Raw genomic sequence first — 72,089 nt, 5'->3', positions numbered from 1 at the left:
CTTCACCTTGGGAGCTGACTTTCTAGTTAGGATTTATGATTGGATGGGGAAAGCTAAATGCTAACCAACATTAGCAGATAAATCTAGTCTCTCCTCACTTTCCACTCCCCACACCCAGCATCTGCCTCATTCCTGTGAATAGGATATTCCCATTTTTATTTATATCTTTTTCCTTCCCCATTCCAAATCACCTTCTTTCCTCTTAGTTTACCATGTTCTTTCATAGTTTTAAGGCCATCACTCTTGACTCTTTTTGTGAAAATAATAACTCTTAAAATGGCATGGATTTCAGGGAATTGAGTGGCAGTCAAAAAGTTGGGCATCTTTTCTTTTCATCCTAAGTTTAGCCATCAATGGTACTTCACTGTTTCCTTTAAAGTACTAGTTCCTAGGACATCAAACACATACATATTCATCAGGTTCTATCTATATTAGATTATTGATGTCTGCCTTCTTCCATAAGTGCAGTTAATCAAGACCATTAAAAAGTAGAGCTACCCTATAAAATCCAAGTTTTATGGGAAAATACGTGCAGAACTAACAGAAACTCTTGCTATATTTGTTGACCTCTCATGAAGGTACAAAGAAAACTGAGAACTTTAAATACTTCAAAGTATTTGAAATGGTTTGGGAGAAATTTGATTTGCTAAGAAGTCTTCTCTAAAGGAAATTACATTTAGAATTGTTATATTACATACACATTTTATTGTATTTCCCTCAATCATCAGAATACCAAGCTAGAGCATGGAGCCTTTGGACACAAGGTTGAATTCAAGATTAGAGAACCAGAAAAGTGCAGATGGGTTGAATGACTCATGGGTAAAGCATTAGTCATTAGCCATAAATCAATATGGAACCAAAGCCACTGAGATTAAATTTAGGCTGTAGAGCAATAGATTCTGCTGGTTCTACTCAACAGTTCAAGGAGCTGACTCAACACTTCCACAGAGTTCACAAAGCAAAGAGTCCTGTTGTTTTACTCTATTTCATCTTCCATTTAACCTCCTAAAATCATTGTATCTTTTAGCATAGTAGAACAACACAAAAAAAGTGATTTATGGAAAAATGATTCCTAAGAGAGAGAACAAAGACCTAAAATATTCAATTATACCCATAGTAAAAGGCTGCAATGGTTAAGCAAGAAATTTTTGTTTAAAATGAGTGCATTAGCCTGACCAGGTGGTGGCGCAGTGGATGAAGCATTAGACTAGGATGCCAAGGACCTAAGTTCAAATCTTCGAGGTGGCCAGTTTGAGCGCGGGCTCATCTGGTTTGAGCAAGGCTCACCAGTGTGAGCCCAAGGTTACTGGCTTGAGCAAGGGGTCACTGGATCTGCTGTAGCCCCCCTAGTCAAGGCACATATGAGAAAGCAATCAATGAACAACTAAGGTGCTGCAACAAAGAATTGATGCTTCTCGTCTCTCTCCTTTCCTGTCTGTCTGTCCCTATCTGTTGCTTTCACTGTCTCTCTCTCTCTGTCTCTGTCACACAAAAAAATGAATAGATAGATAAATAAATAAATAAATAAATAAATAAATAAATAAATAAATAAATAAATAAAATGAGTGCATTAAAATATAGTTACTTACACAAGGAGTTTTAGGTGATTTCACAGATGAAATCTGTGGAATTCTGGCTCTACTTAATTCTGCCTTCAATTTAGGTTATAACTTAGTCTAAGCAGATCCCTCATGTGTTCTGACTCCTAATTTTGGACACATGGAAAGGAGTGTGTACCATCTCAGGATATTTTTCAGGCCTTCCCACATTTCAGAAAGCTTCTCTGGCCCTTCCAGTTGCTATAAAGTAAATTACATTCCTCTGTACCACCTCCATATCCTAAATATATTTCTCACTTTATAAATACTTATTTGTATTAGTGGTTTACCAGCCAGTACTATCCTCCTGCCCACTATCTAATTTCTTATATGATATTAAGAGGGATTTATCATTATTTAGTGCTGACAAACAAATTTTGGCAGGGATCTGATTGGGCAAGATATCTTGATATTATAAATGGCATAATGACTTTTCTTGATTAACTGACCAGAAGTATGGTTCCCAGTGTCTTGAAAATTTTTATCCTCAATGTCTATATTCAATTAAATAATGAGCAAGAATGTCATACAAACATGTTGCATGAGCCCTGACCAGCTAGCTCAGCAGCAGAGTGTCGGCCTGGCATGTGGAAGTCCTAGGTTTGATTCCCGGTCAGGGCACACAGGAGAAACATCCATCTACTTCTCTACCCCTCCCCCTCTCCTTCCTCTCTGTTTATCTGTTCCCCTCCGACAGCCAAGGCTCCATTGGAGCAAAGTTGACTCGGGTGCTGAGGATGGCTCCATGGCCTCTGCCTCAGGTGCTAGAATGGCTCCAGTTGCAACAGAGCAACATCCCAGATGGGCAGAGCATCGCCCCCTGGTGGGCATGCCGGGGGGATCCTAGTTGGGCACATGCAGGAGTTTGTCTCTCTGCCTCCCCGCTTCTTACTTCAGAAAAATGCCAAAAAAAACCCCAAACAACAACAAAAAAAAACAAAACATGTTGCATGATGAAGTTTAAAGGCTTGGATTCAAACTTAAACTGCTTAAATCCACTTTAATTCTTTCATTCAACAAGTATTGATATTTACTATGCATCTTCTATGATCCAGTCATGGTTCTAGATGCTGGAAGTATAGTGATAAACCAAACAGATAAAATAGTTAAGGAATTGTGAACCAGAAAGAAATTTTAAGGATCTCCTAAGTTTATGCCCATTTGCTCACATATTGTTTCTAACTACTTGTGTTACAACAGAACTGAATATCTGTGACAGAGACCATATGGACCCAAAAAATCCTAAAATATTTTACAGAAAATTTTCTTGCAAAAAGTAAACAAAAAAATTGTCATCCTAAGGGCTGCTTGCTTTTCTTATCAAGTGCTGAAGTGTATACCAAAGCATTTTTGTAGGCTTCGGTAATACAGAGACAAATATGCACATGCCTTGTCTTCAGGAATTCTGCAGTTCAAAGAAACAAGACAAGCAAATAGGTCATTACTAGCCAATAAGGTAAGTAGATCTTTTCCTGTTTACTTCACCAATGTGTCAAGTAACTAGAATAGTTAGTCCGGCACATTGAAGATGCTTAAAAAATATTTTAATGAATTAATTTTATGTTTCCCAAAGGAAGTAATGTCTCAATAACAACAACAACAACAAAAACTAAATGACTTTCTAGGTAACAAGATAAAGGAAGAGAAGTAAATGTATGTGCAAAGGCCAAAGCTATTAAATGCAAGATATTTTTAACAAAATAGATTGGTAGATCTCTCCTGAATAAGTAAGGTGAATGGTGGGGGAAAAGGCTGTAGCAGTTAGCAAAGGGCAGACCTATTAAGACATACTGATGAGCCCTGGCTGGGTAACTCAGTTGGTTAAAGCATCATTCTGATATGCTAAGGCTGCAGATTCAACTCCTTGTCAGGGCACATACAAAAATCAACCAACAAATACATAAATAAGTGGAACAACAGGTTGATGTTTCTCCCTCTCTCTTTCTCTCGCCCTCCTCCCTCAAATCAATAAATAAAAAAAAATTTAAACATGCTGATGAGTTGGGACTTGAACTGAGAACAATAGGCAGCTGCTGGAAAATTTCAGACTTGAGTGTGTAGACTTTAGAAAGGTCACTCAGTTTGGGGACTCATGGGGAGGCAGGACTGGAGACCCAGAAACCAATTAGCAAGCAGTGATAGTTACTTTGCAAAGTGACACAAGAAAAATCTTCTCCTGGAAAAGTCTAACTCTAGGTCTCCTCAGAGGACTCATTTGAGGTGTTTGGGTGTTTGTGCCCCTAGGGCTGATATGAGACACATGATGACACCAAACCTCAGAAGAGACAGAACAGCAAAGCAACAAACAGACAACTTAGAACTACTAAATGATGAGGAAACATGTTGGCAAAGCCTGTAGTATTTTGAAATTATTATTAGAGTAACTAGAGCTTTGAAATAGATACCTCAGAAAATTTAAATGCCTGGCAGCAAGGGGGCAAAATGATAATCTTTAAAACCGTTATCACTTAAAGCTGGTTCATAATTTAGTCGGTGCAAAACTACTCCCACTTCTTTGAAACCCAATGTGTGGCTTTTCTTCCTAGATTGTGCTCTTTCCCCATGGTGAGTAGAAAGTGTGTGGCAAAGTCACAGGTCACAGGGGAGACCAGCAGGGCTATTGGAAGAAGGCATTATCAGGTGGCAACATGGCCCTGCTCACTCGTCACTGCCCAAGGTTCTTCTGTGAATCATTGCATGTTCCAAAATTCAGGTCCAGGGATGATCAGACTTAGGGAGGCTGACTCAGGCTTATGAAATGGAAGTATAAACTAGATGCCAACTTATTATTTTACACTGATAAAGGTAAGCAGCAGGTTATTAGCATCTTCAATCTGGTGTGTTCTTTTTCTCTATAAGCAAAGAATACAGGGAGATAAAAAATAATCATACTATTTCTTGAAAAGTATGGAATCCATACAAAAAAAAATTAGTAACATTCTTTGACTATGTTAAAACACTGAGCTAAGACAGCTTAAGATTGACATTTCACCATGTAAATCCTCTTGCCAATGAAAAGGAATATTCAATGTCCTTCAGCTAAGACTCCTTCTCCCCTGGGTAGTTCTAAGAGGGCACTTGCCAACATTTGCCTCTCTGACTTTCCATTTGCTGTTCTTCCATTACTGGCTGACTGAAGCTCCAAATGATAAATTCTATCTTTAGATATGTTAATAGAATTAATCAGGTTACAGCCTAGTCTTGTTGACTCCATTTAAAGTCATTCTCCAAGTGACTTTCATGTCTTTGTCCTAGCCTGCTAGGTGCAAAAGGCACAATTATTCCCTGATTTTCAAATTCGTGGATGCAGTTTCCTCTTGCTTCATTGTACAGAAAATTTCTTATGGTCAAATCATCTCCCCTGGTCTACACATATCGAGAAGCTGAAAGCAGGACTTTATGAAGATAGGACCTCATGCATTATGGTATGGTATTTTTCGTGCTTTTCACTGGGGTGAATTTTTCTGCATTTGAAGCCTGCTTTGTTTAAGACATCATTTACATCCTTTACTGATTTAATTTAAGATCTCTTGAATGTAAGCAACAGAAATAATGCAGCAATTTACAGCCACTGGACTTATCATCTTTTTCCAGTATTTAATTCAAGCTTTTAAATACTCTGTGATAAAAGTATCATAACCCTTCATACATGTACAGGGAAATTGAGGCTCCAAGAAGCTAAGTGGTTACCAAAGGTCATTAAGTTATACAGATGTGATTCAAAACTAGGCCCACCAAGCATCAAATCACATATATCTCTCCATGTTCACAAACATTAAGGAAGAATTAACCTGGCTACTCATCAGATAGGAGCCTGGCTGTTTTCCATATTCATTATACCTCTCAACTCTTTCCAGAATCTGAAAGAGTAAGCATATTGTATTTTGATGGTAGATTATCTGTCTCCTCTGATTTCCGCTTCATCCAGGTGGTCCCAACCTATAGCTCCACATCTTTGATACCTGCAGCCTCTAATGTGTCCCAGAACTTTTACAAATGTGTCACTGCCCAGAAAAAGATTGAGAAACATCATGATATGTTGTTAGAGTCTAGCCTCCTTTCATCATGTGCTTGCTTCCAGATGCTAGTAATCAAACTGAATCAGCCCACCCAAAATTGTTGCAGACTACATGGTTGGGTGGATTCTAATGCTTCCCAGGTATGGGTCTGCTGGCTTTCAAAATATGCACTCGCCTGCATCCCCGGAGTAAAGAAAAATTCAAACTGATTGGTGAGAAAATGTTGCTTCATTTATCTTAATACAGTGGGTCCCAAAGTGGGTTTAAGTTCTTGTCTGCCCCTGCATGATGTTGGAAATTCATCTCTTTAGTATGGATTTTCTCTTAAACAGAAAAAGGTTATAAAACACTTATCTCTTGGTGTGTAGGGGGAGGACAAAATAAGATACCTCATGTGAAAAATCTTCATAAATGATTATTTCATTTAATAATAACATACCTCAGTATGAATGACTCTAAAGTAAAATGGGCATGCAGTCCAATTTTACATTCATTTTTGGCATTTATTTAATGCATTTCAACATACTTATCCTTGAATTCAATAATTCCAAATTTATTACAAATATAACTATAACCATCCCTTATAAAAACAAACAAAAGTATAACTGTTATATTTCAATGGAAGCCAAGAATCCTGACATGTCTTTTTTGTCCTCAGGCTAGTAATTTGTCTTTCTTTTGGGAAAAGGTATTTTGAATTTCTTGCTATCAATCCTCACTTCATATGGAACTTCATGAATTCCAGCTGTTGGCCACATAATTTCTCTCAATGTTTGATTTCTAGGCTTTTCCCTTGTCACTAAATCCTTCCCATATGTTTGTCAGGGGACCTGGGACTGAGTGGCAGAGGACAGAAGGCTCAGAGCTGTTCTCTGTCCAAGGGATACAGTCAGTGGGGATAGTCAAATAATTTCACAACCAGTTCTCTGCCCTTATGACCATTTTAAGTATAAAAAAAAGATATAGAGTGACATCAGAGAAATGGCACCATAAGGAGTGATACCGATAAATCTCCCAAAAAATTCAACAAGATCTTCAACCAGAGACAGAAAAATCTATCCTTGGAGCCTCCAAAAGTTCCACACTAAACACAAAGGTATGATTGAGTGAAAAATTGACTAAATATATAATCAACCCTGAAGGAAATAAGGAGGAAGAAACACTCTGCCTTCCTCACTAACTAAATAAGGGCTGCTTTCACTGGGAACTGAGAGTATAGGAACTAAGGCAGGTATAGGGTGTGAATAGAACCAGACTGTGGCACAAATGTCCAAACCAGGCTGTGGCACGGACATCCAAGCCAAGGAAAAACTGTGCTTGTGGCAACCCAGTTAACACAAGCTAACGATTGCTCCAAATCCAGACAAAGAAAGGCACTTGGGAAAGCCATCCGCCCTGATCTCCTGGTAAGCACATGCAGATAGTGGGCGAGAGATTCCTCCTAGAGCCCTGGGAGTGGGCGCCCCTGTTCCTGGACAGAAGGGCAGAGTGAGGGGTCTTTGTGTGGGCTGAAGCCCCACCTGATAATGCTAGGGGCTCTGACTGATTGAGCCTTACCCAGAGCCCTGTGCTGAGTGGGAATAGAGTAGGGAGTGGCCAGCTCTTTGAGCCTCTTACTCTCCAGGCAGAGGCAGCAGCAACCCCATAGCTGGATCATCAGGCTACGAATTCAGGAAGGAAAGACTAGGAGAGAGGCTCTGGAAACACGGACTCTCTCATTGGCGAAGCCTGCAAATACTAATGAGCCTTGACTGCCAACAAGACTGAAGCCCAATATATGACATTGCCATAGAGACTTATCAACTGCAAACCTCTACCTAAATGTGCTACAGGGGAAGAACCCAGGGTACAGAGTCACCAACCAGGAAGAGGGAGAGAAAAGAAAAAGCAAGAAGATAACCTCCCAAAATAAAGAATAATCCACAGACTTTATAACCTATCCCATTTTATTATATTTGTTTGTTTGTTTCTCTTATCTTCTTGTCTTGATTATTTTTTTCCTCTTCCAATTTGGACGTTTAATTATCTGCCAGTCTTACTCTCTCCTCTCCTTGAACTACATTACCCATAAGTGTTACATTTCCCATTATCTTTTCGTTCTTCTTCCTTTCTCTCTATGAGGGTTCCACTCCAAAACCCTTAACTCTCTCTCTCTCTCCTTTTATTCTTTTTTCTTCTTTTTGTGTTTTCCTCTTTCTTTTTTTTTCTCCCTCTATATTAGTCTCTTCTTTTCTCCTTTACTTTTCCTCTCATTCAATCCTCAATTATGAACAAATTATTTTATCTGGGAATCAAATGTTTCTTTGTGGCTCTTTGGGGCTTTTTTACTCCGTTTTTTTTAACTCACTAGCAGTGCTCCCAACCCTGGCTATCCATTTTATCTAGTTCTTGCTCCACTAAATACAATAGTAATTTTTTAATCTTTTTCCCCTTTTTCCTTTTTCCCTCTTATTCCTCTCATCATATCTCTTAGTCAACCATCACCTAAAAGCAAATCATTTTATTCTTGACCTAATTTTTTTTCCTTTTTTGCATTTTGTGGGTCTATACCTCCTTTTTTGCCCCTTTATCACTTCTCCCCAACTAAGGCCCTTAATTATAGGTAGTTTTTGTTCTATTTAGCACAACATAATTCACAGTACACCACAAGATTTTCTCAAGAAGGAGGGGAGAGAAGAGAAGACAAAAAAAAGGGGGGAAAATAAATTTTTTTTTAATTTTTTTATTTTTATTTTTATAAATTTTTATTCTTTATTAATTTTCATTAATACTATAAACAAAACCACCCCAGGATGCCATTAAGGAAAAGAAAATTGAATATCATGGATACAAAAGACAGAGAGGTAGCACAGATAGATGAGGAAAAATCTATGGAGAAAAAATTTAATATATTGGAAACCTTGGAGCTAAATGACAGAGAATTTAAAATAGAAATCCTAAAAATACTCAGAGATATACAAAAAAACACAGAAAGGCAATTTTGGGAGCTCAGAAAACAACTCAATGAACACAAAGAATATATTACCAAGGAAATTGAAAGTATAAAAACAAATCAAACATAGATGAAAAACTCAATTCATGAGCTGGAAAATGAGGTAACAAGCTTAGCTAATAGAATAGGCCAGATAGAAGGTAGGATTAGTGAAATAGAAGACAAGCAACTTGAGGCACACAGAGAGAAGAAGAAAGAGACTCAAAAATTAAAAAAAAATGAGAAAGTCTTACAGAAATTGTCTGACTCCATCAAAAAGAATAACATAAGAATAATAGGTATATCAGAGGGAGAAGAGAGAGAAAATAGAATGGAGAACATATTCAAACAAATATTAGATGAGAACTTCCCAAGCCTATGGAAAGAACTAAAACCTCAAATTCAAGAGGCAAACAGAATTCCGAGTTTTCTTAACCGCAAAAAACCTACTCCAAGGCACATCATAATGAAATTGGCACAAATCAAAGACAAAGAAAAAACTCTCAAGGCAGCCAGGGAAAAGAAGAATACAACATATAAAGGAAGGCCCATTAGATTATCATCAGATTTCTCAACAGAAACTCTACAAGCTAGAAGAGAGTGGACCCCAATATTTAAAGTCCTGACTGAGATGAACTTTCAGCCATGAATACTATAACCATCAAAGCTATCCTTCAAATATGAAGGAGAAATAAAAACATTCACAAATACAGAAAAGATGAGGGAATTTATCATCAGAAAACCCCCACTAAAGGAATTGCTAAAGGGGGTTTTCCAACCAGATAAAAAGAACAAAACAAAACCACAATTAAATCTCCACCAAGAAAATAATAAAACCAAATTTAAACTGTGACACAAAACAACAAAAAAGAGGGAGAGGACGGAGATTAACAGTAGCAAAGGACGATGGAGTGCAAAAGTACTCACAAGATAATGCACAACAATGAACAGGGTAGGAACTCTTTTCATTACTTATTAGTAACCACCGTTGAAAAAACCACCATAGAAGCACATGATTTAAAAAAGATAGCAACAGGGGAAAGATGTACAGAATACAACCAAACAAAAAGAAAAGATAGAAAAAGGAAAGAGAAGAATCAAATAACACAGAAAACTAACCAAAAGCAATGTATAAAATGGCAATAGGGAACTCACAAGTGTCAATAATTACACTAAATGTAAATGGATTAAACTCACCAATAAAAAGGCACAAAGTAGCAGAATAGATTAAAAAAGAAAATCCACTGTATGCTGCCTACAAGAAACTCATCTAAGCAACAAGGATAAAAACAAATTCAAAGTGAATGGCTGGAAAACAATACTCCAAGCAAATAACATCCAAAAAAAAGCAGGTGTAGCAATACTCATATCTGATTATGCTAACTACAAGAAAGCAAAAGTACTCAAAGACAACAATGGTCATTTCACAATGATTAAGAGGATGCTGATTCAAGAAGACATAACAATTCTTAATATATATGCACCAAACCAAGGAGCGCCAAAATATATAAGACAGCTACTTATTGACCTTAAAACAAAAACTGACAAAAATACAATCATACTTGGAGACCTCAATACACCACTGACGGCTCTAGATCGGTCATCCAAACAGAGAATCAACAAAGATATAGTGGCCTTAAACAAAACACTAGAGCACCTGGATATGATAGACATCTACAAGACATTTCATCCCAAAGTGACAGAGTATACATTTTTCTCCAGTGTATATGGATCATTCTTAAGAATTGACCATATGTTGGGCCACAAAAATAACATCAGCAAATTCAGAAAAATTGAAGTTGTACCAAGCATATTTTCCGATCATAAAGCCTTGAAACTAGAATTCAACTGCAAAAAAGAGGAAAAAAACCCCACAACAATGTGGAAACTAAACAACATACTTTTAAAAAATGAATGAGTCAAAGAAGAAATAAGCGCAGAGATCAAAAGATATATACAGACGAATGAAAATGACAATACGACATATCAGAATGTATGGGATGCAGCAAAAGCAGTGATAAGAGGGAAGTTCATATCACTTCAGGCATATATGAACAAACAAGAGAGAGCCCAAGGGAACCACACAACTTCACACCTTAAGGAAATGGAAAAAAAAAAGAAAAAAGACAACCCAAAACCAGCCGAAGAAAGAAGATAATAAAAATCAGAACAGAAATAAATGAAATAGAGAACAGAAAAACTATAGAAAAAATTAATAGAACAAGGAGCTGGTTCTTTTAAAAGATCAACAAAATTGACAAACCCTTGGCAAGACTTACCATGGAAAAAGAGAAAGAACTCATATAAACAAAATCCAAAATAAAAGAGGAGAAATCACCTCCGATGTCTTTGGACATCGTAGATATACAAAGAATTATTGTAGAATACTATGAAAAACTTTATGCCACTAAATTCAACAATCTAGAACAAATGAATAAATTCCTAGAACAATACAACCTTCCTAGACTGAGTCAAGAAGAAGCAGAAAGCCTAAACAGACCTATTAGTAGGGAAAAAATAGAAAAAACTATTAAAAACCTCCCCCAAAATAAAAGTCCAGGCCCAGACGGTTATACTAGCAAAATCTATCAAACATTCAAAGACTTGATTCCTATTCTACTCAAGGTCTTCCAAAAAATTGAAGAAGAAGCAATACCTCCAAACACATTTTATGAGGCCAACATAACCCTCATATCAAAACCGGGCAAGGACAGCACAAAAAAAGAAAACTAGAGACCAATATCTCTAATAAATACAGATGCTAAAATACTAAACAAAATACTAGCAAATCAAATACAACAACATATTAAAAAATAATACATCGTGATCAAGTGGGATTTATCCCAGAATCTCAAGGATGGTTCAACATATGTAAAATGGTTAATGTAATACAACACATCAACAAAACAAAGAACAAAACCACATGATCTTATCAATAGATGCAGAAAATGCATTTGATAAAATACAACACAATTTTATGTTTAAGACTCTCAACAAAATGGGTATAGAAGGAAAATATCTCAACATAATAAAGGCCATATATGATAAACCATCAGCCAACATCATATTAAATGGCATAAAACTGAAGGTTTTCCCCCTTAAATCAGGAACAAGACAGGGTTGTCCACTCTCCTCACTCTTATTTAATGTGGTGCTAGAGGTTCTTGCCAGAGCAATCAGACAAGAGAAAGAAATAAAAGGCATCCATATCAGAAAAGAAGAAATAAAGGTATCACTTTTTGCAGATGATATGATCCTATACATTGAAAACCCCAAAGAATCTACAAAAAGATTACTAGAAACAAGAAGCCAATACAGTAAGGTCGCAGGATACAAAATTAACATACAAAAGTCCATAGCCTTTCTATATGCCAACAATGAAACATTTGAGAACAAACTCAAAAACATAATCCCCTTCACAATTCCAACAAAAAATAAATAAAATACCTAGGAATAAACGTAACAAATAATGTAAAGGACTTATATAATGAAAACTACAAACCATTGTTAAGGGAAATCGAAAAAGATACTATGAGATGGGAGAATATCTCCCTTGCTCTTGGATAGGAAGAATAAATATAATCAAGATGGCCATATTACCCAAAGCAATATACAAATTTAATGCAATTCCCATCAAAATTCCAATGACATTTTTTAAAGAAATGGAACAAAAAATCATCATATTTACATGGAACTATAAAAAACCCCGAATAGCCAAAGCAATCCTAAGGAAAAAGAATGAAGCTGGGGGCATTACAATACCTGACTTCAAAGTATATTATAGAGCCACAATAATCAAAACAGCATAGTATTGGCAGAAAAATAGACACTCAGACCAATGGAACAGAATAGAAAGTCCAGAAATAAACCCACATGTATATGGTCAAGTAATTTTTGATAAAGGGGCCAACAACACACAATGGAGAAAAGAAAGCCTCTTCAACAAATGGTACTGGGAAAACTGGAAAGCCACATGCGAAAGAATACAGTTTGTCCCCCTGTACTAAAATTAATTCAAAATGGATCAAAGATCTAAACATAAGAGCTGAAACAATAAAGTACATAGAAGAAGACATAGGTACTAAACTCATAGACCTGGGTTTTAAAGAGCATTTTATGAATTTGACTCCACAGGCAAGAGAAGTGAAGTCAAAAATTAATGAATGGGACTACATCAGACTAAGAAGTTTTTGCTCAGCAAGAGAAACTGATAACAAAATAAACAGACAGCCAACTAAATGGGAAATGATATTTTCAAACAACAGCTCAGATAAGGGCCTAATATCCAAAATACACAAAGAACTCATAAAACTCAACAACAAACAAACAAACAATCCAATAAAAAAATGGGAAGAGGACATAAACAGACACTTCTCCAGGAGGAAGTACAAATGGCCAACAGATATATGAAAGATGCTCATCTTCTTTAGCTATTAGAGAAATGCAAATCAAAACTGCAATGAGATACCACCTCACACCTGTTAGATTAGCTATTATTAACAAAACAGGTAATAGCAAATGTTGGAGAGGCTGTGGAGAAAAAGGAACCCTCATTCACTGTTGGTGGGAATGTAAAATAGTACAACCATTATGGAAGAAAGTATGGTTGTTCCTCAAACAACTGAAAATAGAACTACCTTATGACCCAGCAACCCCTATACTGGGCATATACCCCAAAAACTCAGAAACATTGATACGTAAAGACACATGCAGCCCCATGTTCATTGCAGCATTGTTTACAGTGGCCAAGACATGGAAACAACCAAAGAGCCCTTCAATAGAAGACTGGATAAAGAAGATGTGGCATATATACACTATGGAATACTACTCAGCCATAAGAAATGATGACATCAGATCATTTACAACAAAATGGTGGGATCTTGATAACATTATACGAAGTGAAATAAGTAAATCAGAAAAAAACAAGAATTGCATTATTCCATACATAGGTGGTTCATAAAAACGAGACTAAGAGACATTGATAAGAGTGTGGTGGTTGGGGGTGAGGGAGAGGAATAGCGGGAGGGGAAGGGGCACAAAGAAAACTAGATAGAAGGTGACGGAGGACAATCTGACTTTAGGTGATGGGTATGCAACATAATTGATTGAGGAGATAACCTGGACATGTTAAAAAAACAGTAAAACTGTTATTTAACGTATTTCCAATGACAGCTTCTCACCCAATGGTTGTTTGACACTTTTCTTTATGTTATATGTTTGTTTACTGAAGTAACAAATGCAAGGGAAGTAAAATGTAGTATTTCATCAAAGGTATAATGAGTTTTATGAAATGAACAAATATTACAAGCATAATTCCATCGAATCTTTTTTACCTATGGACAGAATGAACATTACTATGGGAGCTTAGAATATGCTGGTGCACAGATGAACGTTAAAAAGAAAAGGAATATAAATCTGTGATCTCTACATTGGGCAGCTGCCCAGGCACCCATCTTAGAGAGAACCCTAAATACTTGCGCCATTTTAACAACAGGTTCACCATACTCAACAAAAAATTAGGCAACATTTCTGCTGAACCGGAGTGAACCAGCTGAATCCCACCACTGTCTACAGGGGTATGTGTGAACACGTGACAAACCTCAAGTGCTCTCTGTCTTCATACCAGGCTTTCTGCCCTCCAGGCTGCAAGAGCCACCTGCTCCTTATTTTCCTGAGCTATTCTTCAATTCACCTTTTTTTTTTTTAACAATTCACCATGTTAAAAAAAAATTACATATTTTTCAGCCAAAACCATTCCTAGACTGTCTGTATCCTGGCTTTTTTTTTTTAGAAAGGCTCTGTGGTGTTCTTGCCAGGGGAAAACTACCCTACTCCATCTTCAGTTTAACCTTGTACAGTCAAGGTCTCTTTTAGCATACTAGAAAAGTATGAAGCAGAAATGCGCGTGAGAAAGATATGATTCCTTAGAGAATGGAAGAGTGGCTCAAAATACACAAATACAGACACAAGTAAAAGGCTGCAATTTTTAAGCTAGGAATATTTGTTTGAAATGAAGTGCATTAATTTCTAATATAGCTTCTCATAAAAGGAGTGTCTAGTAGCTTCACAGTTAACTTGAAACCAGGAATCTTAAGACTATTAAATTTTGCCAGCAGTTCGAGTTATTCCTCTGCCTGAACACAGTGAATCTCTTGTGAGCTCTGCCTCTTCATCTTGGCATACATGATGACAATCCAGACCACCTGAAAATCTTCTGACCCATCCACCTGACAGAAAATCAATTAAACTCATCTCTCAACCATTTCTCCATCCATCCCAGCTCATCCCACCTAATTCTAACTATTTGGTTGCTTTTTCAACCTCTACAACTTAGCTGAAACCTCCTCACAGTCAAGATTATACCTTATTCATCATGATGCTCCCCATTCACCAGCACCTAGCACAATGTCTGCCAAATCCTGGATGATTGCTTTTGAACTTCACGTGTGGCAATATATGTTTAGATAATTAAGAAGAGTGCAGATGTCAAGTATTTGTGATATGTTCATCTTGTATCTTTCCCCACAGCCCTCACACCAACCTTTTTCTCTGCCTTAAAATCTTCTCTGAACAAACTGTATCTGGAAGGCTTATTTAATTCTGAGGACCAGCTTTGAAAGAAATGTGAGAAGGCTAGAGCACCTCCGGAGCCCAGCAGAGAGCTTCATATCTCTTGTGCTAATTTTTGAATCTCTTGAGCCTACCTAATTCCAGCAACCACCACAGAACCAGAATACCTTCCCACAGATACACTTGTCAGAACTTGCCTCAGACCTAGCCTCCTGTATTTCATTTCCTCTTAAAGTCTCCTCAGCTGAGAAGGTAGGGGTAGGAAGAATGCTCCTGCTTAGGCATTTGCAACCTAAAAGCAAAGGAGAGTTAATTCCCTGTTGGGCAAACCTCTGATCAATAAAAGATGGAAAAAAAATGAGTAAATGCTTTCTTTAAACAGAAAAACCTGAGACATTTTATATGGCTCCTTGCGTCCCTGCCATAGAATGGAGCTTGCAGCCTAAGCAATAGTGAACATAAAAATACATTTTTATTGACTCTCTTTCTCCCTGACTTGCTCCTCATCCTCACTTCTGTTCTTTAGATCATACTATCCCAATAACATATTTACACATAAGTTTTGAATATCTGAATGAATGGATCTGGATGTTGAAAGTCTACAAAAAAATAATGTCCCACAATGAACGAAGAACCTGGGCAAGATTCTTTTCAAAAAAGAAAGACCTTAAAAAGAATGTAGAACTTGTCATGTAGAAGGAAGAGCAGATTCATTCTATGTTGCTCCAGTCAAGTTAAACTACACTCATAAATGAAAGTAACAAAGAGGAAGACTGACTCAACGCAGTTAGACAAATATTTAACAATTAGAGCTGGCTTCCCTTCTGGTGTCCTAGCTGCCAGCTCTACTCTCAGATTTATCCTGCACAGGAATCACAAATTCTCCCTTTAATCAACAGCCCTTTAATCAAGTTATCCCTTGTTTGAAACCCTCTAATAGCTTGCAGCTCACTTAAAACCAAGTTTAAACTCTGGCATTGGAATTGTTTGGCAATACATTAGCTGTGTTCAGGATATGGCCAATTAACCATTTGGCAGATGCATTATATATAAGATCTTCTCCCCGATTTTTCTTTCCAGGAGCCTTCCTATCACTTCCACTCTGGTGTTTTATGATCACCCTACACTTAGTTCATTTAAAACAAAATATATGTCTTCCCCAACCTCCGCTGACTTACTTTCTTGACTTTATTTCTGAAGTTTTATTTTCCCATTCTATTTTGAATTTCTAATGATGGAAAAGACCGTGCTCAAATGCTACTTCCTCCATAAATTCTTCCCAGTTTAAACTCTTCTATTTTTTTCATGCCTACATTATAACACTTGACATGCATAATTATAGGTATTGCAAACAGAAAAAAGTCTGTGAACACTTTCAGAACAGAGACAATGTCTCACTATATATATTTTTTAACAATCTCAACACATACAGTGTCCTTAACATAGTAAGCATGCAGAAAGTATTTGATAACTGAATCACTAAAAGAATAAAGCAATATTGAGGGACATAATTCTTCCAGTTACCACAATTCCTCCAGTGAAACTGGACTATCATCATTGCCCCTTTCCTCAAGTCCCATAGTCAACCACCAATTTATCTTGCCTCTTTCTTTAATTGCTCACAACCTTTTTGGTTTATTTCTCCATCCCATCAATTCAGTCCAGGCCTTGAATCTTATTTAGTAAGTTCCTAGCCAGTAGGCCTAAATCCAAGCACTTTTAACACCTTTTAATATCGATCCCATTTTAATATGGATAAAAATACCAGACTACCGAGAGTAATGGTGACATGAGAAATACTCCTGGCCTCTCCCCTTGAAATTTCAAAAAATTGAACAACTATAAGACAGTGAGGGAATCCCAACTGGGCTTGCAGCCATGCCTGAAAAATTCACACACTGAATGGACTAAAGTTGTATCATTTTTTGTACGATTATTAACAATACCATCTCGAATGAATAAACCCATGGCTGCACAAGACAGAAACATAGTTCAAAAATAAAGTAAAAAATGTCCAGAAGAAATTCTCAATCACGTGGAAACCTGTAAGTTAAATGATAGAGAATTCAAATTTTAAGTTCTGAAAATACTCAACAAGATGCAAGAAGACACCAACAGGCAACCTGATGAGCTCAGAAAACAAATTAATGAACAAAATGAAAACCTTACTGAGGAGATTAAAAATTTTAAAACAGAGATGAAGAACTGAATACATGAATTGAACTGAGGTAGCAAGTTCAGCTAATAAAACAAGCCATATAGAGAAAAGAATTAGTGATATTGTAGACAGGCTCCTAGAAATGCTACAGAGAAAAGAGGAGAGAGATTCACAAGTTTAAAAAACTGAGAAACCTCTACAAAAATAGACTCCATCAGAAGAGCAATATAAAAATAATGAGTATATCAGAAGAAGTAGAGAAGGAGAAGGGAATAAAGAGCCTATTCAAACAAACAATTGATAAGAATTTTCCAAGCCTATGGAAAGAGTAACAGCCTTGGATCCAAGAATCAAATAGAACACCAAGTTACTTCTATCCAAACATATCTACTGCAAGGTACATCATATTAAATTTGTCAAAAGTCAAGAGAAAGAAGATCCTTAACAAGCTAGAGAAAAGAAGGCCATAACATATAAAGAAAAGCTCATTAGGTTACCATCAGATTCTCAGCAGAAGTTCTAAAAACCAGAAGAAAGTGGACCCAAACATTCCATGTACTGAAAAAGAGAAATTACCAGCCAAGAACACTATATCCATAAAAGTTATCATTCAAATATTAAGATGAAATAAAAACTTTTACCTATATACAGAAGCTGAGAGAATTTATCACCAGAAAACACCCACTGCAGGAAATAATCAAGGGGGTATCTGATAAGATATAAAGAACAAAATATCAAAACTACAAATAAAAGCTCCAACAGGGTCACAATATAAACAAGGATAATCTGTGACAACAATAACATTAAAAAAAAGGATAAAGATCTTCGGTAGCAGAGGAGAATTTAGTGCAGAAGCACTCATAAGACAAATGACTATTGTACATATGAACATTTTTCTCTTAATAACCTAATGGTAACCATCCATGAAAAAACCACTACTGAAACACACAGCTTAAAAATAATGGGGAAAGAATTATAAAATGCCACTAAACAAAAACTGACAAAAACAAAAAAGAGAAGAACCAAACAAGACAAAGATCTCCTATAAATCAAAACATAAAATGGATAGAGAAAATATTCAAGTGTCAATAGTTACCCTAAATGTAAATGGACTGAACTCCTGAACTCAGCAATAAAGAAGCACAGAATAGCAGATTGGATCACAAAGCCAAACTCAACTATGTGCTGCTTTCAAGAGGCACATTTAAACTGCAAGGACAAAAGTAGATTCAAAGAGAAAGGTTAGAAAATGATTCTCCAAGCAAATAATATCTAAAGAAAAGCAGGTGTAGCCATACTCATATCTGACAATTCTGACTTCAGGACAACAAAGGTAACCAGACACAACAATCAACATTTTATAATGATAAAAAGGATAAGAAGACAGAACACTTCTTAATATATATGCACTGAATCAGGGAGCACCAAAATATATGAAAAATTACCACCTGATCTAAAAGTAGAAGCAGAGAAAAACCCAATCATACTTGGAGATTTCAGCTCACCATTGACAACTTTAGATAGATCATACAAACAAATAATCCATAAAAAAATATCAGCCTTAAATGACACTCTGGACAACATGGACATAATAGACATCTACAGGACATTTCGTACACAGCGTCAGATTATACATTCTTCTCCAGTGTGCATGAAACATTCTCAAGGATATACCATATGTTTGGAAACAGAACTAATATCAACAAAGTCAGAAAAATTGAAATTATATCAATCATATTTTCTGATTATAAGGTTTTGAAATTAGAATCCAACTGTAAAAAAGAAGTAAAGAAATCAAAAAAGTGTAGAAATTAAACAACATATTTCTAAAATATGATTGCATAGAAGACATAAAACCAGAGATCAAAAGGTATATACAGAAAAATGAAAATGGCAACATGACATATCAAAATTTCTGAAATGCAGTGAAAACATTAATAAGAAGGAAGTTTATATTATTACAGGCTCATTTAAGAAACAAGAGAGATTCCAAGTAAACAACCTAACATCACACTTTAAGAACTAGAAAAAAAAAGAACAAAGGTAACCCAAAGTAAGAGGACAAAAGGAAATAGTAAAAATTACAGCAGAACTAAATAAAATAGAGAACAAAGAAAACTATAGAAAAAATTGACACAACAAAGAGCTGGTTCTTTGAAAAGATCAATAAAATAAACAAACAACTGGCTGGACTCACTAAGGATAAAAGAAGAAGATCTCATATGCACAAAATCCAAAATGAATTGAGGAGAAATTACCACAGACATCATAGATACATACAAGATTATAGTAGAATATTATGAAAGATTATATGACACCAAATTCAACAACCTAAAAAAAATTGATAAACTCCTAGAACTATACAATCTTCCTAGACTGAGTCATGAAGAAGTAGAAAAGCTAAATAGACCTATATGCAGAAAGAAAATAGAAACAACTATCAGAAACCTTCCAAAATACTAAAGTTCAGGACCAGATTGCTATGCTAGCAAATTCTAGCAAACATTCAAAGAAGAGTTGGTATCTAGCCTTCTCAAAGTCTTCCAAAAAATAAAAAAAGGCAATACATCACAAAAAATTTTATGAGGCCAACATATCCCTCATACTAAAGCCTGGCAAGGACAACACACAAAAAAGAAAACTACAGACCAATATCTCTGATGACTACAGATGCTAAAATCTTAAACAAAATACTAGCAAATAGAATACAACAACATGTTAAAAAAATACATCACAATCAAGTGGGATTCATTCCAGGAACACAAGGATAGTTCAACATATGGAAATCAATCAACATAATACACCAAATCAACAAATCAAAAAAACAAAAACCATATGAGCCTATCAATAAATGCAAAAAAGGCATATGATAAGAAACAACATCCCTTGATGTTTAAAGAATTCAATAAAATCAAAATAGAAAAAAAATACCTCAACATAATAAAGACCCTATATGACAGACCATCAGCTAATATCATATTAAATGGTGAAAAAATGAAGGCTTTTCCTGTAAAATCAGGAACAAGACAAGGCTGCTCATTCTCTCCACTCTTATTCAACATAGTTCTGGAAGTATTAGCCAGAATGATCAGGCAAGAGAAAGAAACAAAAGGCATTCATATTGGAAAGAAGAAGTAAAGGTCTCACTTTTTACCAGTGACATGATCCTGTATATATAAAATCCCAAAGTCTACACCAAAAAACTATTAAACACAACAAACCAATACAGTAAAGTTTCAGGATATAAAATTAATATACATAAGTCCACTGCTTTCCTATATGCCAACAATGAAACATTGGAAAATGAGCTCAAAAACACAATTGTTTTTTACAATTGCAACAATAACAAAAAATAAATGAAATACTTAGGAATAAATTTAACAAAGGATATGAAGAACCTATATACCGAAAAACACAAAATATTATTGAAAGAAATTGAAAAAGACACATGAAATGGAAAAATATTCCATGTTCATGGACTAAAAAAAATCAACATAGTTAAAATGGCCATATTACCCAAAGCAATATAAAAATTTAATGCAATTCTCATCAAAATCCTAATGAAAAAATGGTCAACATCACTAATCATTAGAGAAATGCAAATTAAAACCACAATGAGATATCACCTCACACCAGCCAGAATGGCGCTCATCAACAAAACAACACAGAATTAAGTGCTGGTGAGAATATGGAGAAAAGGGAACCCTCCTGCACTGCTGGTGGGAATGCAGACTGGTGCAGCCTCTGTGGAAAACAGTATGGAGATTCCTCAAGAAATTAAAAATTGGACTTCCTTTTGACCCAGCTATACCACTTTTAGGAATATACCCCAAGAATACCATAGCACTGTTTGAAAAGAAGAAAGGCACCCCCAAGTTTATGGCAGCATTGTTCACAATAGCAAAGATCTGAAAACAGCCCAAGTGTCCATCAGTGGACGAGTGGATTAAAAAGCTCTGGTACATATATACTATGGAATACTACTCAGCCATAAGAAATGATGACATTGGATCATTTACAACAACATGGATGGACCTTGATAACATTATACTGAGCAAAATAAGTAAATCAGAAAAAACTAAGAACTATATGATTCCATACATAGGTGGGACATAAAAATGAGACAAGAGTGTGGGGGTTATGGGGAGGGGGAGGAGAGGGAAAGGATTGGGAGAGGGGAGAGGCAAAAAGAAAACCAGTTAGAAGGTGATGGAAGACAATTGGACTTTGGGTGTTGGGAATGCAGCATAATCAAATGTCAAAATAACCTAGAAATGTTTTCTCTGAACATATTACCCTGATTTATCAATGTCACCCCATTAAAATTAATTAATAAAAAAACAAAAAAAACCTTAATGTCATTTTTTAAAGAAATAGAACAAAGAATTACCAGGAATGTATGGAACAATCAAAACCTCTGAATAACTTATATAATGAAAACTATAAACCATTGTTAAGGGAAATCAAAAAAGATATAATGAGATGGAAGAATATACCTTGTTCTTGGCTAGGAAGAATAAATATAATCAAGATGGCTATATTACCCAAAGCAATATACAAATTTAATGCAATTCCCATCAAACTTCCAATGACATTTTTTAAAGAAATAGAGCAAAAAATCATCAGATTTATATGGAACTATAAAAAACCCTGAATAGCCAAAGCAATCCTAAAGAAAAAGAATGAAGCTGGGGGCATTACAATACCTGACTTCAAACTCTATTATAGGGCCATGACAATCAAAACAGCATGGTATTGGCAGAAAAATAGACACTCAAACCAATGGAACAGAATAGAAAGTCCAGAAATAAAACCACATATATATAGTCAAATAATTTTTGATAAAGGGGCCAAGAACACACAATGGAGAAAAGAAAGCCTCTTCAATAAATGGTGCTGGGAAAACTAGAAAGCCACATGCAAAAGAATGAAACTGGACTACAGTTTGTCCCCCTGTACAAAAATTAACTCAAAATGGATCAAAGATCTAAACATAAGAGCTGAAACAATAAAGTACATAGAAGAAGACATAGGTACTCAACTCATGGACCTGGTTTTAAAGAGCATTTTATGAATTTGACTCCACAGGCAAGAGAAGTGAAGGCAAAAATTAATGAATGGGACTACATCAGACTAAGAAGTTTTTGCTCAGCAAGAGAAACTGATAACAAAATAAACAGGAAGCCAACTAAATGGGAAATGATATTTTCAAACAATAGCTCAGATAAGGGCCTAATATCCAAAATATACAAAGAACTCATAAAACTCAACAACAAACAAACAAACAATCCAATAAAAAAAATGGGAAGAGGATATGAACAGACACTTCTCCCAGGAAGAAATACAAATGGCCAACAGATATATGAAAGATGCTCATCTTCTTTAGCTATTAGAGAAATGCAAATCAAAACTGCAATGAGATACCACCTCACACCTGTTCGATTAGCTATTATTAGCAAGACAGGTAATAACAAATGTTGGAGAGGCTGTGGAGAAAAAGGAACCCTCATTCACTGTTGGTGGGAATGTAAAGTAGTACAACCATTATGGAAGAAAGTATGGTGGTTCCTCAAAAAACTGAAAATAGAACTACCTTATGACCCAGCAATCCCTATACTGGGTATATACCCCAAAAACTCAGAAACATTGATACGTAAAGACACATGCAGCCCCATGTTCATTGCAGCATTGTTCACAGTGGCCAGGACATGGAAACAACCAAAAAGTTCGTCAATAGATGACTGGATAAAGAAGATGTGGCACATATACACTATGGAATACTACTCAGCCATAAGAAATGATGACATTGGAACATTTACAGCAAAATGGTGGGATCTTGATAACATGATACGAAGCGAAATAAGTAAATCAGAAAAAACCAGGAACTGCATTATTCCATACGTAGGTGGGACATAAAAGTGAAACTAAGAGACATTGATAAGAGTGTGGTGGTTACGGGAGGGTGGGGGGAATGGGAGAGGGAAGGGGGAGGGGGAGGGGCACAAAGAAAACAAGATAGAAGGTGACAGAGGACAATCTGACTTTGGGTGATGGGTATGCAACATAATTGAATGACAGGATAACCTGGACTTATTATCTTTGAATATATGTATCCTGATTTATTGATGTCACCCCATTAAAAAAATAAAATTATAAAAAAAAAACCCTGAATAGCCAAAGCAATCCTAAGGAAAAAGAATAAAAGCAGAGATATTGTGCTACCTAACTTAACATTATAATATAGAGCCAAGATAATCAAAACAGCATGGTATTGTCAGAACAAAAGACATATAGAACAATGGAACAGAATTGAGAGCCCAGAAATTAAACCACATATATATGAACAAATCACCTTTGACAAAAAAAGTCAAAAGCACACAATAGAGAAGAGAAAGCCTTTTCAATAAATAGTGCAGGGAATATTGGAAAGCCACATGCAAAAGAATGAGACTTGACTACAGTTTGTCCTCCTGAACAAAAATTAATTCAAAATGGATCAAATACCTAAATATAAGATACAAAAAAATAAATTACATAGAATAAAACAAAGATACTAAGCTCATGAACCTTGGCCATAGAAAAAAATTTATAATTTGACCCCAAAGACAAGGGAAGTAAAAGGCAAAAATAAATGAATGGGACTATATCAAACTAAAAAGCTTCTGCACAGCAAAAGAAACTGACAACTAAACAAAAAAGGCAGTCAACTAAATAGGAGATGATATTTGCAAAAAAGAGCTTCAATAAAGTGTTAATATCCAAAATATATAAAGAACTCACAAAGCTCAGAAGCAAACAAGCAAACAATCCAATTAAAAAAATAGGCAAAAGAACTAAATAGACACTTCCCCAAAGAGGACATACAAATGCCCAATAGGCATATGAAAAAATGTTCAACGTCACTAATCATCAAAGCAATCCAAGTTAAAACCACAATGAGAAACCACCTCACACCTGTCAGAATGGCTGACATCACTAAATCAACAAACAATTGTTGGTGAGGGTGTGGAGAAAAGGGAACCCTCCTGCACTGCTGGTGGGAATGCAGACTTGTGCAGTCACTGTGGAAAACAGTATGGAGATTCCTCAAAAAATTAAAAAGGGAACTGCCTTTTGACTCAGCCATCCCACTTTTAGGAATATAATCCAAGAACACCAAATCAGTGATTCAAAAGAACATATATGCACCCCCATATATGTTTATGGCAGCATTGTTCACAATAGCCAAGATCTGGAAACAGCCCAAGTGTCCATCAATGGACGAGTGGATTAAAAAGCTGTGGTTTATATATACAATGAAATACTACACGGCTGTGAAAAAGAAGGAAATCTGACCTTTTGCAGCAGCATGGATGGACCTGGAGATTATTATGCTAAGTGAAATAAGCCAGGCAGAGAAAGAAAAATATCATATGATCTCACATATATGTGGAATCTAATGAACTAAGTGAACTGAGGAATGTAATAGAGGCAGAGGCAGGGTCAGAGGGAACAGAGGGAAAGCGGTCAGAGGGAAGGGGGATGAGAGGATGGGATCAGAGAAGGTGAAGGGATTAGTGAAATTATATATACATAACACAGAGATATAGATAACAGGACAGCAAATCCTAGAGGGAAGGAGGAAGGAATTAGGGGGAGGGGGATAAGGGAGATATAAAAAGGGACACAGGAGTCGGGGATGAGGGAGTTATATTCAGTGGGATACTTGAATCCATGTAAACACGATAAATTAAAATTAATAAATTTTTTTTAAAAAACGGGGAGAGGATCTGAACAGACACTTCTCCCAAGAGGACATCAAATGTCCAACAGATATATGAAAAGATGCTCATCTTCCCTAGCTATTCAAGAAATGCCAATCAAAACTACAATGAGATGCCACCTCACACCTGTTAGATTGGCTATTATCAACAAGACAGGTAATAACAAGTGTTGGAGAGGCTGTGGAGAAAAAGGAACACTCATTCACTGCTGATGGGAATGCAAATTAGTACAACCATTATGGAAGAAAGTATGGTGGTTCCTCAAAAAATTAAGAATAAAACTACTATATGACCCAGCAATCCCTCTACTGCGTATCTACCCCAAAAAACTTGGAAAAAATGATATGTAAAGACACATGCATCCCCATGTTCATTGCAGCATTATGCACAGTAGCCAAGACATGGAAACAACCAAAGTACTCCTCAATAGAGGATTGGATAAAGAAGATGTGGTACATATATACAACAGAATACTACTCAGCCATAAGAAATGATAACAAATCACCATTACGATAACATGGATGTACCTTGAGAACATTATACTGAGTGAAATAAGTAAATCAGAAAAACTGAAGAACTGTATGATTTCACACATAGATGGTTTGTAAAACTGAGACTCATGGACATAGTTAAAAGTGAAGTCGTTACCAGGGTGAAGGAGATCTGGGGGGATGGGTGAAAAGTGAGACAAATTTAAGGTGACAGAAAATGATTCGACTTTGTGTGATGGGTGTACAACATAATCAACAGTTCCAATGTTAGAGACATGTTTACCTCTGCACTCTTATTGGTCAATGTCAACATGTTAAAGGTAGTTTTCTAAATAAAATAAAAATATTAAAAAAAAACACCTGATTATTCTTTCCTAAATTTCACTAATGACTTTCTTCTACCCATGAGATAAAATTCAAGTGCTTTTCCCAGGAATTCAGTCATCTTCTAGTCCTATCTCTCCAGTTTTCTTTCCCACATGTTTTAAGTCAACCTGGAGTATGCTACCTTCTATGACATCCAACCATGGTTTCTGCATTTCTTCTTTCTTGCCTAGTTATACACTTTTTTTTTTACAGAGACAGAGAGAGAGAGAGTCAGAGAGAGGGATAGATAGGGACAGACAGACAGGAATAGAGAGAGATGAGAAGCATTAATTACTAGTTTTTTCGTTGCGACACCTTAGTTGTTCATTGACTGCTTTCTCATATGTGCCTTGAGTGTGGGGCTACAGCAGACCAAGCGACCCCTTGCGCGAGCCAGCGACCTTGGTTCCATGCTGATGAGCTTTGCTCAAACCAGATGAGCCCGCGCTCAAGCTAGCAACCTCGGGATCTCGAACCTGGGTCCTCCGCATCCCAGTCCGATGCTCTATTCACTGTGCCACCGCCTGGTCAGGCTATACATTATTTTAAGCTCAAGTTCAAATCCCCTCATCTCTATGATGATTTTTCTAATGACCACAGTCCTGAGTGCTCACTCTCCATATTTATAATGTATGTATTGACTATAACTATACACTTATGTCTCAAATAATGTTCCAAGGAACAATATTCTTCTGAAATTGCCCTCACAAAAAAGTCAAATAAATTTGGGACATGTATAGCTTTACATACAGCAATAACAATTAATAGCTATTAAGAGTGTCAGTCATTAGCTTCAGGTATGCTATTGTTGCAATTAATCCTCACAACAACCCTATGAGGTGTCATTCACATCTCAGTATACAGATAAAAAAATAACTGAGTGAGCTATTGGCCCCCTTTAACCCTCAATTTTCTTATCTGTAAACTAGGATTCAAACCAAGACAGAGTTTGTAATATCCTCTTCTTGAATATGTATAGCCAGTCCAATTTTCAGGTGTATAAAATGCTCTACAAATGAAAGAGCTTGCCACTATCAATATTATTTTTTGTTTCTCAACTAGACTAGAAGTTCTCTGAGAGCAAACACTAGTCCTACTCCACTTTCTGTCTCCATAGCAGAGAGCACAGTGAATGCTATCTCCCCAATAAAATAGTTGACTTCTTTCCTTAATTTTTTATTATTAATAGACTTTATGAATGTATAAAAACAATACATTATAACTTCTTAAAGCACTTTTTTCATCTGTTCTTCATTTTATTTTCACAACAATGCTCAAATAAGTTGGTAATATTAGTGGGGGGTTTTTTTGGGTTTTTTTGTTTGTTTGTTTTGTATTTTTCTGAAGCTAGGAACGGGGAGAGACAGTCAGACAGACTCCCACATGCGCCCGACCAGGATCCACCCGACACACCCATCAGGGGGCGACGCTCTGCCCACCAGGGGGCGATGCTCTGCCCCTCCCGGGCGTCGCTCTGTCGCGACCAGAGCCACTCTAGCGCCTGGAGCAGAGGCCAAGGAGCCATCCCCAGTGCCCGGGCCATCTTTGCTCCAATGGAGTCTCAGCTGCAGGAGGGGAAGAGAGAGACAGAGAGGAAGGAGAGGGGGAGGGGTGGAGAAGCAGATGGGCGCTTCTCCTATGTGCCCTGTCCGGGAATTGAACCCGGGACCTCTGCACGCCAGGCTGACACTCTACCACTGAGCCAACCGGCCAGGGCCATTAGTGTTTTTTATATACAAGAAAATCAAGACACAGAGAAGTTAGATGATCTGCCCAGGAGTGAACACACAGGATTTGGCCAGTAATAGGCTTCCCACATCTCACTCTAGTGAGTGTGAAATCCTCACTCCACCTGATACCAGGGTCTCCCATCAGCATCTCTGGGAAGTCTCAGCTGTCCACCTTAAATAAGGCCACTTTATTTCACTCAGTTGCCACTGACTGTCATCCTCAGAGATATATAAAAATACAACTATTCTTTTAAGAAAAAAGATAATGAAGGTTTTCTGATTGCATCAACCTTGAGTATTCAGGCCACTGCTTTGGGAAAATTAAATCACTGTCTTTCTGAAGTGAATTACTAGAGGAATACATGATATTACACCAAATTAAGCCTCTATTGCTTTTGTTATTGCTTTGCAGTTTTTTCCCTTTTTGCTTATCCAATCATGCCACCTGTTTGTATTCAGTATTTGAACACTATAATTGGAACATAAAATATACTAGATCTCCTTACCTCTCCTTGTGGATATGTGTATGGAAAGTGTTTACACACAGACGCAGTTGTATCCTTCACTGGGTAGAACTTAGTCCTCTTGCTTTGCAAGGTCACATTTTCTGTCCTCAAAGCCTTTGCCTAAATAATGAGCTTTGGTATTTTTATTAGCAGCAATCTGCTTTCTCTCAAAAACTCCTCTGGTCTGCAGAGGAGGTTGTTGTCAATGAATTCTTCTGTTTTTTCATTTCCCATTGTCCTTTTCCTGATCAATGTTTAAATCTAACTACTTGATTTTCAAATTATTTTGTAATTACAAAATGCTTAATTAATTTTAGCTTAATTCCAAAAAGCAATTTTCATTGGTGCCATCTCTGTCTTTGTCTGTTCTTTTTCTTGGCAATGTTGTAGCTAGATGTGAAATTAATTGTTCCCTGATTTTAACAATGCTACCTTAACTAGCTAACTGTTTTTCTTTGAGGAAACATTAATTTTTTTAAAAATGCAGTCAAGTGGATGGATGAAAGAATTAAGATCTTGTAGCCTGGAAAAGTGGTGAGGGGTGACTATAATGGCCATTAAGTACATAGGAGACAATGGCAAGTTGTCAGCACCTGCAATAAGAATAGAACAAAAGGGAATAGGTTTTAAGAGGGAACGTGGAGATTCAAAGTAGAGATAAGGAATAAATTCCTCTCTAAAGACATAAATGATATAATCTGTAAGTGGGATGGATCTATGGTACATGTGTTGTTTTGAAGATTCCCAGCTGAGCTCTTGCTCCCCCTCAAATTTACCTCCCCCATTGGCCTTTAGGGAGCTCCCAAACTTTTCCATCACTCATCCTTTGCATATCCCCAAAGACCCTTTTAAAATCAAATTGTCATATGATTCATTAAGTCACAAGCATGTCAATACGGCTTATAAGGCCAGCACTATAATTTGTGGGGCCCAGTAGGAAATGAAAATGTAAAACACTTTGTCGAAAAAGTAGGGACTTCAAGATAGTGATAGCAGAGCATAAAAGCCAAATGTGAGGCCCTTCTAAATACAGAGCCCTGTGCAACTGCACCAGTCACACACCCATGAAGCTGGCCCTAAAGTCTGAGTTCAGTAAGATGAAGAATTCAAGGAGATTGTGACTATGTGGCCTTTAAGTTTCTTTAGTATCTGTCAACTGATGGACCTTGATCCAGTGCCTAATCATGAAGTAACCAGAGTCATGAGGTCATGATGTTAGGAAAGGACATCGTAAGAGGAAGAGTGAGGGGAGGTGAATATAAGCCCAATTCACCCATCAGTGTTGTGAGGGCCTGTCTTAGATGAACAATAATATGGTGAACACAGGGAAATCCACAAAATAAGTCTTGAGTCCCTGGCCATCTTTCACTGCTGCCCGTCTTCTTCTGTACCCCCAGTTGGTCTTCAGCCTCCACAGAAGAACCCGCTCTTCTCTGTATTGACCAATCCCCATGTTTTCTCCATCCAGGTCCATAGGTCTGTACCTCTCCATTCTCATTCTCTGTGCTGTTAAGCTGGTAAGGTTAATACAGGCTAAGGTGTTACTAGTTAATGATGTCTTAACGTTGGTTCAATTAAAAGGAAAAAAAGAAGAGGAAACACAACCCTGTAGGGCTTAGGAAAACAGCCTAAAATAGAATGAGATAAGTCCAAAGTTTAATTTTACATTCTTTAAATCTTAGACATGCATATAAATTCTACTTTCTAGTCCATAATATACTTGTGTTTATTTTCTGCATTTTTAAAAAACTTTAATATGTCAACTTTTTTACATTTAGAACAAAATAAGTTGTCTACGTTTTCATTTTTCTCCAGGCATAAACAAAATATCTGATCCAATGCAATTGTGATAAGAAGTCACACTGATGTGGGAGCCATTTGGTTTTAATTTTATTATTTTTATTTGGAGTAATTAGAAGTTCAAAAACACCAATTCATAAGGTGATAAAACTCATTTTCCAAAGTCTAGCAGTGGGATTTTGCCAGGGCCAGTTCAGAGCCTCATCTCTGGAAAGTTTGTACTAGCCCTTAGAACAAATATTTAGCATATGTTCTCCCAAAACTGAATGTCTGGTTCATTCTGATGTAACCAATTCTCTAACAGCCAAAAGTTTCTTGATAACATAAAAGCAATAAGTACCAACTTTTCCAATCATGTACTTTTTGAGTTGTCAAGAAAGAATAAAAATGGCCAGCACAGAAAAGGTATATTTGGTGGATTTTCTTGTGCTTTCTGTCACCAAAACATTTATAGGAACAGAAATTCAAACTGAGCTCCTGCCTACTACTCCTGCATATACACATACACACACTCAAGTTGATGCTCCCCATTTGCTCTGTGGCTTCACCATATTCGCCATACTTCAGAAGGGAAAATGCTGATCAATCCTCTTGAGACAACATTTGCATGTTAATTACTGGTTGCCTTTTAGTAAATATCAACAAGAAAAAAATCGCTGTCATTTGTTGACCACTTCTCACAGACCAGGCACAATGCCAAAGGCCATGCATGCCTTAACTCAGCAATACTGCAGCTGAGAGGCTGACTGCACTGAGTCATTATGAAGATGAGATGAGCTCAGCACTCAAAGTTTGCTTAGTATTAGCTAATTTACATATGTTATTTCCTTTAATCCTCTTAATAATCTCATTATTGATAAATTAATAAGATTAACCTGCTAAGTAACAGCTGGAATTTTACCCTACTTCAGAAAAAAAATGGGAAACTTATGCGTATTTTCTTGTATTGCATTCTAAGTCCAAGACTTGGCCAAAACACCCATTTTTCCATAAATCACTTCTGCTCCATTCCCTCTATGAAAATGCCTCTACTGACAACCCCAATGAGAACAGCCTGCTGCATTTTTTTCTTTTATAGGTAATAGTCATCTGACATTTATTTTGTATTTCTTTATTCTTGTGTCAAAATAGCTTATCTTGGTTTAAAAAAAAAGGCATGTACAAAGTTGTGGCTAAACACTTGAAGGACTGTAGACTAAGCAGACATTTGTTCCAGATCTGGAAGAGTTTCTTAGAAATGACCCTGGGAGGGATATGTGCACAGTAATTACTAGAAATTTGGGAGATAAGCATCATGGGAAAGACACAGCAAAGTGCCTCCAGAGTTCAGAGTCACGGGTCCTCTCAGGTTTGGGGGTCAGGGAAATTTCATGAAGAAGTTGACATATGGATTTTGGGGAAAAGACATCCCATTTCAGAGAACAACATGAGCAAAGGCTTGGGAACAAACAATAATAATAAATCTCACAGCATTATTATGGAATTAGGAGTACTTTGGTTAAGCTGAAAGAATATGAATATATGAAGTGGAGTTATAGCTATAAAATTGGGTGAGGAATAGATAATGCCAGGACAGAGATTATATCTTTTCTTATTCCCCTGTCAGAAGGGAGCCATTAGGAGGCATGGGACAGGGAGGTGGCTTACTTAATTGTGGTTTGGGGGCAAAAATGTGCTTCTAACAAATTGTAGCAGGTAGACTGGAAGACACAGGTGAAACAGAGCCTCAGAGACCAGTTCACAGCCACTGTCCAGACCCAGGAATGAGAACCTAACTGAAGGTGGCCGAGAAGGGTATACACAAGATCAGGTTGGGCAAACACTAATAAGCTAGGCTTGGCAGAATTTAAAAAGTGGCTGATGAAGGGGAAGAAAGTGAAAGAAAAGGATGTGGGATGAATCAAAGTCCACTGTGTCTGGAAGAAGTCAACACCATGCTTCACCAACCATGACAGGCACACTCAAAGAGGAAATCAATGTGCTCCCATTAAAGTATAGGGAGCATCTTAGAGATGTATTTCCAAACCTACTCATCATGCCCTATGGGGCCCTACATGACCTCATGCTGGCTCAAGTCTCACCAAACTTCTGTTCCTTGAACATAACCAGCTTGCCCCTCTCAAGGCCTTGCACTTTGCACCCATCATGTGTAATGTCCACCCATCTTCAGTCTTTACCTGGCTGGCTTCTTATATCACCAAATATCAGTTCAAATGGCACTTCCTCAAAGAGGTCTTCCCTGAGCACCCAGTCTAAAGTAGCCCTAGTCTCACACTCCCAGCTCTGGATTCCACCACTCTGTTGTATTTCCCACGTGACACTTCCTGCTGTCTGTGGGTTTCTTGATTATCATTCATCTCCCCTCACCACCATGGCAGCTTCATGAGAACAGGGACCTCATCTTGCTCATCCTTGCAAACCTCCTCATAAGTGCTGAAATAGTCACTGAATTAGTCTACTTGTACCACAGACCATCTTCAGGAACTGGCTTTCTGCAGACAACACCACATTAACCTCAACCTACTTTCCCAATCAGAATTCACTTTCACTGTGGTAACATGTCAATCATAATGACAAACTTCTATTACTTCTGCCACTGCTATTGCTAATAACAATAGTACTTGTTACATATTGAATGCTTACCATATACCAGATAGAGTACTAATTATTTAATATACATTATCCCACTTAATATTGATTCTATATTCATTTTAAATAAGAGGCTCTCAATATTAATTCAATCAGGTTGTGGGTCTTGAAAGTTATACAGCTAACAAGTGGTAGAACCATAGTTTGAATCCAGTTTTTTTCTGACTCGAAAACCACCATGACATACTCCCTCCCCTGTCAAAAGTGTGAATTTCTAAGTGTATTATTTAAAGGTTTGAGAAACACTAAAGTGTACCTTGATAGAGGATTGTATAAAAAAGATGTGGTATATATACAATGGAATACTACTCAGACATAAAAAATGATGATATATTGCCATTTATGACAACATGGATGGACCTTGAGAACATTATACTGAGTGAAATAAGTAAATCAGAAAAAGCTAAGAACTATATGACTTCACACATAGGTGGGATATAAAACTGAGACTCATAGACATAGATAAAAGTGAAGTGGTTCCTAGGGGGAGGGGGATGTGGGGTAAGGGTGGGGGAGGGAATAAAGAGGGACAAGTATACAGTGAAAGAAAATGATTTGACTTTGGATTATTGATATACAACATAGTCAACAGTTCAAATGCTATAGAAATGTTCACCTAAAACTCTTATTGATCAATGTCATCGTGTTAAATTTAATTTTCTAAATAAAATTTTAAAAAGAGAGAGAGAGAGAGAAACACTAAACTAGATGATGGAAACCCCAACTGAAGAAAGTCTGAGAAAAAAAATTCTAAATATTTTTGGAAGATTCTGGATTACAGACAGGAAAGTGAATGCATCTTTTGAAAGAAAAAAGAAAAGTGCTTCAAAAAAATATATAGAATAAGAAGAAAAAGGTTTAGGCAGCCAGTTATCCTTTATTAACTGTGTCAAGACAATCATTAATCACCTCATTTTAGAGACCCAATTGTGACAATGGCCTCGCAAACCAAGGACAAAGATTGGGTTTGCAAGAAATGCAACTAACTGAGAAAGGTTTCGAAGCTCAGCAGGACTGCCCACTACACTAATCCCTCCCTGCTGTTTACAGCCTTGGCAGAGCTTTCGGCAAAGTTAGGGAAACACAGCTGTATGTTCTAGGCAGAACACGGGAGCAAAAATCGTGCAGATGTTTTAAGGCTATTGTAGATTACTGGAGTGGTCGGTGGGTTTCTCATACACAACACGCATCCTAATCTCTCTCATCTTGCTAAATTTAGGACCCATTATAAATAATGGATAGTCACTTTTAAGATTCATCCAGTTTGAGTTGGGGAAAATTTCTGTGAATCAGCAATAATGCTTTAGGAATATCAATACACAGGGAACCAAATGACCCGGTTATGAAAAAGAAACATGATCTTGAGAAGTAATTGTGATACCACTTTTCAAGGCTGAAAATAACTTTAGAAATAAAGGATGAAAGAAAAAGATGAGCTTTTTAAAGCACTATAAAATTTAGAGCTTCCTGGTTGATAGTCAAATGAATGTAAGACTCCAGTAGGAATGTTAAGGACCTTGATTATCACGTCACTTAGGAATTTTGGATGATGTTATACTCAACATGCATTCTATTTATATTGGGGCTATAGTTCCTTTTCCTAATTCTTAATATTTGACCATTTTTTAAACAGAAAAACAGTTTCCATCCTTGCTGAATTTACCAGGGAGAAATTCTTTTAAAGACATAATAGTGTATCAGCAGAATTTGTTGGATCTCTGCATTCACCTTAAAAATGATCCATATATGCATATCTCAGATATCATTAATTTCATACTTCATTACTGTGTACTTCTAAAAGCCATATTTTTGTACTGCTGTGAAATAATCTTACAAGAAGGAAAAAAAGAAAGAAAAGATAAACCAGAAACAGCAATGGTTAGTCCTCTATTGTTTTCACACCATAGAGCACATGGATGCAATTCTGTTTTAATAGCAGAATAAATGGTATAGTGATAATGTTTCATACTAATAAATTAAATTTAAGTCACCACTGTAAAAAAGAAATGTTTCTGATAGTCATGGCCTGGAATACAGAATCTGAAAAATAAGTACAATTGCTCTGGAAAATGTTTCTTTGTATTTAAAAAAGAGGCTATTATTTTAACATTACTTTTAACTTTGCTAAAAGAAGTAACTGTGACAGAATGCTTTTTCTCCTACTTACAGGGATGCCAAATGGAAATAAATAACTGAAGAACCACAGTGACCTCTATTGAGATGAAGCAGAATTGTTCTTTGTGCATAGTAAGTTAACTATACCAAGCATTTGTGGGATAAATCATTTTCTTTCTACAAATGAAATTAAAAGACAATCATAGTATTGTTGATTCAAAAATAAATAAATATTCATGCCTGAACCCAATTTTTTAAGTTATTAAGAGTTTTGTAGTTATTGTAAGCAATAGTTTATGTAGTTGTAAAAAATGCCATGTGCATGATTTTGTGTGCTGATTTACTTTTAAGAAAAGGCCAAACATTTCTCATGTCATTAAAATCTTCATAAACACCCCTTGTGTGATAAGTTATTGAACTTTTTTTTACCTGAGACTTTAGAAGTATTAAAAAGACTTTAAAAGAAAAATAAAAGGAATTCAAACAGAATCAGCAAAGCATTGCAAGGTACAGTAGGTTCTTAGGCACCTACTTTAAAAAACTCATAGAGATGATTTGTAATCCAAATATCAACTATTTAATGATCCCCTATTATGTTCAAATTTTTAATGTTAGATATACTTTGTGAAGAACCCAACAAAAATATGTAATTCTGGATGGATATGATCAATGTGATTAAAAGGCACATGTGTATAAACAATGCAAGGGAGTACACTGAAATAAGAACTAAATACCATAATGATTGAAGGAAATCAGAAAGGTGAAAGCAGTCAGCCCTCTAGGAAAGAATCAGAGAAGCCATCAAAGAGATGGACAGTTGAAGAGGACAGGGAAGAGCTATTCGAGAGAGTGACTAAAGGAAACCTAATTACATAGGAAGAAAGGCAGTTTTCCCAAAGGAGAGAAAGTGGGTGATTCCAGGAGGGTTTAGAAGAAGCATTTCTTGTAATACAAAGGGAAGTGAGTGGAAAGAACATGTTCTGAGCATCATCCAGGTCCCAGTCACCAGGTCCAGAGGTTTACCTGTTCATCACAACTTGCAGTCATGGATGCCATTGACTTTGTTTAAGACGAGGATGCTGAGAGGCCGGAAAGGGGTGATTGTTGGTCAATAAGAAGAAAAGACAAGATTTGAACCCCGTCAGTTGTCTTGTGTAGATTATATTTTCTAAAGTGAGAAAATTTAATTCCTTGAAATCATGTTTAATCTATGCATTCACCTAGAAGAAAACCTTTTCTATCATAAGAAGAAAGCAACACACTGCAATCAGTATTCTGTCTCAGTGATCACAAATGTAGAATATGTAGCTTCTGAATTAATTGTAATTGCAATTAAATAACTGAAACTTTTTCAGACTCCTCAAACCTCAATTCTCTATTATATGTGGAATTTGTGGAGGCTGAAAACTATGTTGCCAAGAGTAAGGGTACTAAACTATTCTCTGTAAAATTGCAGGGGAAGCTAACCGCTCTCCCCCGAAACAGAGAGGTAGACACAGTGGAGTTAGAGCAAGAATAGTAATGGTGCTTGGTTGTGTTGGACCTGACTTCAGGCAGCCATGCAAGCCCATGATGTTCCTATACAAAATAAAACTAATATTTTAGCAGCTCCATGTGCTCTTCACATATGTTACCCATTTAATACCTATCACTGGTACCCAGGGTCACAGAGTACTCAAAAACTGTGACATGCAGTTCAGGCGCCCACACTTATCACATTCAAGAAGTGGTATACAGCAACACAAAGTCAGTTCAAACTTCTTGAGTCTTTGCATGCATTTCTCAAATATTCTGGAGTGAGTATAACGGTCAAATCAACACTTAAAATTTCTTTCTCTGTGTGTGTTAACAGACTAAATAGATAAGTCATACACTGGAACATGAAGAAATGTCTCCACTGGGAGAAATATTTTCCAAGCACATATCTGATAAAGAACATGTATTTAAAATATATAAAGAACTCTTAAAACCCAACAATATAACACAAACAAACCAATTTATAAAAGGGCAAAAGCTCTGAACATATGCCTCTTCACTCAAGAAGATATAGAAATGGCAAATAAGCATTTGAAAAGATGCTCAACATTAAATTGCAAATTTAAACAATGAAATATTGGCCCTGGCTGGTTGGCCAGTGGTAGAGCATCAGCCTGGCATACAGAAGTCCTGGGTTTGATTACTGGCCAAGGCACACAGGAGAGGCACCCATCTGCTTCTCCATCCCTCCCCTTCTCCTCTCCCACAGTCGAGGATCCATTGGAGCAAAAAGTTGGCCCAGGCACTGAGGATGGCTCCATGGCCTCTGCCTCAGGTGCTAGAATGGCTCTGGTTGCAACAGAGCAATGCCCTAGATGGGCAGAGCATCGCCTCCTGGTGGGCATGCCAAGTGGATCCTGGTGGGGTGCATGTGGGAGTCTGTCTGACTGCCTCCCCGTTTCCAACTTCGGAAAGGTACAAAAAATAAAAAATAAAATTAAAATTAAAAAAAATGAAATACTACAACACACCTACTGAAATGGCAAAAATCCTGCCTAACCTGTGTGGTGCAATAAATAGAGTGTCAACCTGGAACACTGAGATCACTGGTTCAAAACCCTGGGTTTGTTGGTCAAGGCACATATGGGTGTTGATGCTTCCTGCTCCGCTATTCTCTCTCTCTCTCTCCTCTCTAATATGAATAAAGAAAAAAAAATAATGGCTAAAATCCAAAACACTGATGACCCCAAATGCTAGTGAAGATGTAGAGCAACAGGACTTTCATTTGTTACTGGTATGAGTCAAACCACTGGTTGTTCTTATGCTCGTGTCACACAACACTGTGCTCTTCATGATGCTAGCAGGTCTCATGGGAGCCCTAGAACACAGATGGCACACCAATCCCCTAGTGGTGTCCTTCATGAAAAGACAACTTTTGGGGGGGCAGCAGGGTTGCCCCCAGGAAAGTAGTGCTGTTCTGGAAGTGATCAGCTAGTGTTCAGTGCCTTCCCAGAAGAATACCTTGCAAAGGAGTATCATTCCTTCCACTGATTGTTGGAATCCCCAGGAATCCAAAAGTCTGACCTAAAGCGGTAAGGTCAGCCTCAGCGGAAATGATCTTCCCTGTCTGATTGGTTATTCAGAGAAATTATTCTTCTGGATCTGTCCCTGCCTTTGTTTCTTTGTGAAGATTTTATTACAAAAGTGATAACCAAAGTCCACATCTCACCAGACCTTCTTGAGTCTACTTTGAAAAGTTCTTTCAGGAAAGATCTACCCTAGAAGTCCCTCAAAGCAGTCCATATTAAAAATATTCAGGTTTTTTTGACATAGGACAGAACTTAATTAAGCCAACTAGCAAAGTCCTTAAAGAAACCTACATAGAAGAAGACAGGAATTATAACCAACAGAGGATCCAGAGACCCAAACTGATAAAGAGCATTAGTCCTCCCCAGTTTGATTCAAAAGTAACATCTCTTAGTTGAAAGAAGTCACCTTTTGATTTTAAGACTGAAATATGCAAATATCCTCCTTGTATTTTTAGGGGTTAAATTTTTCCTAGGGCTTTACCGACCTTTACTTTTCTTGTCTGATCATTTGTGAGTTTGCCAAATCACTGGGGAAGAAATGTTTACAATGTAGTAAATGCAATTTTAGTTTACCATTTTTGCCATCTGTTCATGGGAAACCATGAACATCCATCACGTACATATACACTGTCCTCGAGTCTTCTACTAATAAGCAGGAAACAGCAGCAGAAGTTTGGCAAAGAGTTATTAGCAGCAGATGACTTTTCCACTGATACACAAGGAATATACCTAGACACACAGGATGCACAAGATCAGGTGGGATTCCAAATCAACGGATACGTGCCACAGAGGAAATTGTATTTCTCACACAATTTCAATTAAAATAAAACTGTGGGACCAAAACATTTTCTAAAAGACATCTTTCCTATAAGAAATATAAACATGACATCATTTTAGAACCATTTCTACTGATTTACAATATTTCGTGTGGACATATTCCCTTCATAATTTTCAAATTGTTATGTAGAAACTTTACTTTTACTAGTAAGAGTATTAAATTTACTTAATGCTTCCGCAAAACCTGTTTTGAGATTATTGCTCATTATATCTTCCTTGTAAACATATGGAGAATTTTACAAACTTCTTAAAATATGGTAACCCTACCAGAGCAAGTGTTCTGTGATAATCCTAACTTAAATATACATTTCCGGGGCTTTGCTCTTTCATGTTATTAAAGATTTATCCCTTTTGCCTGACCAAGCAGTGGTGCAGTGAGTAGAGCATTAACCTGGGATGTTGAGGACACAGGTTGCTGCTGGCTTGAGCAGGGGGTAGCCGGCTTGAGTGTGAGATCCTGGCCTAAGTTCAGGTTCACTGGACTTGAGCAAAAGGTCACTGGCTCAACTGGAGCCTCCTGTCAAGGCACACATGAGAAAGCAATCAATGAGCAACTAAGGTGCCATCAACAGAGTTGATGATTCTCATTTCTCTTCCTTTCTCTCTGTCTGTCTCTTCCTCCCTCTCTCTTTCTCTTGCTTTTAAATAAATAAATAAATAAATAAATAAATAAATAAATAAGTAAATAAATAAATACTTATCCCTTCCATTGTGGATTTGATTTAAATTTTAGCTAAACTTTTCTGAATTTAAGGACTGATCTAAATAGGGTCAAGTGGTTTACATTTGTGGATTGCTGACCTAACTGACCCAAGAAATGAACAAATTGAGACAAGATAGTTTCAGGTTTATTGAATCTAAAGTAAATTTAAGCAAGGTATTACTTCTCTTATTAAATCTCAGATAAGTGTAGGAATATGATACCTTTACAAAACATTTGTTTATTCCTTGGGTGGGTTCATTTAGCCTGAAAATGACTGGTTCTAATGAGACCTGTAGTGGAGATTTGAACTTCACATGGGCAGGCTTGCTTTGCACCAAGAAAACCACTCTTGATTGCGCCTATTGAACTTCTCAAAGATGTATTGTTTTTGTTGCTATGGATACCAGAAAAGATGTATGGGTAGATCTGTGCAAATCCATAATCACTAATCACTTCTGGAAAAAATAAACTCAGAACTTCAATTCCTTCTGGAAATGATTCATAGCATCATTCTGAGTAGAAATAAATGTACTTTCTCCTACACTGAAATAAAAATTCTGAAAGCTAAAGCTCACTGCCACATGTCTGCTAGACCCACCTCCATGTATGATGTTCATGGAGGATGGTAATGTCAGTCAATATTATAACCATCTTTACTTTTGGTTTTAAATCCAACTGAAATAAAATTATTAAAAAACATTTTATATTCTAATATACTAGGATCTCACCTTGATTTAGCAACAAAGACAAAAGATAAAATTAAAATAGTAGGAGATCCTCCTTACAGTCAAGTAGGGAAGTATTTTCTTAAAAAACCCTGCAATGTAAAGACAAAAGCAGATGATTAGTATGAAGGCACCACTTACTGAAAATCTGAACATCATTAAATTAATATATATTTTTAAGCCTCAGCCATGAGTCAAGCACTGAAGTTGTTAAAGAAAATTCAAAACTTATCATTTGCAAAAAGCTTACATTCTGCTTAGGAAAATAGGCATGCATTAACCAAACAATTTGTGAATAGCAAAGGCTATATTCTGGGAAAGATGGTGCACATAAATATATACTATGGGGATTAAGAAACAGAAATATCTTTGTGGAATGCAATAAATAAAAGAAAGGCAATCAATCCTGGAGATAAGGCTTGAGACAGACCTGATTTGATTTAGGAGTGAATAAAAGGATAGGTATTCCACATCAGGCAAGGCTGTTTAATTAGAAGGCTGAGGTCCTGACCAGGTGGTGGCGCAGTGGATAGAGCATCGGACTGGAATGCGGAAGGACCCAGGTTCAAGACCCCGAGGTAGCCAATTTGAGCGCGGGCTCATCTGGTTTAAGCAAAGTTCACCGGCTTGGACCCAAGGTCGCTGGCTTGAGCAAGGGGTTACTTGGTCCGCTGAAGGCCCACAGTCAGGGCATATGAGAGGGTAATCAATGAACAACTAAGGTGTCACAGCAAAAAACTGATAATTGATGCTTCTCATCTCTCTTTGTTCCTGTCTGTCTGTCCCTCTGTCTGACTCTGTCTCTGTAAAAAAAGAAAAAAAAAGAGAATGCTGAGGGAAGCCACTCTGAAAAGATGGTGTCCAAACTGAGCCCTAAATTATGAAGAGTCAATCAGTAGACCAAGCAGAGGGAACAGCAAGAGCATATGTCCTTAGGGAAAAAATAGTTTATGTTCATATTTTGAGTCAGAAAGAAGATCAATGTGGTAGGTGCATGGTGAGAAAGTGGGAAGTGGCCCACGCTTCAGGCAGGAATAAAAAGGAAGCAAAATGGGAAAGGATGTGTGTCTATATTGAGATTGAAAATTCCCCAGAAATCTCCTTAAGACTTTGACATCTCCCATGACTACCCATAGCTCCAAAGGAGTCTAAAAATGTAGTTCTTAGCTGTGCACATTGTACCCCAAACAGTATCATGGTTCTCTTAGGAAAAGTGAATATTGGGAAGATATTCTGCTGTGTGAGCCACCATAACCAAATATAAACTGAAAAAAAGGCCATTAGTTATAAAAGTCTGGAGTCCAGGGGAGTAGTAATATAAAAACTAGTCATCAGCTTATTGAGGATATTGAAAGCCATGAAACTGAGTAAAATTAGGTAAAAAGTGAGAAAAGACTCTAGGATAAGGCTGGAGATTTTTCAATATCTGAGGTCCAACAAAGAAAGTAGCAAAAAAATGGTTTTAATTAAAAAAAAAAAACACACAGTTAAAAGGAGCAGTCAGAAAGTCAGAAGGAAAACGAGAACATGCTGAACACTACTGAGAATTCATGTTAGAGAGGGCAGAGCTGGGCCTACTAGACTTGGCAACATGGAGATGGCTGGTAACTATGAAAAAATAGTTTCAGTAGAGTGATGATTGGAGTGGGTGGGGAGTGACTAGAAGGCACATAAGGGGAATTGAGTATAGCCAACTACTCCAAGAAGACTTGCTATAAAGGAAACACAGAGATAAAGCAGTGATAGAAGATATGTGACTTCAGGAGTTTTTGCTGTTGTTGTTGTCATTGTTAGTTTGTATATTGTTTGCTTTGTAAGTGGGAAATACTAAAATATACTTTTAGCTGATAGAAGACCTTGAATTCTAAGCTGACAGGTGGAAATTTAATTTTAGAAGTGTTGCAAGTTTTTAACCCAGAAAATGACATAATGAAGTCAGTGTTTCAGGAAGTTTCATCTAAAAAAAGTTTCCCATAAATTGTATAAAATTGGAAAGTATATATAGCCATGAAGAGTGCTGGATATCACACAAAGGGAGCTGACTAATGCAACAGAAAATGGCCTAAAAGAGGCTCCCAAGGTTAGTGAGCTGAAAGTCTTTCAATGGCTAAAGAATGAGACCCAGAAGAGGCATTCGGAATCAATGCAAAATTTAAACTGAAAGTCCATCTCTGAGAGACTGCCATGAAAACTCCAAACACTGTAAAATATCTGAGGATAAAATATTGAAGGTATCACTAAAATCTGCTAAATATTAAATAAATGTATGTGTTGGATCAGCACTTATTTTTATTCTTATAATTTATAGAACTGTGTAAATGTATATGGTACTTTATAGAACATAAAGAACAGGAGACAAAATTCCTGTCCTGTGAAGTTTACAGTCTTATCAGACATAAACTAAAACACTGGATGATGACCCCTAAAAAATTTTTTTTCAGCCAAAGTGATTGGAGTAACATAAACAACGCCAACAAAATGGAGCACATCCCAATCCACAATCCTAATAGAAAACAAAAAAATTTTTGTGCTGCATAAACATTCCAAAATATTTGGAAATGGAAATGTGCTTATTTCCATGGCTTCTCTCTAATTCTTCTCTAATTAACAGTTAGGAAGCATGGAAGCTTCGAAGGAACTGAGAGCCAGCAAGGTGAAGGGGAAATAATTCACCCAAGGTCACTCTGCCTATTAGCAGAGCTGGAACTCAGTGGTGTGAACCACAAAGTACAATCTAGTACGCCTCTCCTTTTCTCCTTTAGAAGCCAATCTACTAAGAGAAGTGCCATTTATTCTCCCATTGATTTTCATGAAATTCTTCTGACTTCATGATGTTTCCTCTAATATTCATCTGCATTATGCTGTACTTTAATGAAAGCAATAGTGAAGGAGACTGGAAGTTTCTTTCTAAGATTGAAATTCTGGATTCTTATAGCCCAGAATTAAAGATTATATATCCACATTGTACATGAAGTCCATTTTTGAAGGTTTTCTCTCCCCTACAAATCAGTGCAGACTGGTACCCAGTCTCTGCACTCACATTTAAATCAACCTAAAAGTATAGCAAAAACAGGCAGTTTGGGAGATTTTGGTGCCTAGTACAGCCACCTACAGAAAGCAGCACACAGTATGTGGTAGATTAATTGACTGTGAAATTACAGTTTAAGCAACAAAGCTTTTAAAAGTGTTAGGAATATAAAGAAGCATGTAAACAAACTGATTTTTATTATTTCTTGAAATAAAACAGTTTGCTTTTTTTCCTATGCTTTTTTTTCTTCTTCCTTTCTCTTTATAAATGTCTTATAAGCATTTGCTATAGGATCATTTCATTGAGAAAGTTTTCTTAAATACCACTTCCTAAAAAGGAGATTTATCTGTAGATTCTTAGCCAGCGTCGATCTGCAATGGTTTCTGAGGTTGCTAAAAGCTAAGGACACTCAAAAACATTGGTATGCAAAGACACATGCATCCCCATGTTCAATGTAGCATCATTTCCAGTGACCAACACAAGGAAACAACTAAAGTATCTCTCAATAGAGGATTTGATAAAGATATGGTACATATATACATTGGAATACTACTCAGCCATAAGAAATGATTGATATATTTCCATTTATGACAATATAGATGAACCTTGAGAACATTATACTGAATGAAATAAATAAATCAGAAAAAGCTAAAAACTGTATAATTTCACACATAGGTGGGATACAAAGCTGAGACTCATGGACAAAGATATGAGTGCAGTGGTTACAGTGCGGAAGGAATATAGGGAAGGGGAAGGACCTGTTGGGGGAAGGGTGTAAAGAGGGGCAAATAAAAGGTAACAGAAAATGACTTGGCTTTGGGTGATAGACATATAACATAATTGACTATTCAAATGCTGTAGTGATGTTTGTTTGAAATCTATGTACACTTGTTGGTCAATGTCACCATTAAATCTAATTTTCTAAATTAAAAAAAAGAAACTTAATTTCAAAACAAAAAATAAAAATTATAAATAAATAAATAAAAAGGAACCTGAAAAAATGAAAATAACAAAAGCTAATGACACATTATATAAATCAAAGGTATTTCATTAATTTATGACGAATAAGGTGAATGGTCATTTTTGTTTTGAAGCTTAGTGATCATCACTTTACAACTGCAAAAAACAATAGAGAAAATTAGCCCAGCCCACTTTTTCTAAAATTGAAGGAAGTGAGGGCTAATAAGAAGAAGTGGTTTGTCCAGGACTCCACAACCACTTAGAGGATGAGCTATAGACAGAACCTTATAAATCTTGAGAAAATCTAAAACTTCATTCTGTAGGAAGTTTTCCTGTGTGATACCTCAGGTCTAACTGTTATATCTTCCAGCAAACCATCCCTATCCAATCCCTTTATCTTGCCCAAAAGCAGCCTGCAGGTCACTGATTGAAAGTGTCCAGGACTATAGCTAACTAGCAAGAAAGATCGTTCATTATTAGATACATATTTCTTAAAGCTAAAGCCAGAAGAGACAAGGCAATTATTTTGGAAGAGAGATGCAATTAGAATATTTATTCCATGGCATTTACCCTATGATCACAGCAACACGGGCAACATAAATGGACTAAATTAAGTTGTTAAAAAAACTTTCAATTTTTAAAATGTTTATTTTTTTCATTTAGTCAGAATTCTACAGCATGCCATCATATTGGTTTCCTACATGATAATCATTTCATAGGCTAGCAGTGTAATGAGTATGCACAGTCTATTTGTTATTGTCTTTAATATAATCTGTTGCCTTTTTTGTATCCAGTAAAGACTAGGGTATTCTTTCTAAACATACTTATCAAAACATTCAGTAAGACAAGTGGAATATATTTTATCAAAATAAAGTCAAGCTTTAAAATATTTCCCCCCAAAATATTAGGTTTTTCAAAATATTGCCAATTCTATGGAGGCTAATTGCAGATATGATGATGGAGTTAGGCTCCTAATTGACAGGAACATCTGTCAGGTCACAAAGCCATCAATGTGTTACTTCCAGCTCTAATGCATATATGTTAATTGAGAGAAATAGAAGCAGGCAATGATAAAGCTTAGAGGAAAATACTGTGAGTGATCAAAAAACAAAGAAGTGGAAAATAGAGTGTGTCTCCTGCATGCCTACCTTCTTCACACAATAGACAGTGCAAACACCTAGTACATGGATCCATTCCCTTTGCATAAAATGCCTACTTTCTGGGTTATGGTATCTTCTTTCCAGACACATTCTGTCTTCCATTCCAGTTATTAACAAGCTTTTCATGACTCCTGTCATTCCAATGAGACTCTCAGTGGCTCACCCAAGTCAGAATAGGTTCTACTGATAAAGGGACAGAAAGAAGAAACAGCTTCCTGCTGGTGTTCTCTTCATGAGAGAACGTGGTCAATATTCCAGAGAGAAAATGCATTTTCGTAGTTGCAAGGTACTTCTCCTAAGCAGTTTATATGAAGTAGGGTGAGAACCACCACAATGGCAGAAATGAAGTTTCTGGTCTAAAAATGAACTCCCCAAATTTGGGAATGGGGAAAGGAAGAAGACAAAGCCCAATCTCAGAATTTCCCAACAAAATAAAGTGACATTTATTTACTTGCTCAGCAAATATTCATTGTGTCTGCTCTGAGCCAAGCATTGATCTAGCCAAGCAGTGCTGGGAAAACAATAGTAAACAGACAAGGAAAGTGAGTAAATATATATGATATGTTAAAGGGTATAAATACTATAAAGAAAAATATAATAAAGCATAGGAGAGACATAGGGACTTAAGAAAGTGGTCCAGTTTGTAATTTTAGGCTTTCTGCTTCTTCTTGACTCAGTCTAGGAAGGTTGTATTGTTCTAGGAATTTATCCATTTCTTCTAGGTTGTTGAATTTAGGTGCATAAAGTTTTTCATAGTATTCTACAATAATTCTTTGTATATCTACGGTGTCCGTGGTGATTTCTCCTCTTTCATTTTGGATTTTGTTTATATGAGTTCTTTCTCTTTTTCCTTGGTAAGTCTTGCCAAGGGTTTGTCAATTTTGTTGATCTTTTCAAAGAACCAGCTCCTTGTCCTATTAATTTTTTCTATAGTTTTTCTGTTCTCTAATTCATTTATTTCTGCTCTGATTTTTATTATCTCCTTTCTTCGGCTGGTTTTGGGTTGTCTTTGTTCTTCTTTTTCTAGTTCCTTAAGGTGGGAAGTTAAGTGGTTCACTTGGGCTCTCTCTTGTTTGTTCATATATGCCTGAAGTGATATGAACTTCCCTCTTATCACTGCTTTTGCTGCATCCCATACATTCTGATATGTCGTATTGTCATTTTCATTAGTCTGTATATATCTTTTGATCTCTGCACTTATTTCTTCTTTGACCCATTCATTTTTTAAAAGTATGTTGTTTAGTTTCCACATTTTTGTGGGATTTTTTTCCTCTTTTTTGCAGTTGAATTCTAGTTTCAAGGCTTTATGATCAGAAAATATGCTTGGTACAACTTCAATTTTTCTGAATTTGCTGATGTTATTTTTGTGGCCCAACATATGGTCAATTCTTGAGAATGATCCATGTACACTGGAGAAAAATGTATACTCAGTCACTTTGGGATGAAATGTCCTGTAGATGTCTATCATATCCAGGTGCTCTAATGTTTTGTTTAAGGCCACTATGTCTTTGTTGATTCTCTGTTTGGATGACCGATCTAGAGCCGTCAGCGGTGTATTGAGGTCTCCAAGTATGATTGTATTTTTGTCAGTTTTTGTTTTAAGATCAATAAGTAGCTGTCTTATATATTTTGGTGCTCCTTGGTTTGGTGCATATATATTAAGAATTGTTATGTCTTCTTGATTCAGTGTCCCCTTAGCCATTATGAAATGGCCATTTTTGTCTCTGAGTACTTTTCCTGTCTTGTAGTCAGCATTATCCGATATGAGTATTGCTACACCTGCTTTTTTTTGGATGTTATTTGCTTGGAGTATTGTTTTCCAGCCTTTCACTTTGAATTTGTTTTTATCCTTGTTACTTAGATGAGTTTCCTGTAGGCAGCATACAGTTGGATTTTCTTTTTTAATCCATTCTGCTACTCTGTGCCTTTTTATTGGTGAGTTTAATCCATTTACATTTAGTGTAATTATTGATACTTGTGAGTTCCCTATTGCCATTTTATATCTTGCTTTCTGTTAGTTTTGTGTCTTGTTTGATCCTTCTCTTTCGTTTTTCTATCTTTTGTTTTTATTTGGTTGTATTATATACATCTTTCCTCTGTTGCTATCTTTTTTATCTCATGTGCTTCTGTGGTGGTTTTTTCAATGGTGGTTACCTTTGAGTAATGAAAAGGGTCCCTACCCTGTTCATTGTAGCGAACTATTTTGTGAGTACTTTTGCACTCCATCGTCCTTTGCTACTGTTAATCTCCATCTTCTCCCCCTCTTTCTTTTTGTTGTTGTCACAGTTTACATTTGGTTTTATTGTGTTCTTCTTGGAGCTTTTATTTGTGGCTCTGTTTTTTTTTGTTCTTTGTATCTGATTGGAGAACCCCCTTTAGTAATTCCTGGAGTGGGTGTTTTCTGATGATAAATTCCCTCATCTTTTCTGTATCTGTGAATGTTTTTATTTCTCCTTCATATTTGAAGGATAGCTTTGATGGGTATAGTATTCGTGGCTGAAAGTTCCTCTTTCAGGACTTTAAATATTGGGTTCCACTCTCTTCTAGCTTGTAGAGTTTCTGCTGAGAAATCTGATGATAATCTAATGGGCCTTCCTTTATATGTTGTATTCTTCTTTTCCCTGGCTGCCTTGAGAATTTTTTCTTTGCTGTTGGTTTGTGTCAATTTCATTATGATATGCCTTGGAGTAGGTTTGTTGGGGTTAAGAAAACTTGGAGTTCCGTTTGCTTCTTGAACTTGAGGCTTTAGTTCTTTCCACAGGCTTGGGAAGTTCTCATCTATTATTTGTTTGAGTATGTACTCCATTCCATTTTCTCTCTCTTCTCCCTCTGATATACCTATTATTCTTATGTTATTCTTTTTGATGGAGTCAGATAATTCTTGTAGGGCTATCTCATTTTTTTTAATTTTTGAGTCTCTTTCTTCTTCTCTCTGTTGTGCCTCAAGTTGCTTGTCTTCTATTTCACTAATCCTCTCTTCTATCTGACCTGTTCTATTAGCTAAGCTTGTTACTTCGTTTTTCAGCTCGTGAATTGAGTTTTTCATCTCTGTTTGATTTGTTTTTATAGTTTCAATTTCCTTGGACATATATTCTTTGTGTTCATTGAGTTGTTTTCTGAGCTCCCTAAATTGCCTTTCTGTGTTTTCTTGTATATCTCGGAGGATTTTTAGTATTTCTATCTTGAATTCTCTGTCATTTAGCTCCAAGGTTTCCAATATATTAAATTTTTTCTCCATAGATTTTTCCTCATCTAGCTGTGTTACCTCTCTTTCTTTTGTATCCATGATATTCGATTTTCTCTTCTTTAATGGCATCTGAGGGTGGTTTTGTTGATAGTATTAATGAGATTTAATAAAGAATAAAAAGTTAAAAAAAATAATAAAAAAAATAAAAAATCGAAAAGAGTTGTTTTTTAAAAAAAAATTAATAATGAAATAAAGAAAAATAAAATAAAATAAAAATTTTTTAAAAAAGGAAATTATTCCCCCCCTCCTTTTTTCCTCTCCTCTCCTCTCCCCTCTTTCTTGAGAAAATCTTGTGGTGGACTGTGAATTATAACAAACAATGCCTGTGATGGAGGGCCTGAATTGGGGAAAAGTAATAAAGAGGCAAAAAAAAAAAAAAAGAAGAAAAAAAAAGAAAAAAGAAAAAAAAAAGAGCGTATGGACCCACAAAAAGCAAATAAGGAAAAAATTTGGGTCAAGAATAAAATGATTTGCTTTTAGATGTTGGTTGTCTAAGAGTTATGATGAGAGGAATAAGAGGAAAATGGAAAAATGGGGGGACAAATTAAAAATTACTATTGTATTTAGTGGAACAAGCACTAGATAATATGGAGAGCCAGGGATGGGAACACTGCTAGTGAGTTAAAAAGGTGAAGTAAAACCCCCCCAAAATGCCACAAACATAAGTTTGAGTTCCAGATAAGATAATTTGTTTGTTATTCAGGTTTGAATGAGAGGAGATGTAAAGGAGAAAGGAAGAAACTAATATAGAGGGAGAAAAGAAAGAGAGAGAGAGAAAAAAGAGGGAACCACTAAAAGAAGAAAAAAGAAAGGAGAGAGAGAGAGAGTTAAGGGTTTTAGAGTGCAACCCTCATAGAGAGAAAGGAAGAGAAGAGAAAAGATAATGGGAGATGTAACACTTATGGGTAGTGTAGTTCAAGGAGAAGAGAGAGTAAGACCGGTATAGAGTTAATCGGCCAAATTGGAGGAGGAAAAAAAAGTATCAAGAATGAAGATAAGAGAAACAAACGAACAAATATAATAAAATGGGATAGGTTATAAAGTCTGCAGATTATTCTTGATTTTGAGAGGTTATCTTCTTGCTTTTTCTTTTCTCTCCCTCTTCCTGGTCGGTGACTCTGTACCCCGGGTTCTGCCCCTTTGGCACGCTCAGGTAGAAGTTTGCAGTTGATAAGTCTCTATGGCAATGTCATGTATTGTGCTTTAGTCTCGTTGGCAGTCGAAGCTCATTAGCATTTATAGGCTCCGACAGTGAAAGAGTCCTTGTTCCTGGAGCCTCTCTCCTAGTCTTTCCTTCCTCAATTAGTAGCCTGATAATCCAGCTATGGGGTTGCTGCTGCCTCTGCCTGGATAGTAAGAGGCTCAAAGAGCTAGCAACTCCCCACTCTATTTCCACTCAGCACAGGGCTCTGGGTAAGGCTCAGTCAGTCAGAGCTGCTAGCATAATCAGGCGGGCTTTTCACCCACTCAAAGACCTCTGGCTCTGCCACTCTGTCTGGTAACACAAGTGGGCGCCCACTTCCGGGGCGCTTGGAGGAAATTCTCACTCACTGTCTGCGACCAGGATATCCGGCCAGTAGTCTCACGCTCTGAGTGAAACCCCCAACCGCAGGGAAAAGTTGCAGCGTTGGAATTGAGTCTCGCTCCATCCCCGTGCGCGGCTTTTGCAAGGCGCTGGGGCGGCCCGAGATTCTGCTTTGGCCCACACAAAGGCCCCTGACTCTGCCCCTCTGTGTGATAACACGGGCGCGCACTGCCGAGACACTCGGAGGAATTGCTCACTCCTTATCTGCGCGCGCAAACCAGGATATGAGGCCGGCCGCGTTTCCCTCTGAGTGAAACACCCTCCAGCACGGAAAATCTCCACCGTTGGAATTAGTTCTCACTCCCTCCCGTGCGTGGCTTTCCCAGGGCGCTGGGGCTGCCCAGAGACTCTGCCCTCGGCCCACAGAAAGGCCTCTGACCCTGCCTCTCCATGGGGCAACACGGGTACCCACTCTTGGGGCCTAGGAAGAAATTCTCGCCCACTAACTGCACACCGACCAGGAGACCGGGTAAAATGGCCGCTCCGCTTGTCTTTCTCTGCTTGGGTTTGGCGCAAGTGTTAGCTTGTATAGCCCGGGTTGCCACAGGATCAGATTTTCCTCGGCTTGGATCTCCATGCTACAGCCTGGTTCAGCCGTTTGTGTCGCGGTCTGGATCTATTCACCCCCTTTGCCCGCCTCAGTTTCTATATTCACAGTTACCAGAGAAAGCCGCCCTGTTTATGTTAGTGAGGAAGGCGGAGCATTTCTTACTCCCTATTTCCTTCGGGGTTTGGTTATATATTTAGCCAATTTTTCACTCAATCATACCTTTGTGTGTATTGCGAAGCATCTGGAAGCTCCAAGTATAGGTTTTTCTGTTTCTGGTTGAAGATCTTGTTGAGTTTTGGGGGAGATTTATCGGTATCGCTTCCTACCCCGCCATTACTCTGATGTCATCTCCCAGTTTGTAATTTTAAATAAGGTGTCCAAGGAAAGGCTTACTGAAAAGGTGACATTTGAGTAAAGGCCTGTAAGAGGTGAGTGAGTAACCCAGGCAGCAATCTGAGACAATAGCAGGCATCTCAACTACAAGAGGAAGTTCAAAGACCTGAAAGTAGGAGCATACCTGGAATGCAAGGAAGACTGTGTAGCTAGACCAGAAAAAAGAGGGGAGAATAGCAGGTGGTGAAGAAAGAGAGAGAACATGTAAGGCCTTGCAAGTCATAGTCTCCTAAATCATAGCAAGGACTTATACTCTGAGTGACATGATTTGACTTATATTTTAAAGGATTATTCTGGTTGCTGTGTGGAGAATAGACTGAATGGGAGAAGAGGGACATAGGATAGTGGAGACAGAGGTAGGGAAACGAGTTTGGAAGCTCTTATAGATAATAGTGGCTCTAACCAAGAGGTAGCAATAGGGATAAAGAGAACAATGGGTGCCAATAAGATTGGAAGGTAAATTAGATGTAGGATGTAAAAGAAAGGAGTCAAGACTCAAGGTTTTAAACCTGAATAGTTGGAAGCCTGCACTGAAATGCAGAACACTGAAAGACAAACAAGTTTTGAAAGGATGATCAGAAGTTCAGTTTGAGACATATTAAAATTGAGTTGCTTCTCAGACATCCATATAAAAATGCTGGAAATAAGGACATGGATATGCAGAACTAGAATTGGAAGAAGAGACCCTGGACATAGATATAAATGTCAGTCACATATACAATACTTCTCCACCTGCTGATTCAATTTCCATGGTGACTTTTCCTGTTCAGAACTTGATTATTCTTTCAAGCTCTTTGCTTAAGGGGGCCCTAAGTCATTTAATATTTTTTCTTCTGCATAAATTTTGATTTCAGAGCTCAAATGAGTAACTAGAAAAGGAAACTATTACTCTTATACTATTTCTAGAACCAGAGTTTTTAAGTTTTTTTTTTATTAGTTACTAAAGAACGTTTAGGTGATTCTTATTTTAAGAGGGGGGGGGAAGAGAGAGAGGGAAAAAGAGAGGGGAAGAAAGAGAGAGGGAAGCAGTAACTCATTCCCCTTAGTTGTGCATTGATTGTTTCTCATATGTGCTGTGACTAGGGATCAAACTGGCACCCTTGAAACAGATGACCTTGGGACAGACAACCTTGGACTCAAACCAGAGACACCATGCTCATGCCAGAAACTCTGAGTTTGAGAGGACAGCCTTGGAATCAAGCCAGTGACCCCAGGATCGAGCCAGTGACCTCAGCATTCCAGGTCAACTCTCTATACACTGTACCACCACTGGAGAGACTAGATGATTTTTATTAAAAAAGAAAATAAAATAAGAAATTCTTCAGTAATATTATTATACAATTTTATTTGTGACTTTACATTAATTTTGTGAGATATGCTCAACATTTCACTGCTATGGCACTGGAAAAATTCAGTTCACTGATCTTTGCATTGTTATTAAAAGTTGCCTATAGACTCAGTTTCCTCAGTAAAAAATCTTATGTTTCTTTTGACTAGTTTATAAAATTTAAGGATGCATTATTGCCACACTCACATTTTAAGATCTGAAAAGAATTCCTTCAGTCACCTATCCTCATGTTCGCCTCCATTTAGGATTTGATAATCCAGATATCATTCAGCCCCTATCTTTAGCTTCTCTTCCAAAAAATCTCTTCAATTCACCCAAGATTAAATTGTCAGGAGTAGAATCTCTCCACACCAGATTAAGATATTATCAAGGTTTCACATGATATTATCAATAGAAGCAGAAAAGGCTTTTGATAAAATACAACACAATTTTATGTTTAAGACTCTCAAAAAAATGGGTATAGAAGGAAAATATCTCAACATGATAAAGGCCATATATGATAAACCATCAGCTAACATCATACTAAATGGCACAAAACTGAAGGCTTTCCCCCTTAAATCAGGAACAAGACAGGGTTGTCCACTCTCTCCACTCTTATTTAATGTGGTACTAGAGGTTCTTGCCACAGCAATCAGACAAGACAAAGAAATAAAAGGCATCCATATCGGAAAAGAAGAAGTAAAGGTATCACTTTTTGCAGATGATATGATTCTATACATCGAAAACCCCAAAGAATCCACAAAAAGACTTCTAGAAAAAATAAGCCAATACAGTAAGGTCGCAGGATACAAAATTAACATACAGAAGTCAATAGCCTTTCTATATGCCAACAATGAAACATTTGAGAATGAACTCAAAAGAATAATCCCCTTCATGATTGCAACAAAAAAAAATATACCTAGGAATAAACATAACAAAGAATGTAAAGTATTTATACAATGAAAACTATAAACCATTGTTAAGGGAAATCAAAAAAGACATTATGAGATGGAAGAGTATTCCTTGTTCTTGGTTAGGAAGAATAAATATAATCAAGATGGCCATATTACCCAAAGCTATATACAAATTTAATGCAATTCCCATCAAACTTCCAATGACATTTTTTAAAGAAATGGAGCAAAAAATAATCAGATTTATATGGAACTATAAAAAGCCCCGAAGAGCCAAAGCAATCCTAAAGAAAAGGAATGAAGCTGGGGGCATTACAATACCTGACTTCAAACTCTATTATAGGGCCACGACAATCAAAACAACATGGTATTGGCAGAAAAATAGACACTCAGACCAATGGAACAGAATAGAAAGCCCAGAAATAAAACCACATATATATAGTCAAATAATTTTTGATAAAGGGGCCAACAACACTCAATGGAGAAAAGAAAGCCTCTTCAACAAATGGTGCTGGCAAAACTGGAAAGCCACATGCAAAAGAATGGAGCTGGACTACAGTTTGTCCCCCTGTACTAAAATTAACTCAAAATGGATCAAAGATCTAAACATAAGACCTGAAACAATAAAGTACATAGAAGAAGACATAGGTACCAAACTCATGGACCTGGGCTTTAAAGAGCATTTTATGAATTTGACTCCACAGGCAAGAGAAGTGAAAGCAAAAATTAATGAATGGGACTACATCAGACTAAGAAGTTTTTGCTCAGCAAGAGAAATTGATAACAAGATAAACAGATAGCCAACTAATTGGGAAATGATATTTTTAAACACCTGCTCAGATAAGGGCCTAATATCCAAAATATACAAAGAACTCATAAAACTCAATGACAAACAAACAATCCAATAAAAAAATGGGAAGAGGATATGAACAGACACTTCTCCCAGGAAGAAATACAAATGGCCAACAGATATATGAAAAGATGCTCATCTTCTTTAGTTATTAGAGAAATGCAAATCAAAACTGCAATGAGATACCACCTCACACCTGTTAGACTAGCTATTATTAACAAGACAGGTAATAGCAAATGTTGGAGAGATTGTGGAGAAAAAGGAACCCTCATACACTGTTGGTGGGAATGTAAAGTAGTACAACCATTATGGAAGAAAGTATGGTGGTTCCTCAAAAAACTGAAAATAGAACTACCTTATGACCCAGCAATCCCTCTACTGGGTATATACCCCAAAAACTCAGAAACATTGACTTGTAAAGACACATGCAGCCCCATGTTCATTGCAGCATTGTTCACAGTGGCCAGGACATGGAAACAACCAAAAAGCCCATCAATAGATGACTGGATAAAGAAGATGTGGCACATATACACTATGGAATACTACTCAGCCATAAGAAATGATGACATGGGATCATTTATAGCAAAATGGTGGGATCTTGACAACATTATACGGAGTGAAATAAGTAAATCAGAAAAAACCAGGAACTGCATTTTTCCATACGTAGATGGGACATAAAAGTGAGACCAAGAGACATTGATAAGAGTGTGGTGGTTACGGGGGGAGGGGGGAGAGGGAGAGGGAAGGGGGAGGGGGAGGGGCACAAAGAGAACTAGATAGAGGGTGACAGGACAATCTGACTTTGGGTGATGGGTATGCAACATAATTGAACTTTAAGATAACCTGGACATATTATCTTTGAATATATGTATCTTGATTTACTGATGTCACCCCATTAAAAATAAATACAATAAAAAACAATAAAACAATAAAAATAAAAATAAAAAAAATAAAAAAAAGATATTATCAAGGTTTCAATAAATCAATATGAGAACTACTATTTTTATTGATTACTTTGAATAAATAGAAGCAATGTGAGAAGGTGACAAAAAGAAGAATGTGAGGGTTAATTTCATCCTTTTCTTAAATTCCTTGCAGCAGGACAACCGCTGTTGTATTATCATAAAATCTTCAACGTTTCAATAATTATTATTTTGAGGCTAATTTAAAAGAGCAGAATTATTTTCAATGTCTGCTTGCTTCAGCATAATTCAAGAATGAAAAAAAGACATAAACAGGACTTACTAGGACAGAGTTTTTAAGAACTTGGGCCATCCAAATCATTCCAGCAAAACCCTTGTAAACTTCTAAAAAGACATTAAAAATTGTTGTTATTTAAATATTTAATGTTAATTAAGGCTTGCACATTTATTTTGAATCAAATTTATGATGGAATAGAATGTTAATGTGTTATGTGTATACTTGATACTTGAGAGTCTTAACTATAATCAAAGTATATGGTATATTTATGCTCATTTTTACAGCATTTTTATTATCTTAAGTGAGTAAAAATGTTTAGAGTAGCTCTAGCTTTATCATATTGTTAATAATGTTTATAACACTGTGTCCAGAGCTGAATATGAAGTACATACCCAATTACAACATACTTTCTCAATGTAAAAATGGAATCTTCTTTATAGACTCTAACACATTGCAGTCAAACTTGGGCACTGCCTCTACCTTTTTGCACATCTCCACAGGACTCAGAACAATGCAAGGTACAAAGGTGTTCAATATTTTCCTGTTGCTTGACTAAATGCATCAGTGTGTCTAAGTCCGTGAAAACATTCTATACCTGAAAAACTAGTGATTTCTTTAATTGAAATGCTTTCTTTTCTTCCAACTCTTTTATTCATTTCTTTATATATATCAGAGGCCTTATCTGACTTCAAAGACAGTCCCTGGTGAACTACAAGATAATAAAATGATGAGTCTGGTAGAGATTATAATGGCTTCTTCAGCTAAGCTCCTCTATGCTCCATTGCTATTATAATTGAACCTAATATATAACTGCTCTCTGATCCTGTGCGCCAGCTCACAATCAGGTCTTGCTGCTCAATGTCCCCTGCATTTATCACTCAGTTATTCATTCCCCCATTATGCATTGAAGACCCACCATGTGCAAAACAATAGAGAATGTGGTTAAGAGGACAGGTTCTGAAGGTAGACTGTCTGGGTGCTCATATCTTAGCTCCATCTGTTACAAGCAGTGTGGCATTGAATGTATTCCTTAACCTCTCTGAGACTCAGTGTCCTCATTGATATAATGATTAAATTAGCATCTACCCCCTAAGGGTATTTTAAGTATTAAAAGAGTTAATATAGATCGTTTAGGATAACAGCTGATACACAGAAAGTGGTCAGTAAATAGTTCTAGTCTTGAGATACAAAATTCAGTGAGTAATCCTTCCCTCAAGGAAATCACAGTCTAATAAGGAAAGTAGATATTCAATCAGTTGCTACTTATAGAATAAGTATTGTGAGGAAGGGAAACACAAACAGAAAAAATAAATGTTTAAATTAGACTGAAAGTCTGCATAGGTTTCTTACAATAGTCAATATTAGAGCTGAGCTTTGCAAAAAGTACAGAGCCTACAGGATCATGGAGGCCAAGATGTGAAAGGCTGAAGACGGTGGAAGGATCCAACAGTTCAGTGCAGCTGAAAGAGGAGCTGAAGCCAGAGGAGCTGGTACAGACCAATAATGGCAGACTTTGTGTGCCAGCCTGAGGAATGTGAACCTTAACAATAAAGTCAAAGGCACCATTGAACAACTTGCATTTTGAAAGACCTTTATAGACTTAGGGCAGAAATTGATATGTCAAGTAGCTCCAAATTTCAAGATCTGCAAAAAACAGTAGGAAACAACCACCCTCTTTACTTTTTTGGTTATTGTCTGTTGCCATTGTACCCAATAAGGGTTTATCAGGCATTGGCTCTATGCTTCCCCCTCTAAGTTCAGCTTAATACCTTAGTGAAGATTATTCAAAATAAAAAGCTTAAAATTACACATGTACTCTAGATGTCCTTATGTATGTTATATTAAAATAGAACTTCAAACCATCTATATTTGATCAGCTCTACTAGAAAATTAGTAATGTGACAACCTCTATTGTTTTATGAAATTTCCATTCATTCATGAGGTGAACCTGCCCAAAGATACACATAAGGATCATAACTCTATTTTTAACTTCCTATTCTTCCCAAGTGAAAACACGTTAATTATATTTCAGAAATAAACTTTTCCTTCCTTTAGATTGGTAATGATGTCAAATAGTTTCATAATGGATAATAAAATTTCCATTAGTGCTATGAATTATATTAGTATGAATCTTTTCCAAAGTCTTAAAATGTGTTAGCTGATATTTTCCCATCTTAAAACTATGATATAAAGTACTTTTTTAATTTTTAAAATTTGTGATTTATTAATAAGTATGCTTCTCTATTAATGTTAAATATTGTATAGCAATTAATCTAACTTAAAAGTTTTGATAAGTATAAATATATTTTATATATATGTAACTTAAATAAAATTAAAATATTTATGATTTCTCTTGATTACTGATTATAAAGTCAGTAATACTTATAAAGTATTACTTTATAAGTAATTATAAAGTATAAAGTATTACTTTATAAGTAATTATAAAATTATAAAGTCAGCTTATGTTACTCGGTTTGAAAATAAAGATAATTTTTTTTTCTTATCAAAGTTTTTGGGCCCTAGATTAATATCTCTTCAATAAGAGGTGAATAAATCAGAGGAATTTGACCAGGTGCTGGACAGTGGACTAGAGGATATCAAAATGAGAGAAGAAAAACAGTCCAGACTGGTGATGTTGGGATATAAAGTACTTTTTTAAAATTCTCTCATGGTTCAATCTCAGCTCACCCAAAACCAGCAATCTTAACCACTGTGCTATATTAGTTCAAATTCCCCTCTCTTTTATATAAAGCATTTATTAATTCTATATCTTATGTTTTTACTAATTCTGTCCTGTATATTCTTAAACAGATATTTACATTGTAAAAAAAAAAAAGACTTAATTGTCCAAAGAGGCTTCTTACAACTCAAACACTCTATGAATGTCTTTTAGAAGGGTGAATGTTGGGTAAAAGAAAGAATTATTTTCAGACCAAGTGATAGTATCTAAATACTCTTTCCTGTGTGGTTATTTCTGGTCTCTCATTATAACTGCTACCCATCCATACAGCCATTCTTTCTCAACAAAATGCTGCTCCATCCAAACTTTGGTTCCATGCCTCCTTTGAGATATCACAATACTTTGATAGTTGATTGGTTATTTTAATTACTCTAAATAGCTCTTTGGCATCCAGATGAGTAGACTTGGACTATGACTATATGACTAAACAATATTCATTTAATAATAAAAATCTCAGTCATTCCCTATGACATTTAATTCCCTCCAAAACAAGTAACAGACATTGTTTTACTAAAGACATAGAATTAATGTTGTAGATATAACCTTAATTTTCTGACACGTAACAGGTTATATTTATTTTATCTTGCTGCATAACAAATTAACATTAATTTAGAAGCTTAAAACACACATTTATGTCTCAAAACTACTATAGATCAGGAGTCTAGGAACAGCATAACTGGGTCTTCTACTCAGAGTCTCACAAAGCTGTAATCAAGGTGCCAGCCAAGGCTCCTACTCATCTAGAGGTCCAACTGGGGAAGAGTCTGTTTCTAAGTTTATGTAGTTGTTTACAGAATTCATTTCCTTGCATCTGTGTTACAAAGTGCCCGGTTTCTTACTGGCTGCCAACTGGAGGCTACCATCAGGGCCAAAAGGCCATGTGAACATCTTGAAAAGTAATTCACAGCATGGATTTTGCTTCCTCTTGACCAGCAATGTAGTCTCTTCCTCTAGTTTGTTAAACAGTATTCTATATACTGAAACATAATCATAGAAGTGACGTTTTACCACTTTGCCATATTCTATTGGTTAAAAGAAAAATCATATTTCAAACACACTCAAAAGCAAAGATTCAAGGGCATGACTCATGGGGGTTCATCTTAAGGATGAATAAGAACATAGATGATTGAGCCTGACCAGGTGGTGGCGCAGTGGATAGAGCATCGGGACTGGGATGTGGAGGCCCCAGGTTCAAGACCCCAAGGTCACCAGCTTGAGCGTGGGCTCATCTGGTTTGAGCAACGCTCACCGGCTTGGACCCAAGGTCGCTGGCTCGAGCAAGGGGTTACTCAGTCTGCTGTAGCCCCACTGTCAAGGCACATATGAAAAAGCAATCAATGAACAACTAAAGTGCCACAACAAAAAACTGATGATTGATGCTTCTCATCTCTCTCTGTTTCATCTGTCTGTCCATATTTATCCCTCTTTCTGACTCTCTCTCTGTCTCTGAAAAAACAAAACAAAACATGAGAACATAGATGATTGAGCTACTACTATCATCCACAAAATACATCTTATCTTTTCATCCAAAAGGGGATAAAGTACAAATAATCATACTGTAGTTTAATTCATTGCTGAGGTTTTTACTACTGGAAAGTCATTAACTTGGCACCTGAAATAATATTATTTAAAAAAAAAGTAATTAATACTTAAGTAAAATTGGTAGCAGCTCAAGAATCATTGGGTTTCTATTGAGTGACTGCAGTTTCACCTTACTGACAAGCCTGCATTTTCTGCATAAATTTACCCAAGGTTGTTCTCAAAGGTGTTGAGACCAAGTATAGAGGCAATGCAGCCCTTTATCAAGAAATTTCTGGGCCACAGTAGAAAAATAAAGAAAAGATTAATTTGTTCTTCATGATGTAGCTTTCTAGCATAATAAACTAGTACACTTCTTAGAAATATTTGGAAAGTTTACAATAATATATTTGAGCATTTCCACTCTGGAATGTGCCATGACTGGAATCCTTAAGAATGCTTTATATCATAACTGAAAACCATTAACAGAGTATAATATTGATCCTCATGATTTTTGGCAAGAAAAATCACCAGAGGTCATATATTGCAGCTTTTAACATAAGTTCAGAAAAAGTAATGTTTAAGAATGCATTCACCAGTGTACAAAAAAGGCAATGACTCAGTATTCTTTTATTCTTGTCACCTCCTCTTATTACTCCTAACATTACCACTGGTTAAATAACCTCATTAAAGAAATACTGAAAATTATCTGGGAAATCTAGACAAAATAAAAACTTGAGGTAATTGTCACAATGATTAAATAAAACCATAGCAGAACCCCCTCCCAAAAAAACTTTCTTCCATAAAAACTGAGTTGATACTAATTTTTGCTTTAATAATGAAGATATGATGAAAAATTGGGAAGAAAAATAATTAGCACTTATTTTTTAGATAATTATCTCAAATATTTTTTACTTCACTTGTGTAACTAAATGTAACAAGAAAACCAAGTCAATATCCTGAAAATTGAACATCAATCTATTGTCTTTCATTTGCTCACTCAATATCAACAATTCTGCAAGGTTTTCTGCTGAGCACTTCAGGAACTACACTGAAGAATCATACAAGATTCTAGCCCTACACATTTATGCAATGTGACTTATAAATCACATTGCATTAATGTATACTAAATTAAATAAAAAGGAAATTGATCATGTAATTCCAATGAAATAAATCAGTCAGTATTAACACATACCATATTGATGTTCAAAAGAGAGACCAGACAAGAGTTAAAAGCATATTTTATTTTTTTCATTAATTCCTTTCATTTTTTAAGAAATAATTTTTTATTAATTTTAATTTATTGTGTTTATATGAATTCAAGTATCCCACTAAATACAACACCCTCAGCCCCCACCCCGGTGTGCCTATTTATACTCCCTTTCCACATTCCCCTAACTCCTTCTCCCTTCCCTCTGGGATTTGCTGTCCTGTTATATATATCTCTGTGATATGTATATATAATTTTACCAATCCCTTCACCTTCTCTGATCCCATCCCCTCATCTCCCTTCCCTCTGACAGCTGTCCCTCTGGTCCCTGTGACCCCTCCTCTGCCTCTATTCTGTTCTTCAGTTCACTCTGTTCATTGGATTCCACATATATGTGAGATCATATGATATTTGTCTTTCTCTGCCTGGTTTATTTCACTTAGCATGATAAGTTACGGATCCATTCATGCTATTTCAAAAGGTAAGACTTCCTTCTTTTTTCATGGCCATATAGTATTCCACTGTGTATATGTACCACAGCTTTTTGTGTGTGTGTGACAGAAACAGAGAGAGACAGAAAGAGGGACAGATAGGCAGGAAGGAAGAGAGATGAGAAGCATCAATTTTTTGTTGTGAGACCTTAGTTGTTCATACATGCCTTGACCAGGATGCTACAGCAGACCAAGTGACCCTTTGCTCAAGCTAGAGACCTTGGGCTCAAGCTGGTGAGCCTCACTCAAACCAGATGATCCCATGCTCAAGCCAGCAGCCTCAGACTTACAAACCTGAGTCCTCCACATTCCAGTCCGACACTCTATCCACTGCGTGACTGCATGGTCAGGCTGTACCACAGCTTTTTAATTTTTATTGTATTTTCTTCTGAAGTGAGAAGCAGGGGGGAGGCAGACTGACAGACTCCCACATGCACCCAAATGGGATCCACCCAACATGCCCACTAGCGGGTGATGCTTGGCCCTCTGGAACATTGCTCTGCTGCAATCAGAGCCATTGTAGTGCCAGAGGTAGAAGCCATGAAGTTGTCCTCATCACCTGAACCAATTTTGCTCCAGTGGAGCCTTGGCTGCAGGAGAGGAACAGAGAGGTAGAGAGAAAAGAAAGAGGGAAGGGTGGAGAAGCAGATGGGTGTTACTCCTCTGTGCCCTGACTGGAAATTGAACCCAGGATTTCCTCACACCAGGTTGATGCGGTACAACTGAGCCAACCAGCAAGGGCCTGTACCACAGCTTTTTAATCAATTTGTCCATTGAAGGACAATGGTTTGTTTCCAAATACTGCCTATTGTAAACAATGCTGCAATAAACATGGGGGTGTATATCTTCTTTTAAATCAGTGATTTCATATTCTTAGCATATATTCCTAAAAGTGGGATAGCTGGGTCAAAAGGCAGTTTCATTTTTAATTATTTGAGGAAACTCCATACTATTTTCCACAGTGGCTGCACAAGTCTGCATTCCCACCAGCAGTGCAGCAGGGTTCCCTTTACTCCAAACACTCGCCAACTCTTATTGTGTGCAGTTTTGTTAAAGAGTGTCATTCTTACAAGTGTGAGGTGGTATCTCATTGTGGTTTTTATTTGCATTTTTCTGATGATTGGTGACTTGAACATTTTTTCATATGCCTATAGACCATGTGTATGTCTTCTTTGGAGAAATGTCTGTTCAGTTCTTTTGCCCATTTTTTAATTGGATTGTTTACCTTCCTGGTGTTGAGTTTTAGAAGTTCTTTATAAATTTTAGTTATTAACCCCATATCAGACTTATTGGCAAATCTGTTCTCTCATTGTGTAACTTCTTTTTATTGTGTTAATGGTGTCTTATGCTGTGCAAAAGCTCTTCAACTTGATATGGTCCCATTTGTTCATCTTGTCCTTTATTTCACTTGCCCGTGTAGATAAATCGGCAAAAATATTACTATGAGAGATAGTGGAGAGTTTACTGCCTATGTTTTCTTCCAAGATGTTTATGCTTTCACGACTTACATTTAAGTCTTTTATCCACTTTGAGTATGTTTTTCTGAATAGTGTAAGTTGGTGGTTTAGTTTCATTTTTTCGCATTTACCTGTCCAATTTTCCAAACATCATTAATTAAAGAGAATGTCTTCAGGACATGGAAACAACCAAAAAGCCCATCAATAGATGACTGGATAAAGAAGATGTGGCACATATACACTATGGAATACTACTCAGCCATAAGAAATGATGACATCGGAACATTTACAGCAAAATGGTGGGATCTTGATAACATGATACGAAGCGAAATAAGTAAATCAGAAAAAAACAGGAACTGTATTATTCCATACGTAGGTGGGACATAATAGTGAAACTAAGAGACATTGATAAGAGTGTGGTGGTTACGGGGGGGAGGGGGGAATGGGAGAGGGATAGGGGGTGGGAGGGGCACAAAGAAAACAAGATAGAAGGTGACAGAGGACAATCTGACTTTGGGTGGTGGGTATGCAACATAATTGAATGACAAGATAACCTGGACTTGTTATCTTTGAATATATGTATCCTGATTTATTGATGTCACCCCATTAAAAAAATAAAATTATAAAAAAAAAAAAAAAAAAAAGAGAATGTCTTTAGTCCATTGCATGCTCTTACCTCCTTTGTCAAATATCAATTGACCATAAAGGTGTGGGTTTATTTCTGGGTTTTCTGTTCTGTTCCATGCCTGTTCTTATGCCAGTACCAAGCTGTTTTGAGTACAATGGCCTTGTAGTATAACTTGATATAAGGAAGTGTGATACCTCCACTTTATTCTTCATTTTCAAGATTGCTGAGGCTATACAGTTCCTTTATGGTTCCATGTAAATTTTTGAAATATTTGTCTATATATTTGAAGTATACCATTGGAATTTTAATAGGAATTGCATTAAATTTATAGATTGCTTTGGATAACATAGAAATTTTAATGATGTTTATTCTTCCTATCCATGAAGATGGTTTATGCTTCCACTTGTTTGTATATTCCTTGATTTTTTTAAATGTCTTATAGCTTTCCGAGTACAACTCTTTCACCTCCTTGGTTGAAATTACTCCTTGATACTTTATTTTTTTATTGCAATAGTAAAGGGGATTTTTTCCTTAATTTCTTTTTCAAACAGTTTATTGTTGGTGTATAAAAATGACACTAATCTCAAAATATTAATTTTATATACTGCTACCCTACTGAATTTATTTATCAGGTCTAGTAATTTTTTGAGTGAGACTTTAGGGTTTTCTATGCACAGTATCATGTAGTCAGCAAATAACTATAGTTTTACTTAATCGTTTCCAATTTGAATACCTTTTATTTCTTTTTCTTGTCTGATTGCTGTAGCTAGACCTTATAGGACAATGGTGAATAAGAGTAGTTAAAGGTGGCATGCCAGTCTTGTTCCTGATGTTAAGGGGATTTCTTATAATTTTTGCCTATTAAGTATGATGTTGGTTGTTGGTTTGTCATATATGGCCTTAGTATGTTGTGGTATGTTCCCTGTATTCCAAATTTGCTCAGAGTTCTGATTATAAATGGGTGCTTGATTTTATCAAATGCTTTTTCTACATCTATTAATGTTATGTGATTTTTATCCTTTCTTTTGTTTATGTGATGAATCACATTGATTGATTTGCAAACATTCTACCAGCCTTGCCTCCTTAGAATAACTCCCACATTATCATGGTGTATGATTTTTTTTCATAAATTGCTGGATCTGGTTTGCTAATATTTTGTTGAGAATTTTAGCACCTAAGTTCATCAGGGATATTGGCCTCTAGTTTTCTTTCTTTGTGGTGTCTATACCTGGTTTTGAAATGATGATAATGCTTACCTTATAAAAAGAGCTTGGAAGTCTTCCCTCCACTTAAATTTGCTGAAATAGCTTGAGAAGGATGGCTGTTAGTTCTTCTTTGAATGTTTGGCAAAATTTGCCTATGAAGCCATCTGTTGCTAAACTTGTTTGCTGGGAGTTTTTGATAACTCTTTCAATTTTATTTGTTGTAATAGGCATATGTATAGGTCCTGTTTTCTTATCTATGAATCTACCCTATTTCTTTTGATTGGAGAATTTAGTCCAATTACATTTAAGGTTATTATTGACATGTACTTATTTATTGCCATTTTATTCTTTAAATCAACATTTCTCTTTTTCTCAATTTTTTTTCCTTTGCACATTTTACAGCAAACCCCTTAACATTTCTTGCATACTGGTTTTGCTGTAATAAATCCCTTGAGATTTTTTCTTTGATTGTTTTTTGTTTGTTATTGGTCTGGGAAGCTTTTTATTTCTCCTTTCATTTTAAATGATAGCCTTGTTTGATAAAGTAGCCTTGGTTGTAGGTACTTTTTTTGCATCACTTTGAATATTCTTTGCCAATCCCTTCTGGTGTCAAGTATTTCTATTGAGAAGTTAGATATCATTCTTATTGTGGCTCCTCTGTAAGTTATTCACTGCTTTTTTCTTGCATCTTTTACTATATTTTCCTTGTCTCTTAACTTTGGCACTTGAATTTTTATGTGTCTTGTTGTAGGCCTCCTTGGATTTCTCTTTAATGAGACTCCCTGTGTTTCTTAAACTTCTGTGACTTTGTCCTTCATCAATTTAAGAAAATTTTCAGCTATGATTTTGTCAAACAGTTTCTCTAACCCTTATTTGTTCTCTTCTCCTTCAGGAACCCCTATGATGAGGATGCTGTTTCTCTTCATGTTATCACAGAGTTCTCTTAAGGGTTCCTCAGACCTTTTGAGCCTCCTTTTTTTTGCTGCTCTGCTTCTGTGCTTTTGTTGATCTTGTCCTCTAAATCACTGATTTGATCCTATGCTTCATCTAGCCTGCTATTGATACCATCTAGTGTAGACTTCATTTCTTATACTGTATTTGTCATTTCTGACTTGTTATTTTTTGTTATTTTAATATCCTTTACAGTGCTTGCTATTTTATTATTTAGGTGATTATTATATCCATCCATTCTTGCTCTAAGATCCTGAGCATCCTAAAAATCATTATTTAACACTCTGCATCAGGTAGTTTGGTTACTCCTATTTCATTTAGTACTTTTTCTGAAGATTTATCTTGTTGATACTTTTGGGTCACATTTCTTTGGCCATTTTGTCTGTGTATTAGGTAGCTCTCTTTGACTTTGAAATATTTGTGGTGTCTTAATGAGGAAGATGGGTTTAGTGATAATGACCTCCAGGCCACCTGTTTTCTTTGTATTAAGAATGCTTCTTAGCGAGCACCGCCCACACTCCGGAGCGCGAGCAGCCACCGGCGTGCCCAGTCCGGTTGCAGAGCGAGCACTGCCCACACTCCGGAGCCGCGAGCAGCCGCGGGGCGAGCACCCGGTACAGTTGCAGAGCGAGCACCGCCCACACTCGGGAGCAGCGAGCAGCCGCCGGCGCACGCGCCCTGTCCGGTTGCAGAGTGAGCACCGCTAACGTTACCAGCGGCCAGCGCACTGCGAGTGAGGGTCGCCAGCCACCGGTGCCCGCAGCACCCCATTCACGAGCGTGCCCTGGGCATTGCACACGCCCAGAGCGCCTTACTGGCCTGCAGACCCAGGGTGCCCCATTATCCTGCGCCTGGTGCGATTCAGCCACCAGCGGCAGGGCGAGCGGGAGAGGCACCAGGGAGGTCTTCTACTTGGGAGATCCTCTCCGTGAGCGGGGTACCTCACCCAGCCATTCAAGCTAACAATCAAGCATTGGGGGAGGGGCACGCACAGGCAGCCTAAAATACCTTCGGGAGCACAGCTGCTACCCAATCACTGACATTAGCTTAACCCATGAAATCTGCGCACCCTCGGTTCTAATTGATAAGAACTCTCTCAGTTCAGCGACCCAAGACAAGAGGCGTGATATTTTTTAGTGCCTCTCGCTAAAGGGGCGGGGGCAACTTCTGATTGATAGAGCCTCCATATTCAGGGATAAATGCTAACAAGAGGGACTTGGCAGATAATAAGATCTATACTACACTAGTCGCAAGCAGAGACTAGTGCCTCTTCTTCCCAGCCAAAACAGGCTACAAAGTGTGGAAAGCCTGGGTTGAGAGGTCCAACTGAATGCTAGGCGCTGAACAGTCACCTTGACAACAATTGACTCCCACCCCCGCCTGATTACACTGGAGGCCCTGACTGCCAGAGCCTTTCCCAAAGCCTAGCACTGAGTGGGGATAGAGTGGGGATTTCCAAGCTCTTTGAGCCTCTTACTCCCCAGGCAGAAGCAGTTGCAGCCTTATAGCTGGATCACCAGGCTGCTAATTCAGGAAGGGGGGACTAGGAGAGAGAATCCAGGAAAGCAAACTCTCTCATCGTTGGACCCTGCAAACGCCAATAAGCCTTGACTACCAGCAAGACTAAAGCCAATTATATGACATTGCCATAGAATCCCATAAACTGCAAATCCCTACCTAAGTGTGACACAGGGGCAGAGCCTGGGGTACAGAGTCACCGACCAGGAAGAGGGAGAGAAAAGAAAAAGGAAGAAGTTAACCTCTCAAAATCAAGAAAAATCCACAGACTTTACAACTTGTTCCACTAATTTTTTTGTTGTTGTTGTTTGTTTCTTCTATCTTATTGCCTTTATTTCCACCACCTCGGTCCTTCTATTCTCTGCCCATCTTATGCTTCCCTTTTCTTGAACTACACTACCCATGACGGTTACATTTTCTCTTCTTCATCCTCACCCTCCTTAAAGGTTATACTCCAAAACACTTAACTCTCACTCTCTCCTCTTTTGTTTTTTTTTTATTTGCTTTATTTTGTTTTTTTCTCTTCCTTTTTTATTACTTCCTTCATTTTTCTCTTTTTCTTATTTTTTCCTTTCTATTCGTTTTTTCTTTTCTCGTTCTACTTTCCTCACATTTAATCCTCAATCACAAACAAATTAGTTAATTTGGGACTCAAGGCTTTTTTTGGCTTTATTTTTTTTTTTTGCTTTTGTTTTTGTTTTTTTCTTGTTTGTTTATTTTTGTGGCATTTTGGGTCCTCACAACCCAAGGTCTCCATTGTATTTAGTCTTCGCTCCACTTAATATAACAGATTTTTACTTATTATTTTTATTTTTTCTTCTTTATTATTCTTTTTGTGGTCCTTTTTTCTGGTTCCCTCTTATCCCTCTCATTATATCTCTTAGTTGACCATCACTTACAAGCAAATCATCTTATGCTTGTCTAAAATTTTCTTCCCTTTTTTTTTTTTTTTACTTTTTACTCTTTATTAATTCTAATTAGTGCTATCAACAGGACCACCCTCAGATGCCAATAAGAAAGAGGAAATAGAATATTATGGATACAAAAGAAAGAGAGGTAACACAAATAGATGTGGAAAAATCTATGAAGAAAAGACTTAATATATTGGAAGCCTTGGAGCTAAATGACAGAGAATTTAAAATAGAAATCTTAAAAATACTCAGAGATATACAAGAAAACACAGAAAGGCAATATAGGGAGATCAGAAAACAACTCAATGAACACAAAGAATATATTACCAAGGAAATTGAAACTATTAAAACAAATCAAACAGAAATGAAAAACTCAATTCACGAGCTGAAAAACGAGGTAACAAGCTTAGCTAACAGAACAGCCCAGATTGAGGATAGGATTAGTGAAATAGAAGACAAACAACTTGAGGCACAACAGAGAGAAGAAGAAAGAGACTCAAAAATAATAAAAAACGAGAAAGCCCTACAAGAATTGTCTGACTCCATCAGAAAGAATAACATAAGAATAATAGGTATATCAGAGGGAGAAGAGAAAGAAAATGGAATGGAGAATATACTCAAACAAATAATAGACGAGAACTTCCCAAGCCTGTGGAAAGAACTAAAGCCTCAAATTCAAGAAGCAAACAGAACACTGAGTTTTCTTAAACCCAACAAACCCACTCCAAGGCACATCATAATAAAGATGACACAAACCAATGACAAAGAAAAAATTCTCAAGGCAGCCAGGGAAAAGAAGAGTACAACATATAAAGGAAGACCTATTAGATTATCATCAGACTTCTCAGCAGAAATGCTACAAGCTAGAAGAGAGTGGACCCCAATATTTAAAGCCCTGAAAGAGAGGAACTTTCAGCCAAGAATACTATACCCATCAAAGCTATCCTTCAAGTATGAAGGAGATATAAAAACATTCACAAATACAGAAAAGATGAGAGAATTTATCAACAGAAAGCCCCCACTCCAGGAAATACTAAAGGAGGTTTTCCAACCAGATTCAAAGAACAAAAGAAAACAGCACCACAAGTAACAGCTCCACCAAGAACACAATAAAACCAAACTTAAACTGTGACAACAAAGGAAAAAAAGGGGGGAGAGGATGGAGATTAACAGTAGCAAAGGATGATGAAGTGCAGAAATACTTATAAGATAGGGTACTACAATGAATATGGTAGGTACCCTTTTCATTACTTAATGGTAACCACCCTTAAAAGAACCACCACAAAAACACTTGACTTAAAAAAGGTAGCAACAGAGGAAAGAAGTATGGAACACAAACAAACAAAAACAAATGATAGAAAAACAAAAGAGAAGAATCAAACTAGATACAAAACTAACAGAAAGCAATTTATAAAATGGCAGTAGGGAACTCACAAGTGTCAATAATTACACTAAATGTAAATGGATTAAACTTACCAATAAAAAGACACAGAGTAGCAGAATGGATTAAAAAAGAAAATCCAACTATATGCTGCCTACAAGAAACACATCTAAGCAACAAGGATAAAAACAAATTCAAAGTGAAAGGCTGGAAAACAATACTCCAAGCAAACAAAACCCAAAAAAAAGCAGGCGTAGCAATACTCATATCTAATAATGCTGACTACAAGACAGAAAAAGTACTCAGAGACAAAAATGGTCATTTCATAATGATTAAGGGGAAGTTGAATCAAGAAGACATAACAATCCTTAATATATATGCACCAAACCAAGGAGCACCAAAATATATAAGACAGCTACTTATTGACCTTAAAACAAAAACTAACAAAAATACAATCATACTTGGAGACCTAAATACACTGCTGATGGCTCTAGATCGGTCATCCAAACAGAGAATCAATAAAGATATAGTGGCCTTAAATGAAATACTAGAACACCTGGATATGATAGACATCTACAGGACACTTCATCCCAAAGCGACAGAGTATACATTTTTCTCTAGTGTACACGGAACATTCTCAAGAATTGACCATATGTTGGGCCACAAAGACAATATCAGCAAATTTAGAAAAATTGAAATTGTACCAAGCATATTTTCTGATCATAAAGCCTTAAAACTAGAATTCAACTGCAAAAAAGAGGGGGAAAACCCCACAAAAATGTGGAAACTAAACAACATACTTCTAAAAAATGAATGGGTCAAAGAAGAAATAAGTGCAGAAATCAAAAGATATATACAGACAAATGAAAATGAAAATACAACATATCAGAATCTCTGGGATGCAGCAAAAGCAGTAATACGAGGAAAGTTCATATCACTTCAGGCCTATATGAACAAACAAGAGAGAGCCGAAGTAAACCACTTAACTTCACACCTTAAGGAACTAGAAAAAGAAGAACAAAGACAACCCAAAACCAGCCGAAGAAAGGAGATAATAAAAATCAGAGCAGAAATAAATGAAATAGAGTACAGAAAAACTATAGAAAAAATCAATAAAACAAGGAGCTGGTTCTTTGAAAAGATCAACAAAATTGACAAACCCTTAGCAAGACTCACCAAGGAAAAAAGGCACAGGACTCAAATAAATAAAATCCAAAATGAAAGAGGAGAGATCACCACAGACATCATAGATATACAAAGAATTATTGTAGAATACTATGAAAAATTATATGCCACCAAATACAACAATCTAGAAGAAATGGATAAATTCCTAGAACAATACAACCTTCCTAGACTGAGTCATGAAGAAGCAGAAAGCCTAAACAGACCAATCAGCAGGGAGAAAATAGAAAAAACTATTAAAAACCTCCCCAAAAATAAAAGTCCAGGCCCAGACGGTTATACTAATGAATTCTATCAAACATGCAAAGAAGACTTGGTTCCTATTCTACTCAAAGTCTTCCAAAAAATTGAAGAAGAAGCAATACTTCCAAACACATTTTATGAGGCCAACATAACCCTCATACCAAAACCTGGCAAGGATGGCACAAAGAAAGAAAACTACAGACCAATATCTCTAATGAATACAGATGCTAAAATACTAAACAAAATACTGGCAAACCGAATACAACAACACATTAAAAAAATAATACATCATGATCAAGTGGGATTCATCCCAGAATCTCAAGGATGGTTCAACATACGCAAAACGGTTAACGTAATACACCATATCAACAAAACAAAGAACAAAATCCACATGATCTTATCAATAGACGCAGAAAAGGCTTTTAATAAAATACAACACAATTTTATGTTTAAGACTCTCAACAAAATGGGTATAGAAGGAAAATATCTCAACATGATAAAGGCCATATATGATAAACCATCAGCCAACATCATATTAAACGGCATAAAACTGAGGACTTTCTACCTTAAATCAGGAACAAGACAGGGTTGTCCACTCTCTCCACTCTTATTTAACGTGGTGCTAGAAGTTCTGGCCAGAGCAATCAGACAAGACAAAGAAATAAAAGGCATCCATATCGGAAAAGAAGAAGTAAAGCTATCACTTTTTGCTGATGATATGATCCTATACATCGAAAACCCGAAGGACTCCACAAAAAGATTATTAGAAACAATAAACCAATACAGTAAGGTCGCAGGATACAATATTAACATACAAAAGTCCATAGCTTTTCTATATGCCAACAATGAAATATTAGAAAACGAACTCAAAAAAATAATCCCCTTCACGATTGCAACAAAAAAAAATAAAATACCTAGGAATAAACATAACAAAGAATGTAAAGGACCTATATAATGAAAATTACAAAGCATTGTTAAGGGAAATCGAAAAAGATACAATGAGATGGAAAAATATTCCTTGTTCTTGGATAGGAAGAATAAATATAATCAAAATGGCCATATTACCCAAAGCAATATACAAATTTAATGCAATTCCCATCAAAATCCCTATGAGATTTTTTAAAGAAATGGAACAAAAAATCATCAGATTTATATGGAACTATAAAAAACCCCGAATAGCCAAAGCAATCCTAAGGAAAAAGAATGAAGCTGGGGGCATTACAATACCTGACTTTAAACTATATTATAGGGCCACAATAATCAAAATAGCATGGTATTGGCAGAAAAATAGACACTCAGACCAATGGAACAGAATAGAAAGTCCAGAAATAAAACCACATATATATGGTCAAATAATCTTTGATAAAGGGGCCAACA

Source organism: Saccopteryx bilineata, chromosome 2 (assembly GCF_036850765.1).
Source record: "Saccopteryx bilineata isolate mSacBil1 chromosome 2, mSacBil1_pri_phased_curated, whole genome shotgun sequence".
NCBI lineage: Eukaryota > Metazoa > Chordata > Mammalia > Chiroptera > Emballonuridae > Saccopteryx > Saccopteryx bilineata.
This window is presented reverse-complemented; position numbering follows the sequence as displayed.